The sequence below is a fragment of the Gossypium arboreum genome, chromosome 11, assembly GCF_025698485.1.
Source record: "Gossypium arboreum isolate Shixiya-1 chromosome 11, ASM2569848v2, whole genome shotgun sequence".
NCBI classification, from domain to species: Eukaryota; Viridiplantae; Streptophyta; class Magnoliopsida; order Malvales; family Malvaceae; genus Gossypium; species Gossypium arboreum.
The window spans coordinates 24,654,408-24,710,936 of NC_069080.1; the positions used below are offsets into that span (position 1 = coordinate 24,654,408).

Here is a 56,529-nt window from a genome sequence, read left to right on the forward strand (position 1 = left end):
ATTGTGACTTATCCATAAATCTTTTACTAGAAATCTGGGCTTCTCTCTCTGCTTGTTTCTTTTCTTTCCTTAATTCTTCAGCTTTGTGTGCTCGATTATCTAGTACCAAAAATTCCATTAATTCAAGGATTCCAATCAACAACTTAATATCTTCATTTAATCCTTCTTCAAAATGTTTACAAATGTCAGCCTCGGTCGGAACCCATTCTCTAGCATACTTGCTCAATCTAATGAATTCTCATTCATATTCAGATACAATCATGTTTCCCTGTTTGAGCTCTAGAAATACTTTATTTTTCTGATCCAGAAATCTTTGACCAATGTACTTCTTTCTAAATTCAGTCTGGAAGAATTATCATGTAACATTTCTCTCGGTACAACTAAAATCAGGGTATTCCACCAATGATAGGCTGTGTCTTTTAATAAAAAAAATTGCACCTTTCAAACATTCAGCGAGTGTACATGATAATTCATCTAGAACCCTGATGGTATTTTCCAACCAAAACTCAGCCCTCTCTGGATCATCATTGGCAGTAGCCCTAAATTTTTCTGCCTCATACTTACGAATTTTATTTACAGGAGGCTTACTGATTCTAACAGGTTCAGCAGTCTGTGGCATCTCAGGAACCGGTTGAGGAGCAAGTGGGGGAGGTTATTGTACAACAGGATTTGAAAGAAGGCTTCTTTTGTTTCCTCACCTCGGCCCTCAGATACGGGCCTTCTACTACTACTCGATACAGCTCGTTGAATGAAAGCTTAAGCAGTGCTCTCATCTTCCTCGGATTCAGCTCCAGCTCGGTTGGATGATATTACTATATGAAAAACACATTTAAAAAATGGTCAGGAGATATCACACTATCAAAGATTATATAATGGCGTGTATAGCTAAGCTCATACTTGCTACGTTAGTCCGAGAATTGACTAAATCGTAGCTCTGATATCAATAAATATAACACCCCTAACCCGTATCTGTCTCCAGAATAGGGTTACGGAGCATTACCAAAGTTTATAGAATAATTTCATGTAATTCATGTCATTTACTATTCATATCCGAAACTAATCATATTGTCCCTTAAATAGACCCTCGAAGCCCAATTTAAAACATTAGAAACTAGTCGGGACTAAATCGGGATCTTAGAGAATTTTTCGCGAAATTAAAAATATTTTTATATGCAGAGCACACACATCCGTGTAGTCAGGGCACCCACCCGTATGACCATAGGATACATCCGTGCAGCAGGCCGTGTCTGACCCAGTGTAACTTTCTAACTTGTGCCACATAATCTGTCACATACCCGTGTGTTAGACCATGTGATCAATTTAATTTTCACAAATTAGGTGCAAGTTTCACACGGCCAAAACACATGCCCGTGTTCTTGGCTATGTATCTCACACGGCTGAGACACATGCCTGTGTCTCTGCCTGTGTGCCCAATTCTGAACATTCTATTTCTAAAGTTTAGGTTGCACGGGACACACGACCAAACCACATGCCTATGTGCCAAGCCGTATGTCACATACAGTCAAGACACACGCCCGTGTGTCTACCCGTATGGACAAATTAAGTTCATTTCTTAGCCTTATTTCTCACCCAAAATTTACTTTAACCTACAATAACAATTGCATACATTTGTCAACCAATTCAAGTCATATAAATCAAGCAAACATCATTAACATATGTGAAATAATATCACATATTCATATTATCAAACTTACTTTCTTGTAATGACTTATATTTTACCCTAATTCAATATAACTAAACCACATACATATAAGTTTATCATAATATATAACCTTATAATAATATATCGAAACAAACATTATTAGTCATTCCAATGGCTAAGTTACAAACAATTATTTATATGCCAAAATTGGCCAAGTTAACCTATACATGCCATTATACCAAAATAAGATAGCTTTTTATACCAAAATGACTTGGTGGATAGTGTGATGATACTCCGACCGATCTCCAACCTTTATGAGCTTTACAAGTACTATAAAACAGAGAAAATAAAACCTAGTAAGCATTTTATGCTTAGTAAATTCGTATAACATGAATTAAACTTACCAATCATACTTTTTTAAATAAGCATAATAATATCATGCTTTCAAACAAATTAACAAATTTACCTAATCGCATACACTCAAATAAGCAAGTTAGTTACATAATTCATATATACATCAAGTAAGCATAGATAAGCTCATCATGTTACAAACTTTCAGGTATTTCGGGAACATTTCAGAAATTTATCCGTTGAATTATTAAAATTTCGATAGATACTCAAGTAGTACACATAAGGTGTACAAAAATATAAGCCATCAATTCATAATCAAGGGTACCCATTTGGGCACTTAATCAGGGAGCACACTCTCAAGCTACATTTTAGGATGCTCATTTGAGCCATGTAACAGGACACTTATCCAAGCTAAACAGGAAACTCATAAGAGCTCTCAAGCTACATTTCAGGATGCTCATTTGAGCCATGTAACAGGACAAATAACTTCAAAGAGTTAATAACAGGGAGCACTGGATAAGGTACTAAGGAGTTCAAGTGAGCCATGTCAGGAAGCCCAAAAGAGCTTATATCAGGATGCTCACGTAGAGTTGCATTTGTGTCTGCATTATATGCTGGATCACAATCGATCGATTCTTGTAATAGGATGTTCACACAGAGCTGCAGTAGTATGCAACACATGAAAAATCATTACCGATCAGGATACTCGCAAGAATTATAAAACAGGATGCTCGAAAGGGCTATATCAAGATTGCTCTCCGAGCTATATTCTGTCCACAACATATGCAGAACCACATTTAATAGGGGGAATCACATAGATCCATCGAATTTCATTATTCAAATGGAACCTAACATCTTATGAAGATTTCCGAGTATGTGATCATTTCATGTATTTATAACATTCATATAATTCACATAAGTACATATCATACTTAATCCAAATATAACATTCATTCAATTGAAACATATTAACATGTATAATCAAGTTACACGAACTTACTCAACACTTATTTGTATATAAAAATCTACTAATTCGAAACTTTTTCTTTTCATCGATCTAGCTTCAAATTTGAGTTGTCCGGATCTATATAAATGAATTTAATCATCAATTTATCACATTTCATATTCAATTAGATTCAATTTACATCCTATAAAAATTACCATTTTGTCCCTAAACTTTTCATATATGACAATGTAACACCCCTAACCCATATCCGTCGTCGAAACAGAGCTACAAAGCATTACTAAAGTTTACAGAATAACTATAGATATTTCACATCATTTACTATTCATGTCCGATACTAATCACATTGTCCTTTGAACAGGCCCTTGAGGTCCAATATAAACATTAGAATCAAATCGGGACTTAATCAGGATCTCAAAAAATTTTTCATGAAATTTTAAAATTTTTCCTAGATGCAAGGCATGACCTTATGACACGCCCGTACAATAGGCCATGTCCTGCCCCGTGTAAGTCTCTGACTTACATCACACGGCCAAGTCACACGCCCATGTGGTAAGCCGTGTGGACACGGCTGAGACACACGCCCGTGTCTCTGCCCGTGTAGTCAATTGTGAGCATTCTTTTCCTAAAATTTAATATGCAGGGGACACACGGCCAGACCACATGCCCATTTGCTAAGCTGTGTGTCACACACGGTCAAGACACACACTTGTGTCTACCCGTGTGGACAAAATAAAGCCATTTCTTAGCTTTATTTTTCACCCCTTTTAACCTTGCACCTACACCAATACTTATACACAATTTATTACATTCACCAACCACATTTTCATACCAAAATTTAAGTCTTATACATGTCAATTTATACTCATATTTATCTAGATACTATGTTCCCATTTGTGCATATTGTATCAAATTTGCTAATTTAATTTATTCATACATATCTCATTGTAATTTCTATTAATCAATCATTTTCAAACATATACCACGATATAGTCTTCTATACATAAACACCAAAACATGTTCGTAACTAACCATTCCAATAGCTAGTTATTAACAAATATTTACATGCCATTTCTTGGCCAATTTAACCTATACATGCCATTATAACCATAATTGTTTTACCTTATATATCAAATTGAGTCGATGGATAGTGTAAGTGATCTCTGTCGAGCTTCCAATCCAACGAGCTTCCAATTTATTATAGTACAGGGAAAAATAAAATAAAGTAAGCATATAATGCTTAGTAAGTCTGTATAACTTGGTAATTAACTTACCAACTATTCATATTAAAGATAAACATGTAAATCATAATCAACCATTCGGTCCCAAACCCTAACACATATTCTCATCACCCTTGTTAGTAACTTAATTCATATAACCATCAAGAAACATATATATGAGCTCAACAATATTCAGATTCTCATACACATATGTTTTCTACATCATGTATTCATATAACATATATACAAATTATTTCCATATTTTTCGGGTACATTCTATACTAATTCATCTCGAGTTTTAGTATATTTCATGTCAAAACTTTGCTCATTATTCAACTGAAATATTAATAATCACACAGATAATACACTCGAGATGTACAAATCTATTCTCATAGATGAATGATTTCATCAAACAAATTTCCATGTTTGTATATCATAATTTCATACTTCCATATTTCATATAACATCATTTTCATGTACTTCAGGCAGATATATGTAAAAACTCATTTCTTTTCATGTCAGGATTTTACCAGTTGAATTATTGAAAATATCGATGGATACTCAGTTAGTACACACAAAGTTTACAAATCAGCAAATCCTTCAATTCATAATCAGGAATACTCATTAGGGCATTTAATCAGGAAACACACTCTCGAGCCACACATCATATAACAGGATTACCAATCCAGGCTAGATACTGTCTCCAACATATGCTCAGAAAAGCTTAATTGGGATTACTAGTCCAGGCTAAATCCTAATTGTAACATATGCTCAAGAGGGATTATATCAGGAAGACCCATCCGGGCTAAATCCTATCTGTAATAAGTTCAATAGGATTACTCGTCCGAGCTAAATCCCGTCAGCAATAAATGTAAGACCTCATTCATTTCTGGAAATCATATATCCATCGATTTTTTATTTATTCAAATGGAATTTGACATTTATTAGGAAATTGTCGTGTATGTGATCAATCTCATATATTTATACATTTATGCAATTCAAATGTTCACATTCAACTCAAGCATAAAAATAACATTTTTATCATTTATCACTTATCAGGTATTATCATTTATTTCAGGCACTTTCATTTGTCGGGCTTTAACGAATATGTGATCATTTCAAATATTTATGGTATTTATACAATTTACATACACAACATTCAATTCAAGCATATAAAACATATACAATTTAGTTATACGAACTTACCTCAATAAGTGTTCGTGTACATAAAGTCTACTAATCCAATATTTTCTCCTTTCCTTGTTCTAACTCCATATTCGGTTTATCTAGATCTATACGAGTAAATTCAACATCAATTTAATGTAATTCATACTCAATTTAGTCCAATTTATACTTTAAGCAAAATTACCAATTTGCCCCTAAACTTTTAGTAAATGACGATTTTGTCCCTAGACTTGGAAAATAAAATTCATGCAATTTAATCCTCCTTCCAAGCCTAACTGAATTTTTCATGTAATATTTACAGCCCATATGTTTCATAAAAATCAAAATTTTTCCTTGGATTTCTCATTTTTTACAATTTAGTCCTTAAATCAAGTTTTCATCAAAATTCACTTTGTAAAAGTTGTTTATTTATCAACAACCTTTCATTTTCTACCATAAATTTCATAATTTCAGCATATTAATCGATGGTAAAAATTCTATACTTTGATATCTTTTCAAATTGATTCCCAAAATAAACAGATTAAGCTACCCCGATCTCAAAAATATAAAAATTACTAAAAATGGGGCTTGAATACTTACCTAATTTGACCAAGAAAGCTTGCTTTCTCTTTCCTAATGTTTCCATGCAAAATATTTGGGGAAGGTGATGATAAATGATGATATTTTCATCTTTTATTATTTATCACCTATATTTTTTATTCCTCCAATTTTATCCTTTCTTTAATTTTATTTTCCATGGATGAATAATCATCCTTTATGACTAACCATTTTAATTATCTAATTATCATATAAGGACCTTCAATTTAAATTTCTATAGCTATTTAATCCCTTTAGCTATTAGAACTCAACTTTTTGCACCTTGTGCAATTTAGCCCTTTATCGACTTAAGCATGTAATCGATAAAATTTATTTACGAACACAACATTATTATCATATTATAGACCATAAAATAATATTAAAATAAATTTTCTTTCTGGAATCGAATTTTTGGGTTGTTACAACTATTGTTCCAATTTCTCTAAAAATGGGTTGTTACAACTCTTTCCCCTTTAATGATTTTTGTCCACGAAAATATTACCAGGAAAGAGATTTGGGAACTAGTTTGTCATGGTATCCTCCGGTTCTCAGGTAGCTTCTTTTATTTCTCAGTTTTCTCACTTCACGTGCTAGAATTCTGATCAATTCTTCACTATAGCTCATGTCAAGCTGAATTTCAATATCCATTGGAGGAATAACTGATAATGTATCTGATTAATACCATCCGATAAGCAACACTTCCAACTCTTTCAGTAAATTCATGTAATTCAATAAATTAAGGGACTTAATTTGCCTTTATAGTCAAACTGGAAAACTTTCTTCCATGGCAAATTTTTTCGAAACAATTTGTCACCAGCTTGAAACTCTATTTCTTTTCATTTAAAATTCATATAAAATCTCTGACAATCAGAAGCTGCTTTAAACCTATCTCGGATCTCTTCCACATTTTCTTCTATTTCACGAATCATGTTAACTCCATGTATCTTTTCTTATCAAGCTTAGTCCAATAATATGTAGTTTTGACTAACAGCAATTATTTATTTTTCGTTTGCCTTCAAATTCTAAAATACAGCATCAAAACATATCTTCAAGAATCAGAATAACACACTCGGACTGACCATCAGTTTGAAAGTGAAATACGATATCAAAAATTTGTAACTACTTACCCAGAGCTTATAATTTATTCCAAAATCAGGAGGTGAACCATAAACTGTGGATCCCTATCAAATATATTGAAGACTGACATTCTATATAACTTGACAATTTTTAGAAACTTATATCTCACTCAATCTATCAAGTAAATAATTCATTCATACTGAGATAAAATGTATGAACTTTGTCAAACAATTGGTGATTACCCAAATAACATCTTTCTTTTTCTGAGACAGGGGTAATCCCGATATAAAATTCATAATAACTTTATCTCATTTTCGTTCCAGTATCATCACTAACTGTAACAATTCTAAAAGTATCAGTACCTGATATTCAGCTTTAATCTGCTGACATATTAAACATTTAAACATAATTTCAGAGACATTACATTTCATTTTGGTTTACCAATACATCTTTTTCAATTTATCATACTTCCTGAATGACAGATATATTACCATTGTGAGTTTCGTATAAAATTTTCTGTACAAGCTTTAAATTCTTCAGTACACAGGCTCTATTTCGGAATAATAGACAATCATCATATTCAAATCTGATATCCTGGATTAGTAATTATTTCACCCTATACTCATTTAACTTACATCTCATTATTACTTTTTTAGGCTTCACAGATCTATTGTAGAAACATCAACTTAGCTTCAAGCTCAACTAAAATTATCTTTCATCAGACAATAGCAATCAAGTATTTATTGCTCAAAAAGCAAACAAAGATTTTCTACTTAAAATATTAGCAACTATATTTACTTTTCCTGAATGATAATCAATTACCAAATCAGGGTCTTTCAATAATTCAAACCATCTACTTTGTTTTAGATTCAAATCTTTCTATAGCATTGAGTGTTCTAAAGTTTTATGATCAATACATATATGATATTTTCACCATACAAATACTATTACCAAATTCTCAGTGCAAACACAATAATTGTGAATTCAAGATCATATATCAGGTAATTCTTTTCCTGTAGCTTTATCTGGCTGGAATTATAGACCATTACTTTTCCTTTCTTCATCAAAATATAGTCTAATCCATTCAATGAAGTATTACTGTAATAATAAATTCCTTACTGGTTTCAGACTGAACCAGAACTGATGATTCGGTCATCAGGGCTTCCAACTGGTTAAAACTTTACTAACATTTATCAGTCCATTCAAATCTTACATCTTTCTGTAATATCCATATCATTGATGTAGCTATCATAGAAAACACTTTCACAAAAATTAAAATGGATATCGAAGCTTTAAATTATTCCGAGGCCACAATCATTAGATAGGTTAAAACCATAATAGTATAGTAGATCTGACGTTTCAACAATATAATTGGAACAATATCTCAACTTCAATAATATTTTTCCAATAGAAGAGGAAAACTGAGAGTGGATCCAATATCAACCAGTGCAATAATACAATTTCTATAATCTGTGATCCATATTACCAAATTCCCATGATCAAGTCAGAATTCATAATAGTAGTAAGTATAATTACCACTGACCAATGAACATCTTTTCAATCAGACCATAAAATAACAAGAAAACCGAGATAACAAAATCCAAATTGCAAAGCTATACTAAATTTATGAGAAGATAATCCATGTTGAATAATAAAAAAGATTGATGACATCTCAAAGAAAGTCCAGAAGAGTAATATTGCGCATTCACACTATAAATAGTTATAATAGAGACAGTGTAATTTGCACATTTGCCATTCAGAACTTCAACCAACAAAAGTAGAAAATAGTATCATACGAATCTTATCATCAAGTCTTCTATCACCTATAATGGCTTGGAAAACCAAAGAAAAATAAAGCAATACCACTCATGAATTAATCAGACTTGCAATAATTTTCGTCTATTATCATGTTTAGCCAAACTTTCTATATAACAATTATGGCATCCGAACACGAACAGTTACATATATCTCTGAGAATAACAGTACATATAAAATACCTATATAAAATACCCAGAAGATATTGCTGTAAAATACCCGATTATAATAGCTATATTCAAATATTTTTACAATTTCATCACTAATCCACTAACATATAAAACCATCAATAATCTCACATCATTCAGTTCACTCACGAAGCTTACTTGGAAGAAATTTTCAGTTAACCTATTCTGTAGATACCATATCTGAATAAATCGATTTCTCATAAATAACTTCTTTCTTTAATAATGGCATTGCATATCCTAAATAATTTTCAGAAAAATCTGATATCTCTCTTCAGAACCCATCTTTATTTACTAACCCACTCTCAGTTTTAACTGCTTTATTTATCATTCAGCCACTGAACTCTTCAGTTCCACACTTTTGAACTAAATCAATATAAATCTTATGAATTTCAATACATATAACTGTACTAATAAGGGGGTGGAGATCGTAAAGCCTCACAATTTAACTTTCAAGTATATACTCATATAACATAACATTTTTCATTCTCATGTACTACAAAACATTTATCCGTACCTTTTCAAAATTTGTTTCATCATAAGTAACATTTTACTCATGAGTATCTCTTTCAAAAGTAGCTCGATTGGAAAACATCTCTCTCTATTTGTGAAACAATTCTCATCAGAGTTGGGAGATATCACACTATCACAGGTTATATAATGGCATGTATTTCTAAACTTCATATATGCTATGTTCAATCCAAAAACCGTCTAAACCGTAGCTCTGATACCAATAAATTTAACACTCCTAACCTATATCCATCACTGGAACAGGGTTAGGGAGCATTACTAAAGTTTACAGAATAATTACAGATATTTCACATCATTTACTATTCATGTCTGATACTAATCATATTGCCCCTTGAATAGGCCATCAAGGTCCAATATAAACATTAGAATCAAATCGAAACTTAATCGGGATCTCAGAAAATTTTTCATGAAATTTTAAAATTTCTCCTAAATACAGGGCTCACACGCCCGTGTGGCCAAGGGACACGCCCATGTGACTTATGACACGCCTGTACAACAGGCCGTGTCCTACCCGTGTAACTCTCTGACTTACATCACACGGCCAAGTCACATGCCCGTGCGCTAGGCCGTGTTACCCACACAGTTGAGACACAAGCCCGTGTCTCTGCCCGTGTACTCAATTCTGAGCATACTGTTTCTAAAATTTACGGTGCAAGGGACAAACGGCTAGACCTCACGCCCGTGCGCTAAGCCGTGTGTCACACACGGTTAAGACACACGCCAGTGTCTACCCATATGGACAAAATAAAGCCATTTCTTAGCTTTATTTTTCACCCCCTTTAGCCTTGTACCTACACCAATACTTATACACAATTTATCACATTAACCAACCACATTTTCATACCAAAATTTAAGTCTTATACATGTCAATTTATACTCATATTTATCTAGATACCATGTTCACATTTGTGCATAGTGTATCAAATATGCTAATTTAATTCATTCATACATATCTCATTGTAATTTCTATTAATCAATCATTTTCAAACATATACCATGATATAGTCTTCTATACATAAACACCAAAACATGTTCATAACTAACCATTCCAATAGCTAGTCATTAACAAATATTTACATGCCATTCCTTGGCCAATTTAACCTATACATGCCATTACAATCACAATTGTTTTACCTTATATATCAAATTGAGTCGATGGATAGTGTGAGTGATCTCCATCGAGCTTTCAATCCAACGAGCTTCTGATTTACTATAGTACAGGGAAAAATAAAATAAAGTAAGCATATAATGCTTAATAATTCTATATAACTTGGTAATTAGCTTACCAACTATTCATATTAAAGATAAACATGTAAATCATAATCAATCATTTGATCCCAAGCCCTGACACATATTCTCATCACCCTTGTTAGTAACTTAATTCATATAAACATCAAGAAACACATATATGAGCTCAACAATATTTGGATTCTCATACACATATGTTTTCCACATCATGTATTCATATAACATATATACAAATTATTTCCATATTTTTCGAGTACATTCTATAATAATTTATCTCGAGTTTTAGTATATTTCATGTCAGAACTTTATTCATTATTCAACTGAAATATTAATAATCACACAGATAATACACTCGAGATGTACAAATCTATTCTCATAGGTAAATGATTTCATCAAACAAATTTTCATGTTCGTATTTCATAATTTCATACTTCCATATTTCATATAACATCATTTTCATGTACTTCAGGCAGATACATGTAAAAACCCATTTCTTTTCATGTCAGGATTTTACCTGTTGAATTATTGAAAATATCGATGGATACTCAGGTAGTACACACAAAGTGTACAAATCAGTAAATCCGTCAATTCATATTCAGGAATACTTATTAGGGCATTTAATCAGGGAACACTCTCTCGAACCACATATCAAATAACAGGATTACCAGTCCAGGCTAAATCCTGTCTCCAACATATGCTCACAAGAGCTTAATAAGGATTAACAATCCAAGCTGAATCCTTTCTGTAACATATGCTCAGAAAAGCTCAATTAGGATTACTAGTCCAGGCTAAATCCCAATTGTAGCATATGCTCGAGAGGGATTATATCAGGATTACCCATCCGAGCTAAATCCTATCTGCAATGAGGTCAATAGGATTACTCGTCCGAGCGAAATCCCGTCAGCAATAAATGCAGGACCTCATTCATTTCTAGAAATCACATATCCATCGATTTTTCATTTATTCAAAAGGAATTTGACATTTATTAGGAAATTGTCGTGTATGTGATCAATCTCATATATTTATACATTTATACAATTTAAATGTTCACATTTAACTCAAGCATAAAAATAACATTTTTATCATTTATCACTTATCGGGTATTATCATTTATTTCAGGCACTTTCATTTATCGGGCTTTAACGAATATGTGATCATTTCATATATTTATGGCATTTATACAATTTACAGACACAACATTCAATTCAAGCATATAAACATATACAATTTAGTTATACGAACTTACATCAATAAGTGTTCGTGTACATAAAGTCTACTAATCCAACATTTTCTCCTTTCCTCGTTCTAATTCCATATTCGGTTTATCTGGACCTATACGAGTAAATTTAACATCAATTTAATTTAATTCATACTCAATTTAGTCCAATTTACACTTTAAGCAAAATTACCAATTTGCCCCTAAACTTTTAATAAATGATGATTTCGTCCCTAGACTCGGAAAATAAAATTCATGCAATTTAATCCTCCTTCCAAGCCTAACTGAATTTTTCATGTAATATATACAGCCCATATGTTTCATAAAAATAGAATTTTTCCATGGATTTCTATTTTTTACAATTTAGTCCCTAAATCAAGTTTTCATCAAAATTCACTTTGTAAAAGTTGTTTATTTATCAACAACCTTTCATTTTCTACCATAAATTTCATAATTTCAGCATATTAATAGATGGTAAAAATTATATACTTTGATATCTTTTCAAATTGATCCCCAAAATAAATAGATTAAGCTACCCCAATCTCAAAAATATAAAAATTACTAAAAACGAGGCTTGAATACTTACCTAATTTGACCAAGAAAGCTTGCTTTCTCTTTCCTAATGTTACCATGCAAAATATTTGGGGAAGATGATGATAAATGATGATATTTTCATCTTTTATTATTTATCACCTTTATTTTTTTATTTCTTCCAATTTTATCCTTTCTTTGATTTTATTTTCCATGGATGAATCATCATCCTTAATGACTAACCATTTTTAATTGTCTAATTACCATATAAGGACCTTCAGTTTAAAGTTCTATAGCTATTTAATCCCTTTAGCTATTAGAACTCAACTTTTACACCTTGTGCAATTTGGTCCTTTATCGATTTAAGCATGTAATCGATAAAATTTATTTACGAAATTTTCACACAACATTATTATCATATTATAGACCATAAACTAATATTAAAATAAATTTTCTTTCCGGAATCAGATTTGTGGTCCCAAAACCACTGTTCCGGTTTCTCTAAAAATGGTCTGTTAAAGACAATTTCGTCTTTAGGCTAGGAAAATGAAATTCATGCAATTTAAGAATTATTACAAGCCTAACCAAAATTTTCATATAACATTTTCAGCACATTTATTTCACAAAGTTTAGAAATTTTCCTTAACTTTTACATCTTTGCAGTTTAGTCCATAAATCCTAATTTCGTAAAAATTCTCTTTGTAAAAGTTGTTTATCTATCAACAACCTTTCATTTTATACCATGAATTTCAAAATTTCAGCATATTCATCCATGGCAGAACTTTAATACTTTGATAACTTTTCAAATTAATCCCCAAAATAGATAGATTAAACTATCCCGATCTTAAAAATATAAAAATTACTAAAAACGGGACAATAATACTTACCCAGTTAAGCCAAGAAAGTTTGTTTTCTCTTTCCTAGGGTTACCATGAAATTTTTGAGGATGAAGATGATATAAAATGATATTATTTCTTATTAATTATTTATCGTCCATGGATGATTCATCAAAAATATCTACTAACTTTTCTTTAATGGTCTAATTATCATATAAGGACCTCAAGTTTTAAATTCCATAGCCATTTAGTACTTAATCTACTAGAACTTAACTTTTGCATTTTATGCAAATTAGTCCTTTCCATAATTAAACACATAATCGGTAAAAAAAATTTATCAGAATTTTCATATAACAATCTTATCATAATGCAGAACATGCAATAATATTAAAATAAATTTTCATTCCAACTCGAATTTGTGGTCCCGAAACTACTGTTCCGATTTCACTAATAATGGGCTATTACAAATAGTGCATCAGACATGACCTAAATAGATCCTAGATCCGTTTATGGATCTATTCACTTGTGACATTCATAGTGTGGCATACCTTAATCATGAATGGATAATGGACTATGGATGTGTGACTTGTATGTTTTGATGTAAATAAAAGCCTAAGTTCAAATGGATAAGAAACCGAAAGTTAGTGCATTGGGTATACAGTTTTTGCAATGGGTAGTCTATAAAAGTAGTCACTTTTTTTTGGCTCGGGTTACATTTTAGTCACTTATGTTTGGAATGTTACGTTTTAGTCACTTATGTTATTATTTTGTTACGAAGTGATCACTTTACCGTTAAGTTTTGTTATCTCTCTAACGGTAATCCTACGTGGCAGTCCAACTAGATTTTAGGTGCCAACTTGGATTTCTAAATGGGATGAAAATTGATTTTTATTTAATTAAATATAATTAATTAAAAATTTTAAACCTAAACATTAACTGAAAAAACTGTTCATCTGCTCTTTTTAATTTTTCTTCTGTCTCTCCTTTTCTTAGTTTTTTTTTTTCATTTGACTGGAGAAGCTATTATTAAGATCAAAATAGTTGAAATCAAATTGACTTTTTCATAAAGATGGATTCAATGGAGGGTCTAGGTATGTCTTCTTTGCATTCCTTTATCACTTTTATTCAATACTGAAAAACAAAAGATTGGATTTTTTATTGTTTAATGAAAACCCTAAATTAAAATTGTTGATATTTTCTTCAACCTTTTGAAATTGTTTGTGAACATGTATTTTATTTTGTGTCGGTAGACATCCCATAAAATGCAACCAGAAACATGTTTTTATGAACTTGTTTCATTCAAGCTAATTGTAAATTTTTCAGAAAAGGTTGTTACTTTCACTGTTCTTGTTCCTAATCATTATATTTTCTAGTTCTTTCACAATTCTTGAATAATTGGTTTCTCAATCAAATTTTTTCTGATCAAAATTAACTTGTATGCTCACAATCTCTTTGTGGGTATTGTAGATTATTCTTTCTTGCTGTTGATTTTGTGTTGAATTACCTTGCAATCTTTTTTTTATTTTTGCTGGTCTTGGGTAAGGATTGGTTCAGAGCTAATTGTTTAGTAGCTTTTGTTTTCTTTAAATTGTATTTCTATGTTATTATTTTTATCTGCTTAGTACATAGATTATCTTCTTTCATTCTACTTGAAGTTGGTGATATATGAAAATACTTGGGTTACATGTTGTTTTGGTGTTTAACTTATCTTTTTCATTTATTTACCTGCATATTTTTGCTTAATTAGTTGAATTGAAGTCCGTGGCATGGATTATCTTATAACTGGAATCACTTTTTCTACCGATTCTGTGAAGAAAAAGATCATTCTAAAACCAAAAAACCGAAATGCTCTTCATATAAGATGTTTGCCTTTTGTTTTTCTGATTTCCACTCACTCATCCATTGTTAACTATATTCAAGTTTCATTCGACTTCATTTTTATGTGTCTTATATGTGCTACTACTGCTGGTTTTTGAATTGCCCCCCCCCCTTTTTTCAAATTATTGAATGCAAACTATGATTCTTGTTTTAAATTTCTTAGGTCTCAAAAGGTGAATCAAAACAGCAAGGTGCATCATCTTCTGTAGCAAATTCACCTAGTTCAACTGCTGCGAGACAACGCCAACAACAGGAAGCTGGTGGAAAGTTAATAAGAAGCATATTTTCGAGTAATGAAACAGGCCAAAATCTATCTTCAATAGCTGTCCAGGTACAGCAGAAAACTGAAACTATGATTCTGGACAATGTCAAAAGACTTTTGTGACCTACGAATTCACGATTGGGTTTGAATGGTCGAGTCTCTAATGATATTGCTTCTTTGGAATGTGATGTTGAGACAAAAAGTTTTTTAGATGACAAGTTCATAAGAAAGGCAATGCATGGTTCAGGTTCTAGAAGTGAGAAGCACGAAAAACGTACAAGAAATAAGGATAGACCTGATCATAGAGTATGGTTCCCTCTTCATTGTTCTGATGTTCCAAAAGCTAGTGAGGAGCGCTTGACTCCCTCTGTGTTACAATCTGCACAGGCCTCCCATAATCCCAGTGAATGTATTAATGCTTCTGCACATGAATATATGGTACTTGGAAGTATCTATAGGTTTAGGATATGGTTGTTATGATTGAATTTGCAAGAAATAAGGAAGTTAATGTATATCACTTCTGTATATGATCTTTTAGTTAACCCAATGAGAAATGAAAAGTAGCAAACCTAGTGGAAGCAGTAGACATAATATTCCATTAGAAAATGGTTAGCGTATCTGTAATGGATTGATTCAGTTAATGCATTGCCTGAAGAAAATGTAAATTACAAGGACGTAAGCGTATAACAACTTTTCTCTTTACTGCAAAAGAAAAAATAATTACAGAAAGGTCGTTGTACATACAAGAACGACATATGACAATTTAACAGCCGCACAATGAACAAATAGTTGTGTTCTGTAAGGCAAATAGAAATAAAAGTTAAAGAATATGGTCCTTTTCTTTTCTCTTATTTATTGAAATTGAGCTAAGGAATCTGAACAATTTCTATTAAAATTTTATGAAGCGACTGAGGCTTTGAGAAGAATGGGCAATGATCACTCCTTTTAATCTTGTAAACTCCTTCTGGTGGGTTATTTCTTACTAGTTTCTCTTGCACATCTAGTGAAAGAGCTCGGTCATCCATTATCTGAATCTAAAATTGTCATCTACTTCCGTACTTCTCGAGGGATAGTGACAATTTCTCCATTATAGGACCCAGTGAAGCAGGTCTCATGGTAACAATGGCCAAAGCTACATCCTGGAATAGAAACAGAATATCATGTTAAAATAATATAATTCCATAAATGCACACAACATTTAGACTCGAGTATGGTATTAACATGTTAAAATGCAATGTAATACTCACCAATAAAACCAATACGAATCATCAGAAACTACGGAATCTTAAGTCTTGACATACATCATATTCGTAGCCTATTGTACGAAAGTCTAATGATATAACTCCTTTCCTGTTACATTATCCATGCAAACAATTGCAGCACTAGATTTCATTAACCATAGTGCAAGAATACACCAAATAACAGAAGTGACATAGACAACATTGATTGGCCGAAAAATGGCCATATATGCATACTTCATAACTAAAGCTTCAAAGATTTCATTGCTCACATATTCTAAATTTTGTACCCCTAAAAGTTGGAAAGCATTGATTACATTGCACTTAAAGCATATTTGTGTAACTTGTACCTGTAATCAAGTGAAATCAGCTTATTTGTTATTTTACCTATTTGATTCATTTGTTGTAATCATTTGATAGTCCTTAGAACTCTATTATGGTAGTAATAGATATATGTAAATTGTTTACTTATCTAATGGATTTGCAATCATTTCTCAAGTAATTGTTCAATAGTTTAACATTTCAAAAAAAAATTGTTTACAAACCCTAAATTAAGACAAAATGTATAATCTAACTATTTTTAACATGATTAAACAACCCTTCCAAAAGGAAATAATATTTGTCCACAAAACAAATTTCCCCAAACAAAATATATTCATAACTGTGCAAAAAAATGAAATCCAATTCAGTTAAAGTAATTGATCCATCCTTGGGCATTTTTCAGATTGTGATAGTTGTGTTAGAATAGAGTCATTGATCTGTTGAGTTGGCATCCATCGAACTATTGTTCGTTGACCAAGTGGATCATTCCTTTTCAAAGGTAATTTGGCCCTAAAATTTGCTGTAAGGTTTGAGCTTTGTTGGCTTAAGGGTGGTTGGCTTGATGTGTTATCCATTGAAGTGGCTTGGTTCAAAATTTTTAGGCTTGACGATTGGTTTGCCATTTGGTTTCCCCCAACAATACCTTTGCAAGTCCTTGTATTATAGCCTGGTTTGCCACATTTGGTGCAGTTAGCTTACTGTCCTGTCTTATTTAATTTTGATCCAGTTTTTCTTACTTCATCAACTTCTTTCCTCCTTGTTTGTTTGGGTATTCCTAAGGGCCTTCTAATCATAGAAGGAACATGTTCCCATTGCATAGGACCTATACATAAAAATTTAAAGAAGTCAAACACATTTTACAAATAAGTAATATTTCATAATGGTTTAGGGTTTTAGGGCTATTACCTTTTATAAGGTTAATCAAGTGGTTGTAAAAATTCAACTGAGTAGTAACAGTATAACATGTATTGACATAAGTTTTAGGGCTTATAGCCAGTAGTTGCATGTAAGAAAGAGCATGCTTGCATAGGATTCCTGACAAGTCCCATTTTATGCATAAACAAGAGGAGTTAAGGAGGTCAACCACATGCTTGTTGCCTAATCCAAAATCAACCTCATTCTTTTTATTTCCATCATATATTGTCCATACACTACAAAGTAACATTTTAAAGTTAAAACTTTTGCATCTAAGTAACAGAATCCAAGTTAAGTAAAAAAGAGTTAGCAAAATTACTTATTGGATTGACTAACAATTTCAGACAACTTCTTCTATATCATTAGACATAAAGGTCCAGGATACTTATCAGCAGCCTTCCTCATGGAAACCAACCTAGTCATGACTTTTCTTCTAATTATTTCCAACATCGTTAATGTAACATCCCGAATTAGGGCCTAGTCGGAACAATGGTTTCGAGACCACAAATCCAACATAATAAAATTTATTTTTATTATATCCTTAAGGTCTACAATTTCACAGGATGATTTTGTGAAAATTTCTTTCAAAAATTTTGACGTTTGGGCACTCAATTTGGTTAAAATGACTAAATTGTAAAAAGTGAAAAAGTTGAGTTCTACATGTTAGAGGTGTCTAATTGTTATAAAATTTTAAATTGGAGGCCCTTGAATGGTAATTAGACCATTGGATAATTTTTTGGACAAAAATGGACATGAAATGGGTGAAATAGAATATTTTTAAGTTAGGGGCATTTTGGTAATCTAGTAATTAAAATGAATTAAAAACAAAATTAAAAGCCAATTTTTGTCCATCTTCTACCCCATGGTCGAAACTTGCATGGAGAAGACATAGCTAGGGTTTTTCAAGCTTTCAAGCTCTATTGTAAGTCCGTTCTAGCCCTGTTTTTAATGATTTTTACGTTTTTAAAATCCTCGTAACAAGATCTACTCATTTCTACCCATATTTTGAGCTAAGGTTTGTGTTTAAAAATTTACCCATGGATGACATGCATGTGTTTTGATGTCTAATGGTAGAAATGAATGCTCGGTGTATAATAAACTACTTTTACTAAGTGATTTTTTGTGAAATTGTCAAAAAGGATCGTTTTGCAAAAGTTACAAAATTTGTCATAAAAGTGTGATTTAGTGGAAATTTAGGGCATCTATAGTTATGAAAATGATTTGGCTAAGCTTAAAATGCAAGGAAATTAGATAAAAATCATTTTACGAGCCTTGGGAAAAAAGTGCAAATATGTAAAAATTTAGGGGTCAAAATACAAATTTGTAAAAATATGATTTTTGGACCCATATGAATAATGTGACTAATTAGCAATCTAAATGTTATATTATAGATCAAGGAAAATGAGATTCAGGCATAGATTGGAAATGATGAGATTATGGGCTAAACTGGAATATATAGTCGTGCTCGCATTCGAGGTAAGTTTGTATGTAAATAATATATCGATTATTTTTATGTTATTATATTTCGTTATTATATGAGATGTGGCTACCTATAGAATGATCATTTGATGTAAATTACGAATCGAAATAGACTAAGAATGAATTAGTTAACTGTTGAAAAGTGAGGAATTTCTCGGTTGAACCTTCGGAATAGAAATGATACGAATAATCCATTATGAGAACACATGTGTAGTACTATGTGTAGGCTACTATGTGTTTAAGATGGTTGTAGTTCACGTGTGTAGTACTAAGTGTAGGCTACTATGTGTACCAGATAGTTAGGTCACATGTGTAGTACTAAGTGCAGGCTACTATGCGTACCCAACAACTTTGATCACGTGTGTAGTACTAAGTGCAGGCTACTATGCATACCAGATAGTTTCGGTTACAAGGGTAGTAATATGTACAAGCAACCGTGTATCTGTTATTATTCCGATGAATTCAACAGGAAATTGGCTAAGTGAAAATACATGTGAACATGACCATGTGATGAATAAGTGCATGTATATGTTTGTGGACATTTATGAGCAATGTGCTCGATAGTTGAGCGAACTTTCGGTAAGATGGAATGGAGTCAGTGAAATTATATAAGAGTGAAATTTGTAATAAAACAATTTTGGACAGCAGTAGTTGTGTAACTTTGAAAAATCACCAAAAATCGTGGAAACTGAATTAGAGGTTGAATAACATATGAAATTAAAGCTTATTAAGTCTATTTTCATATAAAGGAAACGATGTAAGTAAAAGAATTTCATTTTTTGAGATATTTAAATTTTTGTGAGATAGGGTCAGAATGATTTCAAAATCCCCTATTTTGACTTGGAAAAATAATTAAAAAATTTTAAAAAATAATTATGGTTATAATTTACATTATTAAAATCCTTAATGAGTATATTTTGAAAGAAACAAACAGAAACATTATCCAAATCTTGTACAAATTTTTAGTGCAGAGGGGTAGGAACTGTCAGACAGCGAAACAGAGGTAACTTTAAAGAATAAACTGTACTTATTGGCTAGACCAAAAATTCTGAAAATTTTATGGTAATAAGATAAGTGAGTCTATTTTGGAGTTCTGTAGCTCTAGATATAAATAATTTAGTAACTATGACTCGAGAAAACAGCATGACCAGAAAATAAGTAAAAGTGAAATTATGATTTTATTTCCATGGTATCATGTTGATAGTTTGCTTATTATTTTCATATGGACTTACTAAGATTTAAGCTTACTCCCTCCCTTTCATTTCTTTAGTGTTGACAGGTTAGCTCGGGGTTGGAGATTGTCGGAGGCAACCTTACATTATCAAGTTACCTTCTTTAGAGTATTGATGAATCTTAATGTCTTCAAGTGAGTGGCATGTATAGGGACTTAGTTTTATGATAGATGCTGTTATGATTAGCCATATGTATTGGCTTATATTGATTCATTGTATATAGCCATGAGATGTGGCTTGTAATGCTTGTGGCTTATAAGCCTAATTATCCATGAAAAGTTTTAATGCTTGTGATGCGATGATGTGTTTATGCTTGTGGGATATGTATGGTTGGTATTATGACATATATGCATGATGGGTGCTTCTTGACCGATCGAAATGGTCATAGCCATGTGGTAAATGTATAATATGGAAATAAGTTGATAATGTTTGAACATGACTATTTGATGTTGATTGAAGCTACTTGATAAATTGATGGTTATGAAAGTTTGGTAAAAGTGGTCATCAAATGATAAGGTCAATGAATATAGAATTGTTGTGTCTAGATTTGATATTATATGAGAACGTGTAATAAGTGAATGATAGCATGTTAAAGTTAAGAATATACCTTAGTGAAGTATGTTAAATCATTAAAAAGATGCAATGATGTATATCTTTGATGTGTGTAAAGATGTGAGGGATTAATGGTAACAAAAGTCTTGGAAAATAGCCTAAGTACTAGTCACACGGGCAGAGACACGGCCATGTGTCTCAACCGTGTGGAGGACACGGCCTAGCACATGGGCATGTGGCATGGCCGGGTGGCTAAATTTTTTTTGCTGACATCATAAACAGAGAGTTACACGGCCTGAGGACACGGTCGTGTTGGAGACACATGGGCGTGTCCCTGTGAAAACAAGGGCGTCTGACCCTATTTTAGGAAAAAAAATTTAAGTTTCCCTAAAACTTTCTAAAGTTCTCGATTTAGTCCCAAGCTGCCTTTAATGCATGTTTAGAGCCTCAGTAGCTCGTGTAAGGGATATTATGCATGTGATTGAATGCTTTTAATTTAAATGAAATTTTATGGCCCGATTTTGCATGTTTGTGAATGTTTAAGTCCGGTAACACCTCGAACCCTGTCCCGGCGTCGGATATGGGTAAGGGGTGTTACAATTAAGATTGATTTATCTCTAGCTTCTAAAATGATCTACAATGAGAGCAAGTCCTTAAATAACTCCAACAACAATTATACAACATGAAGTGATAAACAATTAGATTAAAAAACTAATTTTAACCTTGTTGAAACATTCACTGTTGTTGTTCAGTAGCAGATCAGATTTGCATCTGGTTGAGAAGTGGGCTCTTGACCAAGTCTTTGGATCTTTGCCACGCAGCCAAGCCTCAGCAAATTCTGATAGTGACCTCATTTCAAACATTACTTCTTCAAATTGTCTTGGAAAAGTTGCTTTAGCAGCTTTCCAATAAGTGAGATGCATAGCTTGGCCTCTAAATCCTTCCATGTTTTTGAAATTGCTGTAAAGATGTCTGGCACAGTTTCTTGCTTCAACATTAGGGAACAATACAGAAATTGCTTCTATTAGACCCTGTAAAACAATTAAAACAACATGATAAGCAACCATATTTATATAAACAATTTAGGGAATAATATGATTTAATAGTACCTTTTGTTTGTCAGAAATGAAGCATATATTATAGGAGATGTCGATCTCCAAATCCCTCTGTAATAGCTTAAGGAACCAAAACCATGAATGTTTGTTTTCACTCTCAACTACAGCAAAGGCCACTACATATATACAATCATTGGCATCAACCCCAACAGTAGCAAGTAAATGTCCACCATAATATCCCTTCAGCCGACACCCATCTAACCATATAATTCTCCTACAACCAGTTAACCAATCTGATTTGCATGCTTCAAGACATATATAAAGCCTCTAAAATAGCATATAGTCTAATTTACATATGGTTGTTGTACCTAGGTTACTTCTCTTTTAACTCAAGTAAATAATCGTATATATTGGCATATTGGACTTTGTGATTCCCTTAAACTAGTTCTAGAGCCCTAATCTTAGCCCTCATATATTTAGTCTGAGACATATTTGTTCCAAAATCCACCCTAATATCATTTTGTAAAAATGTTAAGGAATAATTGGAATCAACTTAAAATTTGTGTAAATAATGCCTAGTGATCCACATTGAAGTAATATTCTTATTTTTCATTACCTTGCCACACTTAAGATGGTTGACTAAGGTCTTAATCTGCCAACTCCCATCCTTTGGATCCTTGGGATTTAATTTAGATGCCCACAACATCCATAGACAACTAGGTACACAGACTGCTTTCATCCTAAGCTTGCCATTCCTAGTTAGTTTGGTTATTACCCTATTTATCCTCCCATACTGTTTAACTGCATCTTTTTTAAAATATCTCTACTAGGGAAAACCAAACCTTTTATGAATATAGGGTTCCTCATATCAGTTTGAGGATTGAACAGAAGGTACTTTTTATTCCCATCTTCATCATAACCCACGTTATTATTCAAATCATCATCACTGTTACTATCAAAATCATCTCTTAAACTCTAAAAATCTGAGTCCGGTAAGTGGTCTAACTCCTTCTATATCATTTCACCTATCAGTTCAACCTCTGGTTCATCTACCCTATCAGCATTAGATTCAAAAGAATCAGAATAAGAAGTATCTGACTCATAAGCTTTATATGAACTATCATTTAAGTCAGATGCTTCTCCTCCAAAATCTCCCCCTAAAGCATTTTGTTCAACATCAAACCCTAAACCAAAAAAGGAAAATAAAACAATATATTAGTACCAACAAATTGCACAAAAATTAAAACTTGAAAACAACATTGTATCAACTCCAGTTCAATTTCACACAACATAACTAATGAATTCATGAACATTTTAGGACATTCAGACAGCAGTCGATATTCATATTTGGACAGCATTAAAATACATAATCTAGAACATAAAAACAGTAGCCATTATTCACATTTTGACAACATAAATATGTGTATTAAGAAACATTATGACAGCAGCTGTAAATTGCATTTGGACAGCATAAATATACACATTAAAAGATATTTTGGTAGCAGCTGTAAATTACAAGTGCAAATTGTTAACAAATTGTGACAAAATTAAGGAACTTCAATCCTTACTTAGAAAATCAGAGTGAATTAAACATTATATACATTTTTAAATCAATTATTTGTTATATATTTGCATCAAAATACACCCAAGTTAAAATGAAAAGCTGAACATAGACATAAGCATTAAGAACTGACAAAGAATAATGTTTGTTTTACTAGGACAATGACAACAATTGAGCAATCACAATTCATAATATCAATCTGCAAGCCTGAGAAGATTGCAGATTTCAAAAACCTAACTGTCAACTTAAAGGTCTAAAGTCAAATGCTGAGTTGGTTATATCATGTAATTAAGTAATGAAACCTGCATTTATAATTTATTGAAGGAATCAAGCTGCCATAATATATACAAATGATTAAGTTCGAGCTACACAAATTACTTTAAAATTAAGATGATAATTACAAAAGAATAAAAAGGAAAGACATTTTCACCAGCAATAACATGTAGAGCGAAGAAATAAAATGGTTTTAGATCCAAATTTGAGTAAAACCAAGTTCTTAGCAGAAATTATGCAAAACCCACATTAGAAATACAATTAATCATGTAGAGTCTCCAAGTACCAAGCAGATAAAACTAATAACATAGAGGTATAGTTTAAAGAAAGCAAAAGCTACTAACCAATTAGTTCTGAACCAAAATTTACCCAAGACCAGAAAACAAAAATTGTAAGGTAGTTCATCACAAAATCAGCAGTAAGAAAGAATAATCTAGAATAAAAAGGAATGCCCTTTTCACCTGCAATAACATGCAGAGCAAAAAAATAAAATGATTTTAGATCCAAATTTGAGTAAAACCAAGTTGTTAATAGAAATTATGCAAAACCTACATCAGATATACAATTAATAATGTAGAGTCTCAAAGTACCAAGCAGATAAAACTAATAACATAGAAATACAGTTTAAAGAATACAAAAGCTATTAACCAATTAGCTTGAACCAAAACTTACCCAAGACCAACAAAAAAGAAATATTGCAAGGTAATTCAGCACAAAATCAGCAATAAGAAAGAATAATTTGGAATAAAAAAAGAAGACTCTTTTCACCAGCAGTACTATGCAGAGCATAGAAATAAAACGATTTTAGATCCAAATTTGAGTAAAACCAAGTTGTTAGCAGAAATTATGCAAAACCCATATCAGAAATACAATTAATAATGTAGAGTCTCCAAGTACTAAACAGATAAAACTAAAAACATAGAAATATAATTTAAAGAAAACAAAAGCTACTAACCAATTAGCTATGAACCCAAACTTACCCAAGACCAGCAAAAAAAAAGATTGCAAGGTAATTCAATACAAAATCAGCAGTAAGAAAGAATAATCTAGAATATCCACAAAGAGATTGTGAATATACAAGTTGATATAGATCAGAAAAAATTTGACTGAGAAACCAATTATTCAAGAACTGTGAAAGAACTAGAAAATATAATGATTAGGAACAAGAACAATGAAAGTAATAGCCCTTTTCTGAAAAATTTACAATTAGCTTGAATGAAACAAGTTCATGAAAACATGTTTTTGGTTGCATTTTATGAGATGTCTACCGGCGCAAAATAAAATACATGTTCACAAATAATTTCAAAAAGTCGAAGAAAATATCAAGAATTTTAATTTAGGGTTTTCATTAAACAATAAAAAATCCAATCTTTTGCTTTTCAGTATTAAATAAAAGAGATAAAGGAATGCAAAGAAGACATATCTGGACCCTCCATTGAATCTATCTTTATGAAGCAGTCAATTTGATTTCAACTATTTTGATCTTAATAATAGTTTTTTCAGTCAAATGAATGAAAAAACTAAAAAAAGAAAAGACGGAAGAAAAATTAAAAAGATGAGATGAACAGTTTTTTCAGTTAAGGTTTGGGTTTAAAATTTTTAATTAATTAAATTTATTTAATTAAAAATCTATTTTCATCCCATTTAGAAATCCAAGTTGGCACTTAAATTGGACTGCCACGTAGGATTACCGTTACAGAGATAATGAAACTTAACGGTAGAGTGATCACTTCATAACAAAATAATAATATAAGTGACTAAAACGTAACATTTCAAACATAAGTGACTAAAATGTAACCTGAGTCAAACAAAAGTGGCTATTTTTGTAGATTACCCCTTTTGCAATACGTAGCATCATTCCACAACAGTGGAGTTCATAGCCCAATTAAAAGGTAAATGATACTCTCTAATTGTCATTACATGATAGATGAAAGTAACGTGGCCATGGGTCATTTGCCTTAGTGATAAATGATTTAATTGCTATCTGTTGGTAATTGACTTTTTATGAAGGAATATGTAATGATTACTGTGAGATAAAATAAGATCATATTGGGAGAACAAATTTATCCCAAAAAGAATAAGGATGTAACGACCTAATTTTCTGTTGGATCTAATGCCCTAAGTATAGTATTTTCATCTATATACACTTGATTTTTTTGGATAGATTAGTTAATAAAATTATTCACGAATTACATGAATATCCTTTGTATAATGTCCTCACTGGTTTTTGCATGAAAAGCAAAATAAAAGCAAATATTAGCTCAATGGTTGTCTAATGTTTAACTAATACTAAGCGGAATTACATGGTCAGATCTTAATACGGAAAGACAACTTATATTAGTAGACAAACCTAAATATATCCTTAGTCTAATTGGAAATGAACAAACTAATTGAATGACTAATATGTCGCCTATCAAGCCCAATTGGAGAGATGCTTTGTCTTTGGTATCGAAGCGGATGACTCCCAAAAAATAGAGAAATATATGTGACTGACTGGACTAACAATACATTAGACTAGATTTAAGGAAAATAGATCTTTAATCTGTTTATAAATTTATTCACTTGTGACGATCATAGTGTAGCATATCTTAATCTTGAGTGGATGATGGACTATGTATGCATGACTCATATACTTTGATGCAAGTAAAAGCCTAAGTTCAAAGAGATAAAGAACCAAAAGTTGATGTGTTGGATATACGACTTCTGCAATATATAACATCATTCACAATAGTGGGATTCATAGCCCAAAACATGGGTAAATGATATCCTCTCATTGGCATTACATGATAGATAAAAAGTAAACGTGGTCATGGGTCATTCATTTTTCTGATGAATGACTTAATTACTATTTCATAATAATTGAATTTTCATGAATAAAGATATAATAGTTACCATGAGATAAAATAAGATCATATTGGGAAAGTGGATTTATCCCCAAAATATTAAGGATATCCTATGAGGGGAACACACTTGACAAGGTCATTTGACGAGCACTGATCGAGTAGCTTTCGTAATGGAATGCCACTAAGGAGAGCTCACGATACTATAGTGGAATGACTTCGTGACTAAATGAGTTTATAATTAATAGGCAAAAAGTTGGAACTTAATTATAAATCATTTGATCCCTAATCACATATGTACAATTGATCTTTACGCTAGCTCGTTGAAACTATAAATGAATTGCATGTTAAATCAAATGAACAAAAATTGATAGAAATGGTAAAATTAAAGAAATGTGAAACATTCGAAAATGAACGTGGTTTTCTCACTAAGTATGGAAATGACACGAGAATTAATTTATAGTTTTTCAATTATTATTTAATTAAATAATTGAAGTTTGAAAATGGAATTAAATTATTGATCATTATGAAATCTATTGAATGTAGAAATTAAATATATTTTTCATAGATTTTTTACGGTAAAGTTATCATGATTTCAATGGAATTAGAATTGGGTTGAGAAAATTATTTAATTGGAAAATGAATTTATTTAAATTAATTTAATAAATAAAGTCTATTTTGAGAAATATAAAAATGTGTACTAGGTTGGATTAAATTATAAAGTGTCGGGTTAAAAGTCTAGGAAGCATGTATTGTAACAACCCATTTTCAATTGTACCAAAAATGATAGTTTCGAAACCCCATTTACTAATGATAGAGTTAGTAAGTTTTAATGTTTAATACATTATAGTGTTATATGAAATCCTAGTTTGTTAATTTGATTGGTTGGATAATATAATATAGTATTAGGATGAAATCGTAAAGGCGGTAAAATTTAACCACGATGGATTTCTTTCTATAATGATAATATGATAATTAATTAGGGACTAAATTGATAATTCAACCATTTTCTTAGTTAATGGTCGAACAGGTGTTGGTTTTACCCTACCTATAATGATACAAATCTTAATTAATAATTAGATTAGACACACACACACACGCGCATATATATATCTTAGCATAGTGGATGGAAAGAGGCAGTTCATTTTTCTTTTCTTCATCCTCTCTATCATCATTTTTCTTCTTTGTTAAGCTAGGAAAACTTGGCCAAGTTTTGTGTCTTTGCATGGTAAGCTAATTCGAGTTTGTTTGGCTTGAATTTGATGTTTTTGAAATTGTTGTGCTTCAAGCTATCTAATGGAAAGAGACCTCACCCCCCTTTTAGCCGTAATTTTTGCAGGCAAACTTCTATTTGCTCTTGAGTTACGCTGAACTTTTCACTCAATGAGCATCCATGGCCCAAATGGTTCTGGTGACTCCACCAGTTTCAACTTCACAGGTAAGTCCACCTTGTTTACATCTTTAACCTTGGCTCGTCCTTCGCTGATTCATTATAAGGACATAGATCCCGCACATGGCCATAATGACCACACGAGAAGCAAACCACCAGGAATGATTTGTATTCAAGGTGTTACACCGTACCGTTAACCAAAATGTGAGGGACTAGTGGTCTATCTAAATTGATGAACATTTCATTTGTGCAAAACGCCCCCTTAACCCATAATCTGTCTTAAAATCAAGCTTAGCAACCTTACCAATTAAATTGTCGATCTCTTCCAAGATTCATCGTTTGTATAAGACCCCCGAAAAACCAAGTAAATGAACCCAAGCAATTACAGTATTTGGGAAAGGATAAAAAGGGTTGAAATCTGGAGACCACCATTGAACCATGAGATATTGTCCAAAAACAATCTAAGTGTAACAGCCCGTTTTCAATGGTGTCGAAAATAGTGGTTTTGGGACCACAATTCTGACAAGTGAGTTATTATTTCAATATTTATTTATGTTTATGAGATTATATTAAGGTCGTATTAAAATTTTGTTAAGAATTTTTTATGTTTAAATGGTTAATTAGGTAAAAAGGACTAAATCGTAAAAAGTAAAAAAGTTGAATTCTATTAGCTAAAAGGGATAAATGGCTATGGCAATGAATGTTAATGGACTTGAGTGGTAAATACACCATATTTAAATTTAGTGGATGTGCATGGATAGGTTCTATTGAATTTTTTTATTAATAATAAGGTTAAAGTAGTAAATTGGTAAATAAAAAAAACTAAGTAAATAAAACACAAAATAAAGATGATATATTTCTCATTTTTGTTTCAAACCCTAAAATAGCCATTGGAGAATAAATTTTATTCGATCAAGCTTAGTTTGATGCATGTAAGTGAATTCAAGCCCCGTTTTTAATTATTTTTATATTTTTAAATTCGTTTTAACTTAATCTAGCTAGCCTGGGGTTAATTTGTAAAATTTTTAAAGGTTGAAGGACTTGAAATGGATGTTTCTGATTTTTTTTTATGTTAGTTGATGGATTATTTATCTTTGTTGTAAAATAAACATATTTTGTTAAGTAATTTGTGATGAGTTTTAGAAATAGGGATTAAATTGTTAAATGTAAAAATCCATGGGTTTTTTTGTGAATTTTTGGTAATTATGGGTTGTTTCAAGGTCCCTTGTAACATTGGTTAAGTTGGAGTCAGGCTAAAATAAGTTATATTCAAGTTATGAGCTTAAGGACTAAATAGTAAAAAGTTAAAATGTTAGGGGAAAATTCGTAATTTTGCATAAATATGAACTATGGAATAAATTGAATACTGGAATTACTTAATCGGTTTAAATTTATCTATTTCGATTAAGATAAACCACATTCGGACTTAAATCGAGGAAAAGCTAAAACTTTGGATTAGTGTTCAATTCTACTTCTACACCCTAGTTGTCGAGGTAAGTTCGTTTGAATTATGACCATTTTACTGTTAGTTAAATTAACTATTTGCTATGTTATTTTAAAATAAATGAATATATATATAAATGTATCCATGTTATGGTGAATTGACGGATAACGTGTCCCGGTTGAACCTTAAGAATTCTTAGGATACAAATGACATGTCATTAGGGATTTCATGTTTCGAGTACTGGTTTTGAATGTCCTGCCGATGGCTAAGATCCTGCATTTGTTACAGATTCTCCACAGCTCGTGTGACCAACATCGTGTAGCTTACATTCCGACCCACAGCCACTACAAGAAAATAGACTTTTAGCGGCATTTTTAGCAGCGTTTATCCAAAAAACGCCGCCACCGTTATACATTAGTGGTGCATGAAAGAAAACGCCGCTAAAGGTCAGAGCTATAGTGGCGCTTGTTAAAAAACGCCGCAAAAGATCACTATTAGCGGTGCTTATGAAACAAATGCCGCAAATAATCGAGCATTAGCGGCGTTTTTTTATGAAACGCCGTAAAAGTGTTGACAAAACGACGACGTGTGCTAATGAGCCATAGAGGCCTTAGTGGCGTTTCACGGAAAACGCTGCAATATACCAGAATTCGCGGCGCTTTTATAAAAACGTCGTAAAAGTCTTGAGAGAAACGACGACGTAACTATAGAGGCTTTAGTGGCGTTTTACTAAAACACCGTAAAACATAAGAATTAGCGGCGCTTATTTGAAAACACCGCAACAGTGGCTGTAGATGCACTAGTGGTGTTTTATATAAAACGCCGCAATATATCAGCATTAGCGACGTTTTTCTTAAAACATCGCAAAATTGTTGAGGAAAACGGCGTCGTTATATAGAGACATTAGTGGTGTTTTTATGTAAAACGCCGCAATATATCATAATTAGCGGCGTTTTTTCTAAAATGCCACAAATGTTAAACATTAGCGGTGTTTTTGAAAACGCCGCAAAAATATTATGTTATTTTAAGATTTAGGGTTAATGGTTTTTAGAGTTTATAGTTTGGGCTTTATGGTCTAGGATTAATTTATGATTGGTTTTGGGGTTACGGTGCATGGTTTTGGGGTTTGGTGTTTGTGGTTTAGTTAGGGTTTAGGGTTTAAGCTTTCAGTTTTAGGATATAATTTTGGATTTTAATTTATAAGATAAATATATATAAATTATTATTTTAAAAGAATATATATCAAAATGGGTTAAATCTCAAAAGCATACATGAAAAGTGATTTAGCGTGCACATGATTGTGAAATATTAAAGCAATTATTGTTATAATTAACATCTTTTTTTATTTAATTAATTTATATATATGAATTAATGATTAAATATTTAAAAATATTTAATCTAAACCATTGATATATTAAAATAGTAGATTTAAAAAAATTGATAAACAAAGAAAGGGCGTCGTTTTCTTAAAAATGCCGCAAAAAGATTATGTTATTTTAAGGTTTAGGGGTATGTATTTTAGGTTTAATGTCTACGATTAAATTAGTATTTTAGGGTTTATGATATAATTTTTATTATTTTGTGTTATGGGTTTATGTTTTAGAGTTTGAGTTTCGGGGTTTATTGTGTTTTAGGGTTTAAGGTTTTAATATTAAAGTTCATGGGTTAACGATTTTTAGAGTTTATAGTTTGGGCTTTATGGTCTAGGATTTATGGTTGGTTTAGGGGTTAAGGGTTTGAGGTTTGGTGTTTGAGGTTTAGCTAGTGTTTAGAGTTTAGGGTTCAGGATTTTAAGTTTAGGGTTTAAGCTTTCAGGTTTAATTAGGATATAATTTTGGATTTTAATTTATAAGATATATATATATATATAAATTATTATTTTAAAAGGATATATATCAAAATGGTCAAATCTCAATAGCACACATGAAAAGTGATTTAGCGTGCACATGATTGTAAAATATTAACGCAATTATTGATGTAAGTAACATCAATTTTTTATTTAATTAATTTATATATATGAATTAATGCTTTTATATTTAGAAATATTTAATCTAAACCATTTGATATATTAAAATATTAGATTTAAAAAAAATTGATAAACAACGAAAGGCACTAAAATGTAATAAAATTTGTAAAAATGGCACCGTTTCAGTATAAGGGAAATAAATTTAGTGGCGTTTAGCCTTAAAACTCCGCAAATATGTTTTTTATTCCACAAAAACGATGCAGTTTCAGTTTATATTTAGTGGCGTTTCTGAAAAACGCCGCCAAATTACATTAGCATTTGTCTTAAACGCCTGCATTTCAGAACAAATTTTTAGTGGCGCTTTCACAAATGCCGCAAAATTCAATACCAAATTGCCAACTGCGACGCTGTTTTGAGTCAGGGAACTAAGTTTTAGTGGCGTTTTTGTTAAACGCTGCAAAAGTGAAATACCTATTAGCCTTGTACGACGTCGTTTCACTACACGCAATTAAACTTTTAGTGGCGTTTGTGATATAAACGCCGCAAAGTTGCATCCCAAATTCGAATTTAACGGCGTCGTTTCCTTACAAACAAATTAAACTTTTAACTTAAACATTTTCATCAGCTTGTTTGCCCCGATTCTGAAATCCCCAATTTCCCTAAATTCTTAAATCCCCAATTTCCCCATCTCCTCCGTCGCCTTCGCCCTGTGCCGTAGAGTGTCCCCTCTGCTGCGTCACCGTCCTCTACCGCCACTAATCAGTAAGTATTTTCCTTTAATCATCATTCATGTTATAAGGATTCATGGAAAGGAAAAATATATATACACATATGTTTCTATATATAAACCTTTGATTCATGGAAAGAATTTTAATCGTTATAAATGGATTATTGCTTGGGATTTACTCAAATAAGAGATTGAAAACCCTCACTCTCAAATCTCAACATAGAAAACCCTAGTTTCTTGCTCATATCCCCCATTCGCTATTGCCCATCGGTCTCTGATTATTAACCATAATTTTACCAAATTCCATTGATTTTGATTGTTAGAACATACAACTAATCGATGCAGGAATGGAAGCAGTAATTTTCTTGTTGTCGCATTTTAACAGTCGAGGTTGCTTAGGATGGTAATTTCATCCATTAGGGCTTTGCTCATTTTATAGAATCTTATGCGTTTCATGACTTTCCTCTATACACTGTAGTCTTATGTTATCTAGTACTTGAAAAAACAAGGTAAAATTCATTATTTTGGCATCTTGAAAACCACATTATACAGCTTCGAAGTGAACTGTCCTGTTATGATTTGTTGTCATCAAGAGATATCATTGGTCAAAAAGTAGACTTGAAAGTGCTTTAGTATTTTCCCTTTTATACTTTCTCTTTCTCCATACTATTAACTATTTCATTCTCGCTTTTTGCAATCGATCTTTATTCAAAGGTCGAATTTGTTATTATCATTATTCAAGCTTCCTAATCGAGTTATGCATGTACTTTACGAAACTCCACTTGTTTGCACATGCGAATCCCTTAATCACATATGTTCATCTATTAGTGTAAGATTTTCCTTTTGCTTTCTTGGCCCAAAAACTATATCTAAGATGACCATGCATGCATACATGCTTCACTTCATTTCTGTTTTCATAAATATGTTCTTTAAGGTTGTAAGGTTGCATGCCATTCTTGTGACTATGAATCATAATTTTTTGTGGTGAGATACTTTCATTTTCCTAGTTTAATAACTAACTGGTTTCCTTTTATCCGATGTTGCAGATTCTTGTAGTCCCTAAGGATATTGGCAATTTGGGGCACTTAGGGCAATCTCACACTACCTCAATGCAAAAGACATTTTGGTTAGAGTTTTTTCATTAATTGTGTTTGAGTTCCCAAACAAACTAGCTTCTTTCCTCATGACCCTCTTCATGTTCCTGCGCAGTTGTGAGTGGTGATCTTGTTTCGATGTTTCTCTGGTGCGATTCTTTGTCACCCACAGCGACATGATGTGTAGTGACTGCAACACTTTGCAGTGTTCCCATTAGTGGGTCTTGAATTAGGGTCCTTTGGTGGGAAAGACAAAACCAAAAAACCGAGACGATACAACATCATTGGACTAGACCCTTGCAAACAGTTTTTATTACACATAGCAACAGGTTAGACTTCTAATGTTCTGATTAGCATTTTCATTGGGCTGGAGTCTTACGTAGAATCTTTGAATGCATTCTAGGAGCGAAATTGAGAAAGATACACGCCTGTAAGCACCTTCTCCATGCAAGATGGGCTGTATTGCATCTTGTATAAATGTAATTAGTCTTCAAATTTTAATACTTGGTAGAGTGGCCTAAATTTAAACCCTTTGGGACAGAAATTTGGACAATTTCTTTGACAATGAGTTCTAATGATTTTTGTCTTCAAGTCTTTATGGCAGTTTGGCCTAAATTTAAACACCGCTTTGAAAGGCTGGCAATTCTGACATAGTATATCATTCAATTTAGTTGACAGCAACATTACAATGATTTATCTGATAATTCTCAAGATGAAATTTGAGGATAGTAAAGACTTCAATGCACACAGTCCTAACGGGTCAAACCTACTCTGATGGATTATGATAAGCATATAAAAAGTGTCATGGCTAATAAGATAGAGAATTTTTCGCCTAAACATTATTTGAAGAGTATTTGGTGATTAAATTTGTGATTAATTGAAAATTATTTTGGTGACAATTCAAGGGTATCGTATTGATAATTAATATGGTAAAAATCAAGAATGAAATAATATGTTCATCTCATTTATTTCTTGTTTGGTGCTGAAGTCTTGTAAGCCTGTAAATAAGCAATGTAGTCGTAAGATTGAGGGAAATCTAGAAGCACAACAATTGAGTTCGAGCATTTTATGCTTTTTATTCACCTCTAACTGATTTGTTTTCAAGTACTGAAAGAGCTATTTTTTGCGAGGATGAGTTTATACTAAATGTACTTTGATGAGGTTGCGATTATCTAAGGATTAGAATAGATGAGGCTGGAATTCTTGGCATATATACAAAGGCATATCAGATTTTTCTTTAGATTGCTGCTTCACTAAAAAAAAACTTTCTGTTTGGACCAGATTCAGCATCAGTTACTGGTTCCTGCTCCTCCTGCAACTATTGGTTCAACTGAAGCTGCCATTTAATCTTCGAATTAATACTTGGTACTGATATTGATAGAGTTTTTTTATTTTCTTAAACTGAAATATATTTGTGCTACTCTTATAATCTTACATTTGTTCTAGGTACTCTCGAGCACCTAAATTAATATTTGGTGCAACTGAATACACCAGGTACATGTTTCGTTGCTAAATTTTTTTCCTTATTTCTATGCATTTTCGGTTTAACTTACTTAACAAATTCTACTTTTTTGACTCCAGCCTCTGTTTGCTAGTGAGAGTGGAGTAGACTAGGTTGTTGAAATTATTAAGGTACGTTTTACTTCAAAATTCTAATCAATAATAGTTTTATTATGATTATTTTGGAAAAATTAATATATTGGGGTGCGATTTTGTATAGATTTAATTCTTTGGTTGTGTTTCGAAAGAACTATTTTGTTTCCAAATTATTTTTAATTTTTTTGAAAATATTTATAAATTAGTTACACGATAATAAGATTTTAATTTGATATGTTTTCCTTTTTTAATTGAACTCGAATAATTTCACTCTATTTTATTCGATACGACTCAAATTTAATTTTACTTAACTCGATAAAATATTAAATTTAGTTAAGATACTAAAATAATACTTATCATAAAATATTACTTAACTCAAATTTTTTCATTCAAAAATTACTTATCAAAAAATAAAAATCAATTGATTAAATGGAATACTCGCTAATGATTGCATTAGAAAAGCTGGACGTATGACAAACTTGCCTATATCATAGCCATTTTTAGTATGAATAAGTATGAATAAGTTTTTATATTTGGTTCAACTTAATTATTATTTGATTCAACTTAAGTATGAATAAGTATGAATTAATTTTATTAACATGTAGCTTGCTTGTCCATTAAAATTACAACAATAGTGACCTTCTCTCCAACATTATTTTAAATATTTTAAATATTCAAAGTATATAATTTGGAAACTTTGACGGGTTGCCTTATATCGTATTGTAAGATATAATGGATCCTCCTAGGTGTAACAATGCCACGTATGATGAATCTTAAAAAATTCAAAAAGACTTGGAAAAAGTTTTATCGATCTCATTTACTATTGAAATTTATTACCGTGTAGCTTGCTTGTTCATTAAAATTACAACAATAGCTTACCTTCTCTCCAACCTTATTTTAAATATTTTAAAGATTCAAAGTATATAGGCTGGAAACCCGACGGGTTGCCTTATATCGAGTGTAAGATATAATGGATCCTCCTAGGTGTAACAACGCCACGTATGATGAATCTTAAAAATTCAAAAGACTTGGAAAAAGTTCTATCGATCTCATTTACTATTGAATATTTATATAACCTTAATTAATTTCCAATTTACTTATAAAAATTAAACTACGATTCTTTTTTATATTATTATATTCAAATTACTATTTTTTATATTAATAATGTTTGATTTTAATATTTAATATTTTTAAATGTCTTTAAAAGTTTTAACTAATTTTTATCAAAATAGTATTAATATTGATCATTACTTAAATAAATTACATAACTTACATAACTCATATAACATACATAATTTCCATAACAACTTACATAACTCACATAACTTACATAGTTTACATAACAACTTACATAACTTGTAGCACCCCAAACCCGGCCCAGAAGTTATGGCCGGATCCGGCATGCCACATCAAAAACGTAAAAAAAAATCCATTCTAAGTCCAGAAAATCGTACTTAATGTTCAAAAGATTAATTCATTAAGGGTTAAAGTGAATGGAAGTTGTGCACCAGGTAGGAAACCAGAAAAGAGGTGGTGAGTCTATCGGACTGCTTAAGTACCAAGCTCCTTTCGGATCCAATCCTAGACATGCATACCGCCATTGCCACACCTTAACATCATGGATATTTCTAGGAAACCGATTTGATTAAGTCATTTTTAGGAAAAGTAATTAATTTTGGAAAATACTTTCATTGCGGAAGCTTTGCTTGTTGTCGTGTTATTTTGAAATCAACTGTTGTTTTTGAAAACTTGCCCTAAAGCTATCCAGTTTCAACAGTTAAAATAAGTAATACCTATCTTAGTAATACATATTAAAACCATCAAAAATAAAAAAGCGGCCTTATTACATTTAAAAGCCCAAAACCTCAAACGTAATTAAAAGGATGTCCAGTTCACGGAAGAAAATCAAACTTTCGAGCGGGTGGCCACTCGAATTCCCTCACGACCCAAGCCCACTATGGTTGGGGATTTCCTGCGTGGATGAAAATAAAAGGGGTGAGTTTGGGGAAACTCAGTGTGTAAGGAAAACCCATTCAAAGCCCAAGTCAGCTCAAGCCTATTAGGCCTAAGCCCATTCAGGTAACAGTGGTACTGGGCCAGAGCCCTTTTCAGATTACAATAAAGCGGGTCTTAGCCCTTATTCAGATAATGATGATGGCCCATAGGCCCATTTCAAAATACATGCAACATCAGTAAACATATGCAAGCCCATTTGGGTAACAGTGGTACTGGGCCAGAGCCCTTTTCAGATTACAATAAACTGGGCCTTAGCCCCTTATTCAGATAACAGTATGGCCCATAGGCCCATTTCAAAATACATGCAACATCAGTAAACATATGCAAGCCCATTTGGGGAGACTACTCAACCCACCAACCACTACACTCCACTCGTACTAGCCATACACTCCATGTGGGGAATAGCTCAACCCACCCATTTAACACTCCACGATTCTGCCTTTGCTGCTCATTTATCGATAAATTGAGGCAAAGCCTCCAAGACGTGGACAAGCCACTTTCAGTACTTCCTCCGTCAATATCCCGGTCCATGCATCGATAATAACAACATGGCATGCAGTAAATAACAACGATCAAACATGCATTTAGGTCAATTTAACCTAGAGGTATTTGGTAATTTATCTCTTAGGGTAAAGCGTAAATTTTCCACTTTTAAAGGTATTTCAGTAATTTATCTATTTTAGGGTTTTTCATGCATATTCCTACCTTTCACGTACTAACAGAATCATTACCGAGGGTTCTTACCGAATTGGGCCTGTTGGCCCATCATTCCAATTTTGGCCCATTAAGCCCAAAAATATCGAGGGCACAGAAATCATGCACTTTGCAGTCCAAACATTGCAACTTACCTAAAACATTAATCGATTTACCTCACGAGCATTCGCACACTCGCAAATCTACAAAATACCGGTTTTCGGCATTTCAGCTTTTCGACTTTTGCCGATCTAGACTAAGAAAGAGGGTGTTAGTTACACACCTGTTTGCGACGATATGCTGACGAGATCCACACACGAAATGCCTACAATTGGATTACTAACACGTTAATCTAACTATTCAAATACGAACTACGTATTAACCCCTTACAATATTCAGCCAACCACACCTACAGATCATAGTAAGCTTATAAGAAATAAATAAGCAACTCATTAACAAATTTTTGTCAATGTTTACCACATAATCATAATTTCACTGCAAGCTGTCTTCCTGAGCAACAGTCACTAAATCATTTATAACTGGAGCTACGAAACTCCAAATCAAGTGCCGTTAATTTTCCCTGAAAATAGACTCATATATCCTTTATCCATAAAATTTTCAGAATTTTTGGTATGGCCAATGAATACCAGATTTTTCTTAAAGTTTCCCATGTTTCACTGTTTGACTAATCTGACCACTCTTCATTACGAATCAAATTTCTCATTGTACAGAATTCAAAATATGTTCTTGTTTATTTCATTAGAAACTAGACTCAATAAGCTTTAATTCAATAATTTATTCAGCTTCTAATTCATCTCCCATAATTTATGGTGATTTTTCAAAGTCACGTTACTGCTGCTGTCCCAAGCAGATTTATTACCAAATCACTCTTTCACACATACCTTGCATGCTTGTTATTTAAACATGTATATCACCAATCAATCATCACATATCTATGATTTTACTTAAGTATAATCTCCATTTCATCATTTTAAAGCACAACATGTTAGCTGATTTTTCCCTTTAACATCTAAGGCACATGCATGCTCATTTGTTTGGCTCAACTTCACCTATCTTCCATTTTTCATCAAAAGAACATGAAACAACAACCATTTCCTTCATTTTAATTCATGACTAAATGCTCACAACACAACTAAAAATCAAAATATACTTCAAGAGTTAAGGTAGAATCAAGAAGAACTCATGAACCTCAAAATAGAAGCAAGGTACCAAGAACTTACCTTCAATTTTCCTCCTCCTAATGACCGAATACTCAAGAGCTTTCTCCTCTCCTTTCTCTTCTCTAACTTTCAGCTATGATGAACAAAGATGACAAAACTTTGTTCTTTTCACCCCTTTTCTTTTAATAAAACTTCATATTTCATCCATTTAATTCTTTAATACAAAAGACATGATATTCTTATCATGAAACATTTACCTAACCCATTATCATGAAACATTTACCTAACCCATTATCATGGAACATTTACCTAACCTATTATCATGAAACATTTACCTAACCCATTATCATGGAACATTTACCTAACCTATTATCAATTTGTATCAATTTGTACCATAAATTATGGATATCAAGTGTACATTTTGTCTACAACAACATGATGGTTGGCCACTTCATGTAAATGGGAGGTTTGTCATGCAAATCCTCCTATTTTGCACTCCTATTTATTTGGCCACTTCAATTTAGCCTATAGCATTTTCAAACATTTTCACATAGGTCCTATTTCATCATTTCACCCCCTTTTTCTTATGGAACAAAAATTAACTAAAATTGTCGGGTTCTATCTTAAGCTTGGGTTTTCTAGAGGCCCACTAACATAATTAAACCTATGCCAACATTCACAGGATTCCCGAAAATTGGGGCGTTACATAACTCACATAACTTACATATTTACATAACGTACATAACAACTTACATAACTTAACTAATACATGTAGTTTAATCTAATAATTTCCTTAAAAGCATATAGTTTAAAGTTCAAATTTCATAACTTACATAATCTACATAACTTACATAAAACATAAAAATATATCATATCAAGACTTACATAATAAACAACTTACCCGTGTAACTTATTGCCAACTTTAGACTTTAACAACTACGAAATGGATAGGACTTGGATGAATTTCTCAAGGGCAAGCAACGAGTATCAAAATGGAGTGCAATCTTTTTTAGATTTTGCATTTCACAATTCAAGCCAAGAGAATATGATTCTTTGCCTGTGTAAGAAGTGTGGCAATATCTATTGGCATTATCGTGAAGTTGTCTACGAACATCTAGTTGTTGATGGCTTCATTTGGGGGTATAAAAAATAGATTTTCCATGGAGAGTGTACACCTAGTGGAGACTCTTCGACAATTAATCCGGGTTATCCTTATAGTGGTTACCGTCAGTATGTTAGAGAAGATGACATGGAAGGTATGATGCGGGATGCATTTAATATGCGGAGTGAAGGTTTCCAATCATTTCCACCAAACTATGTTGCATCCGATGATTATACTATCGGTGGGAATACTTTTATGGAAATGAGAAGAAGTGTACCGGATGAACAACCGAATGAAGAAGCGGCGAAGTTCTACACGTTACTTGGTGAAATGAATGAAGAGCTTTATGAGGGATCAAAATTTTCGAAAATGTTATTCTGTATTCGCCTTTTCCACTTAAAATGTTTGGGAGGGTGGACTAGAAACTCTTTGACAATGCTGTTAGAGCTTTTGAGAGAAATGTTCCCGTTTGCAAAAATTCCTCAATCATGTAAAGACATGAAGAAAGTGATAAAAGATTTGGGCCTTGGGTACAACAAAATTCATAGTTGCCCAAATAATTGCATGTTGTATTGGGGTGATCGGAGAAATCAACAGTCTTGTCATGTTTGCGGTAAATCTCGTTGGATGAATAGAGATGCAGAAGATGTTAATAAGGATGAATATGGGCCACAGTCAATAAGAAAGCTGAACAAGATTTTGCGTTATTTCCTGCCAATCCCAAGGCTTCAAAGGCTATTCATGTCGTCAAAGATAGCCCAGTTTATGACATGGCATCATGATCAACGAACGGATGATGAATTATTAAGGCATTCTGCAGATTCTTTAGCATGGAAATCATTTGACAATAAATTTCCAAGCTTTACAAGTGATCCTTGAAGTGTAAGGCTCGGGTTAGCATCTGACGGATTTAATCCTTTTAAAATCATGAGCACCTCGTATAGTACTTGGCCTGTGGTCCTTGTTCCTTATAACTTGCCTCCATGGCTCTGCATGAAGCAATCTTCTTTGATATTATCTATGATTATCCCCGGAGAGAAAGGCCCCGGAAATGATATTGACATATATCTGCAGCCACTTATTGAAGAGTTAAAATAATTATGGGCGGGTGTTGAGACGTATGATGTATTGAGAAAGGAGAACTTTTACCTACGTGCTGCTTTGCTGTGGACAATTAATGATTTCCCGGCATATGCGAATTTATCTGGTTGGAGTACCAGAGGATGTTATGCTTGTCCTTGTTGTGCTGCTCAAACGTGTTCACAGTGGTTATATAATGGGAAGAAGTTTTGCTCTATGGGGCATCGTTGGTGGTTAGATGAAAATTATAGCTATAGATTTCAGAGGGCTTTATTTGACGATACTGAAGAGTTGAAAAAAGCTCCTGAGTAGACCATTGGATCTGAAATCTTATTCATGTTAAAATATATGGATTTCAGTTATGGGAAGCTGAATCAACCATCTAATAGGCAAACAAATAGACGATCGAGGGATGAATCTGATGATGAATCTGACGAGGAGGATGACCATAATGAGGCGGACTTGTGGAAGAAAAGAAGTATTTTTTTTTAGTTGCCTTATTGGGAGCATCACATATTACGCCACAATCTTGATGTGATGCATATTGAGAAGAATTTCTGCGAGAACATCATCCAGACAATTTTGAACGTCGATGGTAAATCAAAAGATAATCTTCAGAGTCGACTTGATTTAGTTCACATGGGAATTAGGCGTGATCTTCATCCCCAAGTACTTCCTAATGGAAAATATTGGTTGCCGCCTACAATTTTAACAATGTCAAAGGAAGAGAAAGAAATGTTCTGCACGGTGTTGAAGGATATAAAGGTTCCGGATGCGTATGCATCAAATATATCTCGATGTGTAAGCTTTAAAGATCGAAGACTATATTCATTAAAATCACATGACTATCACATCTTAATGCAAGATCTACTTCCAGTTGCTTTACGGTGCTGTATGTCAAAGAAGGTAATGTCCTGTATAATTGAACTGTCCAATATAATGAAAGCAACTTGTGGCAAAGTTCTGAATGTTGAAGAACTTGAAAAAGTACAAGATCGAGCCGCTTTGACATTATGCAATTTGGAGAAGATCTTTCCACCTTCCTTCTTCACTATTATGGTACACCTTGTCATTCATCTCCCTCGTGAAGCACTAATTGGTGGGCCGGTTTTCTATCGTTGGATGTATCTAATTGAAAGGTGCTAATTTATTTCAAAGGCATTCACCTTTATACCTATAGTTACCAGTTTTGATAATGTTATATATGGTGTTTAGGTTCCTAAGCAAATTGAAGTCTTATTGCCGTAACAAGCATTATCCGAAAGGATCAATTGCTGAAGGCTACTTGGCAGAGGAGTGTATGACATTCTGTTCTAGATATTTAGAAGATGTTGAAACAAGATTGAATAGACCAAGTAGAAATGCCGGACTCAATGATCCTAGCTTGGCTGAAACTTATTTATTTCAAAGTTATGGAGAACCAATCAGCAAAGTTGAAATTGCAGAATTAGATGACCGATCTTGGATACAAGCACATAGATATGTTCTTTTCCACCACGATGCACTTGAACAATTACGCAAGTAAGTTCTAGAATATGATAAATATTCATTTTTTTTATTTTTTTATTTTTTAACAAATTAAACATGTTTTTAACATAGTGAGTACAAACAAGTCTTAAGATCTCGTTCACGCTCACGAAGATTACAACATCGCGAGATTAATAGGTTATTCACAGAATCTTTTCATGAATGGTTAAGCCAAATGGTATGCAACTCAACATTTGATTGACAAATAATAATGTTTTCTCATAACATTTACAATTACTCAATTTACTTTTGATTCAATAGGTTTGGAGTGGGAATATCGTTAATGACGAAGTTAAATGGCTTTCTCAAGGTCCGAATCGAGTAATAAAAAGATATAGTGGCTTCATCATGAATGGATTCAGATTTCATACCAAATATCGTGAGAGATTGAGGAGAACTCAAAATTGTGGAGTAGTTGTTAATTCTTTAATTACAAGTTACACTAGTGCTAGGGATAGTAATCCTGTCGAGGGAAATATGGAGTATTACGGACTTCTAACCGACATTATTGAGTTGGATTACTATGGAAAATGGAAAGTTGTCTTATTTCGATGTGATTGGGCTGATGCTAATCTTTCTCATGAATTAAAATGATCAATTTGGTTTTACAATGGTGAATTTCTCTCGATTAATTCACACTGGAGAACATTTGATGACGAGCCGTATGTATTTTCTTCTCAAGTTAAACAAGTTTTTTACTCGAAAGATCCATTGATGAGGGTTGGTACGCTGTACTCCGAAACATCCCTGGAGACTTGTTTGACATGGGGAATGGAAGTAGAGATGACATCGTTGAAAGATCAGAAACTTTGCCTTTTCCAGAACAAAACTTAAATGAAAATATCCCTAATACTAGTACACAATTTCAATGGGTTCGTCAGGATGTTGACGAAGATATTTTCGATTTATGATGTAGTAAGATTTTGTGATTTTTTTTTATATGTAATGTTATAATTTTAACATTGGTTATGTTATATAATTTAACTATTTTATATTTACTATTGTTGTTATTTCTTACTAAAATTTTAACTATTTTATGTGTTGCGGAAAAATGCCTAGAAAAGATTAAGAGATCTTAGTATTATACAGAATACTACAAATTCGGAAGAAGTAAGTCTTGAGCAATGACAGTTGTTGGATCTTCAAGTGTCTTGGAGACACTTGACGAGTCTGTGGAATTTCAAAGTAATGTTAAGTTTATTTTACAAATTGTATTAAATTTTATTACTGATTTATTTTAAATTTCAATATAGTAATAATATATTATTTTTCATTTGAAAATGGTGGGACGCCGCAGAGGTCGAGGATGTACGCTCCTAATGATTTATATAACTTAAATTACATCGGCGTGTCCAAGTAACTAGAAATGACCATGGTCACTGTTGGACAAGAAGCTCGACTTTTAGCAGGCTATTTGGGCAAGATAGCACGAAATGCCAATATGTTGCCCATCAACTACGAATCATGGCATAACATGCACGATAGCAATAAAAATCAAGCTCTCTAATATTAAGGTAACAAAACGTTAATGTAATTTATAATACTTTGGTTTAAGTTTCATTTATATTTAATTCCTACACTTGTATTTTTTAGGAGAGGTTTGCTTTAAAGGTCTCTGATGCCTATATCAAGAAGGCATTAGGTAAAAAATAGAGAGACCATAAAAGCAGTTTGAAAAAAGAATATTTTAAAAAACCCATAAGCCTCGAAGAAAAATTGCAAAATGTCCCACCGAGAATGCTGAGGTACCAATGGGAAGATGCGGTTCGATTTTGGAATTCGAAGAAAGGAGAGGTATTATGTACTTGCAAACTCTTATAAATTTTTTGGTTTATAGTATTTACTATATACGTAATAATAATTTCATTATGTAGGACCGTGAGCGAGTTGGAACAAGCAGCAGGAAAAAACAAAAATTTACGCACATGGCAAGGTCGAGAAGTTTTGCTTGTGTAGCTCAGGCCGCGGTACTATGGATTTATTAATTCTATCAAGTATTAATGACTTTTTACTATTAAATAATATTTTTACTACTATATTGTAGGAAGCCTCGTGCAGTCAAAAGTTGGACGCCTTGACTTTTTGACATTACGCATGAGGAAAAAGATGGAACTCCGATGACATCTGAGGCTGCAGAAATTATGGTATATTTACTTAATAAAATTTGATTCATTATAAATATTTATAATATTTAATTATAATGTTTTAATTCATCGTTTTTATTAGTTTAATTTTAAATAATGTTATGTTGTATTCCTTTTTATTGTATATTTCGTTTCAACTCTTTGACTGATTTATTAGGAGAAACTAAAAGATAAGAAGGCAAAGTATGAAGCGACTGCTTTGATTGATAGTTTTGTTAATTTTGAGGATATTGATAACAGAATTATTAATGAAGTTTTGGGTCCTGAAAGGTATGGTCGGGTTAGATTTCAAGGATCTGGTGTTAACACGACCCAATATTTTGGATCCACCTCGCACTAATACATGCCTTCCAGGAGTCAAAGTCAAGCTGAAGTTCAGAAGCTAAAAGATCAGATAGTTCAGATACAAGCTAGCACAGATGAGCAAATTTCTCAACTTAGAGCGAAGGCAGCAGCGAGGGAGGCGGAGGCAGCAGAGAGGGAGGCGGAGCAGAACAGAAAATACAATGAACTCCAGCTATAGCTTCAGTCTATGATGACTATGTTCCAGCAATTTCAAAATCCGCTATCTTAGACATTTGTTCTCTTGTAACTTTTAACATTATTGTAAGAATATTTTGAATATTCATTTACAATTTATATAATATATTTCTCGTATAATTTTGTATTATTTAAATTTGCGGGTTTTGGTTGGATTTCATAGTATATTTGCTGTTTTTGGTTGAATTTCTTGCAGGAGGGTTGGATATAGGTGCAAAATACATATTGCAAAACTGGGCAAATTAGCGGCGTTTTTTATATAAGCGTCGCTATAAGTCCTGGTCTTTAGCGGCGTTTTTTTCAACAAAACGCCGCTAATTTTAGTGGCATTACATATAGCGACGTTTTTTGCGGCGCTTTGTAAAGCACCACTAAAAGTTTTAGCAGCGCTTAAAAATGCCGCTAAAGGCAAAAAAAACGCCGCTAAAAGTCTATTTTCCTGTAGTGAGCTCGTGTGAGCAGGCATATTTCACATATTGTGTGAACATTGGTGTAAAGGAAAGGTTACGGCTATATGTAAAGGCACACTATGTATGAGCTTTTCCGAGTATTCGATGTAATTCTAGATGGTTCAATGGATAAGAAAATGAAATGAAATGGAAAGTATTCAAATGGAATGAATCATGATCTTATGAAAAGATTTATGAGCTAAATGATGTAGTTACATATGAAAATCTACATATCTTATGGTTAAATTCATTTGTATCATGAACAAGTGTATGTATAAGTTAATACTAACCTTATGGTATTGGTAATAATTTATGCCTAATCTATGAATTGTATTAATGAAATGGTAAGTTATGTTTAAAGTTTATACGAGCTTACTAAGCACTCGTTGCTTACGTAGTTATTTTCCTTTATTTTTAAGATTATCAGAAGCTCGATCAGTTTGAAGCTCGTCGGAGACCTATCTCACTATCCAATAATCATTTCGGTAGATTTGGTGTATTTTGGCCAAGGTTAATAATGGCATGTATAGGATTTTTATAATGTATGTTTTGGTATGTTTAAGCTTTTGAGGTTATGTTGGTTTGGTGCACTTTAGTGCCTTGCCAAGTTATGTCATATTAGTAACTTTTAAATGCTTGTAATTGAGGTTCTTTTGGTATGTTTTGATAGCTTGCAAACGGTTGTGTATGGTAGTTAAGTGAACTAGGTTGTGTGTTTGAGATATGGTCAAATTGCTTTGGTTTGATTCATAATGTTTGATGCAAGTGTGGTGACTTAGGTGATTTAGGATGTGTGAAATGGTATGTTTATGTGTGTTTGAATGATGTTTGAATCCCTTGAATGTGTGCCCAAATGGTTTGAATGGTTAGGTATGAAGTAGACTTGAAATAGCTTGATTTTGGGTAAATTTTTGGGTCCACACGACCTAGGACACAGGCTGTCATATGGTCGTGTGATACACATAGCCTGGCGACACGGTCATGTGTCATTTGTAAAATTTTAATATTTCAAGTCAGTGAGTTACACAGCCTAGCACGCAGCCTGGAACACGACCGTGTGTGGCAACTCAGAGAGTTACACGGCTTACGACATGATTGTGTGATCAGTGAGTTACATGGGTGAGGACACGAGCTGAGACACTGTCGTGTGTCCTTTGTTCTAATCTTACACAGCTTAGGCTATGTCACACGGTCGTGTGACCCTTGTTCTTAAATTTTTATAGCTTTTTCTTAAAACATTTATTTTGTTTCAATTTATTCCCAAATTACTTCTAAGCTATTTTTAGGGCCTTAAAGGCTCGATTTAGAGACAAAATGCATATAATTGAAAGGTTTATAATATGTTTAAGTTATTCAATGTTATGATGTTAAATGTTTTTTGATTGTACGGTAATGCTCCATAACCCTAATCTAGTGATAGAGACGGGTTAGGGGTGTTACACCAGGGACCTTGGTTGAGTACCATTTCATAGTCTTCCCTACTTTGGAATTTGACAAGGAAATAATTGTTCTCAACGTCCATGAGATGGAAAAAGTGCGAAGGTTTCCAAAGATTGAAGATCCGGTTTTGAATGATAGAGTACGCTAAATTTCGACCCAACAATTTCACCGCCACCATGGTCGCCATGTCCCTTACTGGGATCTTCTAAATCCTCTCAAAAAAATTAATCGCAGGGACACCATTAATAGTAGTCCTCGTGATGTCTCCCTCCAAGAATTCAAGATCCTCTTCACAACCAGAAATAAGAGATCCCCTCCCCAGAGCTTTAGCCTATCGTGACTCCACCTGTTTCTCCTTCACAGATAAGTCCATCTTGTTTGCATTTTTAACCTTGGCATCGTTCATTGCTGATTCATTGTAAGGACATAGATCTCGAAAGTGGCCATAACAACCACACGAGAAACAAACAGCCAGGACCGATTCATATTCAACTCGTTGCACTATACCATTAACCAAAATGTAAGGGACTAGTGGTCTATCTAAATTGATAAACACTGTTGTAAACAGGCCAATTTACCCGGCCCATTAAAAACCCAAAATAAAATATAAAATAAATAAATAACCCACAGTCGATTTAACGTCCTTTTCCAAACTAATACCTATTACAAGCCCAAAGTAATATTAAAACCCAAATCAGAGTAAGCCCAATAGGCCCATTTCCCCAACAGTTTCAGAAACCCTAAGTCACCCCCCTTTTCCTCTTGCGCCGCACCCACGTTCAACCTCGGTAGCCTCGATTATGACAACCACGCAGCGCCAGACACCTCACGCCAAGCGCCCAGTATCCGCACTGCAAAAGAAAGGACGAACACACAGCGAGAAAGAAACAAAAACAAAGAATATTGTATTTTTCATTTTTTCTACCATTTTATTTCTCCGGCTATAAAGCCAATGGATCGGTTCATTGTAGTTTTTTTTTACGCAATATATGCACAATGAAATACAAACATTGAGAAGGTAAAGAAGTTATCAAAAGGTGATTTTCAAGCACCTTACATTTTATTCTTCGAATCCGTTTCACCTTTCTTTCTTTTTATTTTGATTTTTTTTTGTACAATGAAACAAAGTAGTCGATTTACCTTGCGAAGAGGCCGCGAACTTCTTCTTTCGCTTCGTTGAAATCGAAGCTGTGAGGGGTCTCAAGGCTAAAAAGCTATCCTTCCAAGGCTCGAACATACCGATCACCGATGGTGATGGCAGATCGACGTTTGGGCAAAGGGGGTTAAGAAAAAGGAGAGGGCTTAACCTTTTTGTTTCGGTTCCTAAGTGACTAATACATTAGATTTAGGTTTTTTTTAGTTTCAATAATGGAGGCAGAACGACACCGTTTAGGCCGTTTCAATGGCACTAAAATCGTAACCCTTTTACTGTCTTTGTAGGGGAAGACTGCAGGTCTTTGGATTATGACCTTCGGTGGCATTTGTATTCCAGCCTTATTACTTTTGGGTCGTGATATGATGACCACAGGATAGTTAGCTGTTTGATTCTGCGCCTTTGATTCTCCCTCTGATGCACATTTATCTCCCTCTCCGGGGTTTTTAGCTTCTTCATAAAACTCCATCTCCTTATTATTTATCATGTCCTGCATAAGGGCCCTGAATTCCACACACTTTTGAATTTTATGCCCTACCGAATTGTGAAACTCGCAATAGGTCTTCTTTTCCTCAGATTCTTTTCTTGAATCCAACGCAATCAATCCTCTCTTAACCATCTTCTTCCACACTCGTCTTAAAGGGGTCCTGACTTCTGCAACCTCACTTTTGATCCTCTTGTTCTTGCCTTCGCTTATCCTGTTCACTCCTTGGTCGGAATGATTCGGGAGTGGGTTTCCTGCTACATTGGGTACAGCTGGATTGTCAAACCTCACGATCCCCATTTTAATGAGTCTCTCGACTACTTTCTTGAACACGGTGTAGTTTTCGATTGAGTACCCGGTGATTCCTCTTGTGGTGTTCACATTGGGCGTTTGTGCTATACCATTTGGGATAAGGGGGCTGTAGTGGCTTCAGGTAAAAAGGGGACACTACATGAGCGTTGAACAGGTTCTAGTACAGCTCCTTATACATCATGGGTATAGGGGTGAACTGTGGCCTTTCTGTGTTTTCCCTCGCGTTGGATTCTTGTCTCACGATGCTATGTTGATTGGAGGTCATCGTCTTTGGCTAATTTACGATAAGTGACTTAGACTGACCCTTGTTGAATGTGCTCGTGTTGTTCACTTCATTATCTCATTTCCTCGGGGCCGACTTTCTGTTACTTTCTCCCGCTTCTATCTTTCCGCTCCTCATAGCATTTTCAATTATTTCACCGTCATCACTATGTCTGAGAAGCTCTTGGTAGCACTTTTAAGGTGTTGATAAAGAGCATCGTCGTTTCTTTTTCTAAAAGCGGCGGCTGAACTTGTATGGCCACTTCTCTCCACCTTTGTGCGTACTGTCTGAAACTTTTATTTGACTTCTTCTCCATGTTCTGGAGAGTGATTCTGTCGGGGGTCATGTCCGTCACATGATTGTATTACTTCATAAAGGCCTGAGCCAGGTCCTTCTATGAGTTAATTTTAGCGCGGCTTAATTGGTTATACCACTTAGATGCCGCCCCAACCAGACTATCTTGAAAACAGTGAATTAATAGCTGGTCGTTGTTAACGTATCCCGTTATTCGCCTGTAAAACATAGTGATGTGAGCTTCAGGGCAGCTCGTTCCATTGTATTTCTCGAATTCGGGCATTTTGAATTTGGGGGGAAGGACCAAATATGGGACCAAACTCAGGTCCTTAGCATCAATTCCTTGATGATTATCTGCGCTTTCCATAGCTCTGAATTTCTCCTCGAGCCATCTACACCATTCTTCCAATTGTTTTTGTGAATTTATCCTCGCCTTTTCTTCTTCAGCAACTTTATCCAAATCGGGAACGGGCAGATAGTTCGGGTTGTTGAGAAAGTTAGAGCCTGAGCCGGCTTGGAAATTCATCGGTATTGAAGCTCCAGCCTGAACCTACTGGGGCATGATCGTAACAGATGGCCTTGCTAGATTAATCTCAGGCTTCATTGGTACATGTGTCGGAGTGAAGCCAGGGGCTATTGAGGATCTTCGTTAGTTTCCTCAATATTGTCCATGGGGCCATTTCCCTTATCCGTTCTTCCTATCAGCAGCTGGGATAACTGACTCATCATTTCCCTTTGGGATTCCATCATTTGTTCCTTCATCTCTCGCTGAATCTTGGCTAGCTGCTCATGCATCTGAGACTACATTTGTTCCTGCATGTCCTTTTGCATTTGCTTCAATTTCTCAAGTCTTTTATCCATTGACTTTTTCCTTGTACCGTAAGGGTGCGTAGTTGGTTGGTTTTCATTGGTTTCCAGGTTACTGAAATGATTTTTAATTAATTAATTAGAAACCTCTCATGACCTTTAATGCATAATGATATGATGTAATGCAAATGCATGAATGCAAAGGAGGCATCAATTTTTTATTCAATTCCCTTTAGAAAACTTCACTAGAAAATAAAATTATTTTACATAAAGTTGAGTTACAAATAAAACTTTACTCTAATGCTTAAAGTCTTAATTTTCCTAAGCAACGAGGCCAGCTCCTACTCGCAATCTGACTCCAACTCGTATTTCACACTCAGTGTGTCCGCCTGTACTGCTAAAGTTTGCAAGTAGTCAGCTACCTCCCGAATCTGGGTTATGGCTTCCCCCATAAGGTAATCTCTATTTCTGACTTGGTCTTGCGCATGTTGAAGCTGCTCTTTCCAACGGTCCTCATTTGCCTCGAAAAACTGAATTCGCATCTCACAGTTTTGCAGTGACGCTTCAAATTCTTCTATTTTTCCTTTCATTTCTTCTATCTTGCTCAAGAAATCTTGCTCAAGCTTGCCCTTAATTCCATTGCAGTGTTGCGGTTTCGGTATTGATGAAGAGACTTCTCGAGTTCTTCCACTCTAGTCTTTAGTTCACCTCGCTCATTTCTGCTTTCTGACAAACTCTTCTCTAGATCTTCATTTTGTGCCTAAGCTTTTCGGAATTTCCTTTCCCATCGGTCAGCCTTGGTCTTTTCTTCTCGAATTTCATGGCGTCATTGTTCAGAAGTCTTACCTAACCCCGCAATCCTCATAGACAGGCGCAGCTTCTTATAGTCAATCTTTAAGCTGTCTAGATCTTCTTCAGCCTTAGTTTTCCCCTTTCTCCACTTTTCAGCCTCTGACATCTGGACATCAGTGTCTAATCTTAGGTGCATCTTCTTTTCCTCCAATTGTTCGATCTTTTTCCCCAGCTCTGAACTCTTCTTCTTGAAATCTTGCTTTTGTAACTTCTAACTCTAGCGGGGAGACTTGTAGCTGTTCCATCATAGGCCGAGTATTCTCCAAGCTTGGCCTAGGAATATTATCATTAACCCTCTCCCTAAACCATCCATCATACTCAGGCGTCACCATAGAACCGATGGCCAACCTTTTCATCCAACGAGTTTGCTTCCAAGCATCTGATAGCTCCCAAACTTTCTTCTTAGAGTGGGCGCCCTTAAAGGAGAATTCACACTGAGCAAGTCCGTAGGTCGTGGGTACAAACTGCCTCAACTTATATTGCCTCAACGCAGGCAATGGAGTACACCCGGTAGCTCCCCAAATTCTTAATAATGGCACCCACTCAAAGTCACCGCATCGATACATGATCTCATCAGGTACCATCCGATAAGCTCTCCACTCTATATCCCCCTCCTTGAGGTTTTGGAGGATTTCCATCCACTTCTCCTCTGAGATATCTTCTTTCCTTTGTATGGCTGCCTCCTCTTTTAACGGGGAATAACCTTTGGAAAAGACCCGATAAGAAACATTGTCTACTTTTCAAAAGTGCCCATGAAACCATACCATCAATAATTGTGTACATCCAATAAACCGCCCCTCTCCTGTCTTCCGACACGTGCTCAAGGATCTGAATGTTTCAGCCAATATCGCTGGTACAGGTGTGATTCCCTTCTCAATACGATCGAATAAGTCAATGACTGCCTGTCCACATGCCTCAAAGCCTTAGGAAAAATTACCAAGCCGTAGATGCTTAAGGCGAAGATATCAACCCTTTTTCTTTCATTTGAATGCGTTAAAATCAAATCTCGCAAGTTCTTCTAAGGGATACATTTACTATCTCCCTTTTGTTGAATCCGAGCAGTGATCCAAGGCTCACTCATCCCTGAAATGCTCATTAATTTCTTCACGAAAGTCTAACCAGTAAAAACCCGGGCATAAGTCTTTCTGACCTGAATTTTTAGACACCTGAGCAGAGTAGTGTATTCCTCCATGGTAGGTACCAAATTCACTTCTCCAAAAGTGAAACACTTGTAAGCAGAATTCCAAAACTGCACCATAACTGGGAACAGATGTTTATCCACTCTAATGTCTAGCAAGTAGGATATATCACCATAGCTTTGATAAAACAACTGCTTGGTCCTTTCATCCCAACTAGCCCAAATATCTCTCAACTTTTGCAGCTCATTCTGTGCTACATTGACGCTAGTGAATTCCTGCAACTCTGATATATATCCTTCTACCCGGCTATCCCCTTTTTCTGATTGTAGCTTCTTTGACCATGCACGAACGACCGCATTATCCTCGACTTTACTAAGAAATTCATTCTCCATGTCAAACTTTCTAACTTAGTAATTGAATACGAATCAACACCTCCTTTAGTATGCAATGTCATGCAAAAAAACAATCAAAATAAAACACAAGTTAGTATCAAATAATAGTGATAAAATGCAAGCACATAAACAATGATTACAATGCATATACGGGTAAATACTAAGGCTGAACGCGGCTCCACCCACGGATAGCTCCTAAGGTTCACTATATGTGGTTCGGTTCTAGAGATAAGGTACCCGAACCAGCAGATTCCTCAATCCTCACCCATTATAGGCTCATATAGATCGAGTTCGGTTCAGGGGGATACATTTCCCTATAACCATGCGGAGATGAAAATCTCACAACATCATAGGTACGGATGTACCCCGGAAGCAATCCACTAGCCCATGCGGAGGTGAAAACCTCACGAAAGCGTAGTTTTATACTCCCACTTTGAAGCTGTGACCACAGCAGTCATGCAATGAAATACAGTGTTATTTTACGAGACCCGAACCATAATAACCATACAAACAAATGCATTTGAAAGACACATGATTTTTAAAGCAAATTTTCGGTTTTTAACAAAAGGACAGCAAGCAATCAATTTTATGGCTCGACTCTCACATCCCCAGTGGAGTCGCCAAGCTGTCGAAACCATCTTTTTTTTTTAATTAATAAAAAAAATAGGGAATCGACTTTTTGAAAAATGGAAATGGAGTCACCACCGATCCTTTTGTTTTGGTGTGATCGGATCACCTAAAAATTTAGTTATTTTAATAAAATATTTTTTTTACTAAAAACAACGATTTTGGTCTTACGAAAATATGAGAAAATGGGTTCGGGAGTCGGTTACGCATGAGGAAGGATTAGCACCCTCATTACGCCCAAAATTTGTACCAAATCGATTAGATACTATCCTTATGTCTAAGATTAAAAAATGTTTTTGAAATGTCTAAGTTTATATGTTGAAAACCGCAAAAGGATGCCCAATTGTTTAGTCCAACGAGAAAATCGAAACCCAGCACAGTAGGGCACGACTCCTTGAATTTCTAAACATTCGACATTGCCTTATTTTAGGATTTGAAGAACATGAGTGAAATTATAAAAGAATATTCGATTATTTTGAACAAACAGGAGATCGCAACCCAGCACGATAGGGCACGATTCCTCGAATTGCTAAACATCGAACATTACCTTCGTTTTAGAGAATTTTTAAAGACATGGGTGAAATTCCAAAGGAATACTCAATTGTTTAGAGCGAATGGGAAATCGAAACCCAGCACGATAGGGCACGATTCCCTAATTTCCAAACATCGAGTATCACTTTCGTTTTGAAGAATTTTTAGAAAACATGGATGAAATTCTAAAGGGACATTCGATTATTTGAGCAAATGAGAAATTGCAACCCAGCACATTAGGGCACGATTCCGCGAATTGCCAAATATCGAACATCGTCTTTGTTTTAAAGAATTTTTAAAAGAATGATTATAAAAATAGCTTAAAACGCGTTAATTCAACTCGAAATAAGACGAAACTAATCATAAAAATTTGAATTTTATAAAACCACATTTCATACACCAAGTGGAAAACAATGATATGGGATAATATATGCATAAAAGTACGAGAATGGAAGAATGAAAATAATGCAATTTATTTAATCAACTAACAAGCACTTAAGCAACTAAGTATAACTAACTTGAAAATATAACTCAACTTCGACCATGCATGGAGAATAATTTACATAACAATATCAAAACAAAATTATAATAACAATGCATCGCACAAAATAAAATTAAACAATACATGATAGTATGTCATAATAATATACAAAACCTAATATGGTATGATCAATGCAAGATATGCGAAATAAGATAAGAATAAAAAATGTGGTATACAACTAGTTTGAAATAATAATAAACACGTAATGTATAATACATGAATTGATGGATTAAAAACTAGAGATATATACTTGATTATTAAAATATATGAAGTGGAATGAATATCTTGATCGAACAATATACCAAACATTTTTTTAAATTGACAATTTATATGTAATAAAGGAAATTTTAGATTTATACATAGGATATAAAAATATAATAATAACAAAATGTACAATGAAATATAATTCTTAAAACATAATGGATTTACAAATCAAGCATATGTATACATAAATAACTTTTTTTAAAAATAATTATTTGTAAAAACATAGAAATACATGCAAGCTTAAATTAATTTTATTATAAATTATATGATAGATTTAAGAGCATACCTATATATAAAGAAAACTATATGTGTAAAATACGGGTTTAGTGATGTATAGATTAAATACGGTGTCCACAAATGTATATACATATAATGATAATAGCTAAAAAAATATTACATAGGATTATACGATATAATACAAGAATAAGTTTAAAAGAAACCACGTACATAAAATGATATAAGGTTAATAAGGTATATATAATAAAATTAACTTTAATATAAAGTGTACGTATATATATATTAATATTTAAACAAGAGATTATATAAGAATATTAAAATAGCTTAATGCAAAAAGAAATTCAAAGTGATGACTTTACAAAACAAAACAAAATTATGCATGTACAAATATATGTATATAGAAAATAAAATATATAAAAAATACAAAATATTAACATAATAAAAAACTTCAAAACAATTGTACAAATGAGCAATTAAGAATGGAAGTTATAGACTAAAAGGATTTAATTAGAATCAATCCAAAACCAAAGGGAGAATTTGAAAATAAAGTAATAATAATAAAAGAGACCGATAAGTAAAGCGCTCAAATGCACAGGGGCTCAAACTGGAAATAATCCAGGCCCTAAAATGATGCGTTTAAGCGCTGATTCGATTGCAAATTAGCACGAATTATAAGTCCAAATTGAAAAATGAAACAAAAACAACTGGACGCGATTGACTATACGTGCGAAAGGGGAGGACTTTTCGCGCAATTATCCCTCTCCGCCGAAATACGCGGATCCCAGGGGGTTACAGGGTCGGGTCAAATCGGTTTGCCTTAGACGGCACCGTTTTAGTGCCATTGAAACTGCCTAAATGGTGTCGTTCTGCCTCCATTATTAAAACTAAAAAAAACCTAAATCTAATGTCTTAGTCACTTAGGAACCGAAACAAAAAGGTTAAGCCCTCTCCTTTTTCTTAACCCCCTATTGCCCAAACGCCAATCTGCCATCACCATCGGTGATTGGTATGTTCGAGCCTTGGAAGGATAGCTTTTCAGCCTTGAGACCCCTCTTAGCTTCGATTTCAATGGAGCGAAAGAAGAAGTTCGTGGCCTCTTCGCAAGGTAAATCGACTACTTTGTTTCGTTGTACAAAAAAAAATCAAAATGAAAAGAAAGAAAGGTGAAACGGATTCGAAGAATAAAATGTAAGGTGCTTGAAAATCACCTTTTGATAACTTCTTTGCCTTCTCAATGTTTG

At 33.5% G+C, this 56,529-nt stretch overlaps 3 long non-coding RNA genes across 3 annotated transcripts; 2 read left to right on the top strand and 1 right to left on the bottom strand.

The window, feature by feature from the left end:
* The first annotated feature begins 34,963 nt into the window (after positions 1 to 34,963).
* Positions 34,964 to 35,275, top strand: LOC128284138 (uncharacterized). Its single transcript, XR_008274466.1, has 3 exons — positions 34,964 to 34,990; positions 35,072 to 35,119; positions 35,207 to 35,275. It is a non-coding gene; the product is annotated as an uncharacterized LOC128284138 (long non-coding RNA).
* A 2,647-nt stretch (positions 35,276 to 37,922) lies between these two features.
* On the bottom strand, positions 37,923 to 39,315 carry LOC128284355 (uncharacterized). The gene is made up of 2 exons (XR_008274784.1): positions 39,172 to 39,315; positions 37,923 to 38,255 (listed from the first exon to the last, which is right to left on the bottom strand). It is a non-coding gene; the product is annotated as an uncharacterized LOC128284355 (long non-coding RNA).
* A 5,612-nt stretch (positions 39,316 to 44,927) lies between these two features.
* LOC128283620 (uncharacterized) lies at positions 44,928 to 45,624 on the top strand. Its single transcript, XR_008274012.1, has 2 exons — positions 44,928 to 44,964; positions 45,235 to 45,624. It is a non-coding gene; the product is annotated as an uncharacterized LOC128283620 (long non-coding RNA).
* The last annotated feature ends 10,905 nt before the right edge of the window (positions 45,625 to 56,529 follow it).